Genomic DNA, 72,089 nt, shown 5'->3' with positions numbered 1-72,089 from the left:
TTTTTGGCTCCCAAGTTGCCCTCATATATGATGAGGCAGGCAGAAACACCAGTTCAAAGACTCAAAACAGCATTGTTTAGCATCTAGGCAACTAATCTTTTATTGTTTTGAATGCGTGGTATAATTAATCATTCCCTCATAGCCACTGTATTATGACAGTTCTGTGTACTTTGGGCAATGCTGGCTCAGTTCTAGCTTCTTGTTTTACTATGTGCTTTTATAACTCCTTAACTATGGTGGTGTAACACACATGCTGAATTAGTGGTACTTAGCTCTTCTGTTTTATTGTATTGTAAACATAACAATCCATCTGTATCTCTATGGTACTTAACTCCTTCAAACTCATATCCCAGGAATATGCCTGCTGTTGTACACCTGCAGTATTCATCCGTGGTACATTATCTAGGCTTAAATATTTCATTTACATTCCTTTCTTTGGTTAAAAACTGGACACTTAATGCTGGTGGTCTATTATCAGTCTGAATGTTTTTCCATACTAGCACTGTTTAGATTCATTTAAACACACACACATTAAAACCAGGCTAATGGTTTATCTGTTAATTTGGACATAATTTCATTCAGCCAACATCACCAGTCATAACACAGCTGTAGTGGATATCTCCTTGCCATTTATGAAACTATGAAATAAAAAGGCACTGATTCCATAAGTTAAAGTAGAATATGACATTTAAATGTCAAGGAAGGATCAAAGTGTGTAACCATTTCATCAAGTGTTAACCCCATTTTGTTTACAGAGAATGCCTGTTCATAGGTTTGCTTAAATTTGCAGGCAGATCTGCTCTACCACAACACATGCAGTGGGTATAATATCAGGAAGACATTCAGTAGAAACTGGCAGTATTACAGTTCCAGTAATAAGTACCACTTCACTAGTTCATAGGTTCATAGGTTCATACTAGGCTATCTGCCCTAGGGCATTTATAAGCCTAGCCAGAGTGTGTTTGGTTTTCGCCACCCATTTTAAATTAATTTTGCTATGCCTTTTTTCGAGATTAGTATACTGTGCCTCTGTCTAACAGTGACACAGAAGTGATACCCGGGATAAACCTACGATCTCCCATCCACTCATCAAGATTCCTCTTGAAGAGAGTCAATGAGGGACTCTGCCTAACCTGGACTGGGATTTTGTTGCAGAGTGAAGGGAGCCTCTGGGTTATGAATCTGTCCCTCCAGCATGTCCTATTTATTTCAGTGCTGAGGTTCAAGTCTCTCAAGCGCGTAGCTCGATGGGATTTGGATTTTCTGAGGTGCAGCATGTCCATTAATTCCGGGTTGGACATGGCTTTATACGTCAGGCACAGATCGTCTCTGAGCAGGCAGTATGCCACTGAGTAGAGCTGGAGTTTCTTTAACTGGACAGAATATGGCATCTGTTTGAGCCCTTTGATCCTCTTGGTGAGGTACTTTTGGGGTCTTTCCAGTTGCTGCAGGAGTCTGGTAAAGTACATCCCAAAAGGGGCATTGTACTCAATTATGGGCCTGATGAGGGATGAGTAAAGAGGCACGATGACCTCCCCTGATCTAGATGTGAATCTCTTCAAGATTAGGTGGGCTATATAAAATGTTTTTCTAACCACTTTGGCCACATGGTTGTCAAATGAGAGACTGCTATCAACTTGGGTCCCCAGGTCCCCAATTACTTCTTCTGTACTTAATGGATTACCACCTATGTGGTAATTTGTGGGCACTTTGTTTTTGCCAAAGGGGATGACTATACACTTTTTGGCGTTTAGCTCGAGGCCATGGCTCTGGCACCAGTTGTCTGTTTCTATGAGGCCCTTTTGGAGGATGCTTGTGTCGGCTGGAGAGTCGATTATGGCGCCCAGTTTGCAGTCATCTGTGAACTTGGTCAGCCACAGTCCTTCTGTGTTGGCCTGTACCTCCAAGAAATATATACCGAACAGGAGAGGTCCCAGGACTGAGCCTTGTGGGACGCCACTTGTAACTGGTTTGGAGTCTGACATGGCTCCAGCAATTCTAACCATGTGGGTTCTGTCCTTGAGCCAGTTTGCAACCCATCTAGTGACATAGGGGTTTATATTTAAGCTGGTGAGCTTATCTATAATGCCCGAGTGGGGTATTGTATCGAAGGTTTTTGCAAGGTCCAGGTAGGCTGTGTGAACCACCTTCTCCTCGTCAATGGCCTTGGTGACTGTTTCAAAGAAATTGACCAGGTTTAAGAGGCAGGATCTGCCCTTAACAAAGCTGAACTGGGTATGATCCAGTGTCTGTAGGTCCCCAATATCTTTATTTATGAGGTCCATGATGATCCTTTCCATAGCTTTGCAGACCAAGCTAGTCAGGCTTATGGGGTGATAGTTTCCAGGATCCGTTGAGGCACCACCTTTGTGGAGAGGGACCACTGTTGCTGTACGCCACTCTTTGGGTACATATCCTGTAGTAAGGTTGAGATTAAACAGTAGTTTTATGTTTGGGTTTAGCTCTTCTTGGAGTTCATGTAGGACGCAGCCCAGGACACCGTCTGGTCCCATTGATGCTGTGTTTTTTGCATTGGAGAGGGCAGCTCTTACCTGAGCATCTGAGATGTCAGGGGGGCAGCACTCTGCTGGGATAGATATTTGCCCTTTTGGTGGGGAGAAGGGGAGAAGTTTGCGTCAGCTAGGATGTTGGCAATGTCTGTGGGTTCGATGTATTTTTTTGTCATTTTGGACTAATTCTGAGCATATCTGGGAATTCCCACCCAGGTTCCTAACATAACTAAAGAAAGTTTTTTGCTAATACTGATCAGAGATGCCTTCCCTTTTTGGGATTTTGCTCTATCATGTAGTAGCTTCCTCCTTCTATTGTATAGTTTGTTTATGGCTGGGGTCCACCAGACAGGACGTCTGCCTTTGGAGGATTGAGTCTTGGTTTTATTTGGGATTACATGATCCATGCATTCCTGAAGGTGTTCATAGAATGTGTTTATAAAGGATTCTGCAGTCTGGGCTGTATTTTTCACTGGCTCGGGGGCTTTGAAGGATTCCACCTCGGTTTTGAGGAGTGTGAAATTTGCTTTAGAGAAGTTTTTCACTGTGGTTTTCTGGGCAGGGGGTGGGGTCGGGATGTGAATATCCAGTGAGATTAGTTTATGGTCTGATCTTACCAGTGAGGGATACACTTCTGGTCTGGAGCATAGAGTCCCCATGTTGGTGATGATCAGGTCTAGTATGTTTTCCCCTCTTGTGGGAGTGGTAACAAGTTGTTCCATAGCATTTGAGTTTATAAATTCTAGGAACCTTTGGACTAGGGTGTTGGAGCTAGAGTAATGCTCCCAGTCTATGTTTGGGTAGTTGAAGTCGCCCAATATAATGGTGTTTGGAGAGACCTTCATATTTTCCAGTGTTCTCAGGAAGGCCGAGTGGGGTTCCTGGGTTTGGGAGGGTGGTCTGTAGCAGGCTATAAACTGGAAGGCAGTTTTACCCACTGTTAGTTGCACATGGATAGTCTCTGATGCTTCGTGCTATGCCACCAACCTGGAGGTGTGGGTATCTTTGACGAATATTGATACTCCTGCTCCTTTTGTGGTTCGGTCCAAGTTTTGGGGCCGAAAAGCATGGCATGAGGTATAACCTGGTAGTGCTGGGGTGCTCTCGGGAGCCTTGAACCAGGTTTCTGTTACTGCACAGATGTCGATGTTCTCCATGCTAAGGAGAGTTTCGAGTGCGTGCATTTTGAGGTTTAGACTTCGGGCGTTGAGTAGCATTACTCTTAGTTTCTTATCCCTCGTGATACCTATGGAGGTGGGTTTGTCTTTTGAGCCTTGCCTCAAAAAGGCACTATGGGGGAAGCAAGAGCCTTTGCCAATATCCAAAAGCCCAGGGGTGACAGGTGCAAGCCATCCCTAGCGAAGCATCGTGGCTTGTCGAGCATGTCATCCCAGGCTGACAGGCATTGGATCCCCTTTAAATGACACCAATACTTAAGCCAATTGTTAAAATTGATCATCTTGTCTTCATATTGTGGCATCATTCTTGGTGAGGGTAAGATGCTACTCAAGGTCAGGGTCATACCGGCCTGGGCTACATGCTCAGAGAGCTACTCTATGTCTCTTTTCATGTAGTCCAGGGAGGTACATCTCAGGTCATTCACACCAGCATGGACAATGACCGAGTCATATTTGTACTTGCCTTGGAGTGACCTGAGTGCTTGTGTTATGTGGTGGAGCCTAGCGCCTGACAGGCAGCTCACCGTGACCTTCTCCTTGTTCAGCCTGGTGAGCGGGACGTCAGTGTGCCTGATGATAGAGTCACCTATTACAAGTGTATCAGGTGTGTTGTTTAGCCTTAAGGGCTGTGACTGTTTGGCACACTGGCTTTGTGAGCTATGTGTTGCACGTGTTTTGTTTTGGGGTAGCGGTTGCTTGGGTGTCTGATTTGGTGGTCTCTGCTGCTTAGGCAGATTTTTATTTAGAGCCTCCGAGTATGTTTTTGTGTGTTTATGTGTTTGGTTTGCTGTCATGGTAGGTCTATGTGAGACTGGAATCATAGTGAGTGTGGTTTCCTTCTCCTCCTGACTGGTTACATCAGTACTGAGTTGAGAGAGCTTAGCCTCCAGTTTGGCTATATGGTTGCATCTCTCAGATGTGTTGGAGTTTGTTGGGAGGAGGAGAGGGCTGTCTGTGTACATGAGGCAGTTGTAACATTTCCTCAAGATTCCCAGATTCACCAGCTGGACCAGAGAGGAGATTGACAACTGACCTTTGGACATGCTAGAATAGTATTGGGAATTCCTTTATAATTGAAAAAAAGGGCCAGTGGGGAACAAGGTACTCAAGGGGAGTTTGTGAGGGTGTAGTGCTTTTAATTTTTTAGTGCTGACTTATATAATTGCTTTAGTGAGCAAGTGCCAGGTAACTTAAATGCAATGTGTTACAGGTAACTTAAATGCAAAAACGACAAACAGTAACTTTCTTTCAAGTGAAACAAGGAAATAAGTACAGTAAGCAATGCAGATATCACTAGGGATCCACAGAAGCACTGAAAAGCCGCGTTTTAGGTGGAATTAGCGTTTCAGGGAAATAACAAGCAAACAAACAACAAGCATACAAACAAAGCTAGATTCAGCAGGCCTGGATCTAGTCTATGCTACAGCAAACAAGATGTACCAGTTTCAGTAAGAAACAGTTCAAATATGCAGGCATTATAAGCCTGCATATTTGAATGTGATGTGGTCTGAGGCCTGGGTACCTTCAGCTCAGTCTCTCTCTTGTAATTTGACTTTTTGAAGTCTGTTGTTATTAATCACATGTTACATCATGAAATATTCGTTCATAATACATACTTATCACTATTAGCATGAAACCATACTCCATCATTCTGTCTTAGACCATCCATGTATTGTTCAGGCTTCATCATCTCTAGTTCGTCATGAAGATATAACTAAAATAGCACTGCAAATTTAGAATTCCTTAGAGTGCTTGCTCTATTGTACATTGCTAAAATATTCCAAAGATTAGATCAGTGTATTGAACAAACTCTTATGTATGATAGTAAACAAGAACTGCTTAAATATTTTTCTACCTCCATCTGCTGGCATTTTGTGATGTCAGTCTTCATAGCATGTGCCCTGTTTTAGAGGTGTAAATATATAATTAATTTGCAATAACATCCTGCATCATGTGTAAAAAGAGTTTAGTAATAATACTGAAATCTCCACACGTGTGAAATCCCTTGTTTTGCTTTCATTAACATATAGGCTGTAGGTGTATCCCACTGAATGCATTACTCCTAATCAGATACTACAGTACTTTCCAATTTCTGCCATTTCAGCATTACTTTGTGGTGGAATACAACAAGACAATTTACAAGCTTTGGGAAACTTTAGACTAAAGTTTTATTCTAGTTCAGTACTAACCCTCAAACCTTTCAATGTACTCTATTCTTTGTCATAAACTGGTTCAATATCTGAAAGTACTGCTATTATTTTCTGATGGTACTTTTAGTACCAGTTCTTGTGAGTTTTCTATAGCAATTATTTGCTATGCAGGACTTTCTGTCTTAAATGTACACATCTAACATCTGTATTTTTCGTACATCCCTGATGTAGTCATTTTACCAGCCTATAATGCCATCTAATTTGTGACACATTCTGACCTTGGTGGTTATGGACTTAAAACATTTTGTAAGGTCTCTGCTTTTTCATTGGTACAAGTCTTTAAAAACACTTCTGATTTTTCTATGGATGTGTCTGAAAATATCTTCTCATAGTAAGAAAATTTAGGGAATTCTGTTGATGAGTCCAGCTCCAGTCCCAGTTTCACCCTTGCCATTTCAAAGGTTACTTTTACAGTTTTGTGGTCATCTTCAAACAGATTCAGTCATTTTTTTCCTAGATTTTCCATTTTCTCTTCAGATAATCTCACTGTATCAACCACTTTGTCGCATCAGCTGTTGCACATTTATTTAACTACATCCTTTGTTTACTATTTGAAATGTTCTTATTGCTGTTCCATCTGTGCCATTGTTAAATATGGCCTTTCTTATGGCATTCTCTTTTGCCTTTTCACCGAACCAACAATCAATGGCATTTATTTTATTTTACATTTGTTTACTGAGAAAGTCCGACTGGACAAAAATCCATTTTCAGAGGAAGCCCCGGGAGAAAAGCTCCACATTTAACACATAGACATGTACACATTTACAAATATAGGCACCATAGATAGTAGAGAGATTTGTGTGCATGTACATACTGACACAGAGTAATAAGCATATATAGAGATCCAGTACAGGCACAAGAGTAACATATTCATAAATGAAATAATTAATGGATGGCAATGTCTAGGACATGTAATAGGCTCAGGTAGTGTGCTTTCATATATATACCCTACAAAAATGTGTATCTATACAACAGGGTTTGGGACAGAAGTTATCTATGCTTGTTATGAGGATCTTTTAAGTAGAAGTATTAAGAATTATACTTACTTTTCTCAATCTGAGAGTAAACAGATGCTAACAAGTGTATGCAAGATGGTTGTCAAGTAATATGATCCCTGTGTCCAGGACATTAGATACCATACTTCTGGGAAGTAATGGGAAAGTCACTCTATTTTGTTAGCATTTCTAACTTTAGATTTAATGGCTTTGATATGGCTAATTGGGTGGCAAAGAAAATAATTTTAATGAAAACCTAGAGTCCTTTGCCCCATATGCTCTGTGGTGATAGATCTTTTAGAACTTTTGTATAGAATTAAAGAGATACAAAAGGTGGCAAATAACTGTTAGCTAGGAATTTAGTTGATAAGAAGAAACTGATAGGAAGGGGTTAGAGAGCTGTTAGTAGGGGGTAAGAGAACTGTTAGCATATAAAGTGATAAGCAGTGAGATCATCTATCCTAGACTAGTACAGGACCACAGTCTTGTTTTGGATAGGTGAGATTTAAGTTTTTTTTTAAATGAGATAAGTTAGTAGAAGATGTTAAATCTGTAGGCATCATGTGACATCCTGTTACAATGAAAACAGGCTTGGGCTTGGTGTGCTTATCATTCTCCATATTAACTGTACTTGTAAACACATCTTGGTGCAGTTCGGTAATACATCTTGCAGCTGTTTCTATATACTCTGCCACACTTAGTACCTAGTCTACTGTTAACTCTTTCTTTGACAGAAGCCTTTTTATACGCTTTCACAGTACATGCCACCCACAACTGTATCTACATGCATAAGATAATCCTACGCCAAACTATGAATGCTCAGCTAGTCTGTGCATTTCTGCAATATATTTTAGTGTAATTTAATTTCTCCAATAAAAATTTTAAATCACTGTGCAGTCATCAGTTGTGTTGGATACACATGCTTTTGTAAAGTCATTACACGGTCCTTAAATGATTTTGATGCATGTTTATCTGTTTCTAGTAAAGCCCATACATTTTGGCACCAATTACTTTAAGCAATACTCCAACCTTCTTTGGATTCATGTTAATTCACCGGGTCTATATCAGAAGATCGAAACTCCAAAAGATTGAAGGCTCTTTAATCAAACGCTAATACCCAAAAGCACACAATATCAAACATATGGAAAAGTGATTTTTTTTTTCAGGGAAAAAAATCGCTGCTCCAAAAAAATAAAAAATCCAGAGACAAAATAAATTGGTGTGCTTTGCCCCCCTTCCACAAATCCCCTACTTAAATATATCAACTCTGAGATCACACCACAGTGGAGGAAATGGCAAAGTCCTTACAATGGTCCAACAATTTTTTTCCCTGGAAAAAAAATCGCTATTCTGTACGTTCGATATTGTGTGTTTTTGGGTATTAGCATTCGATTAAAGAGTATTCACTCTTTTGGAGTTTCGATCTTCTGATATAGACCCTAATTCACCAAAGCTAAAATAGGTGAATCCCAAAGCTAAAAAAATGCAGAATATCACATTCAGTAAGCTGAAAAAGATTCTGCACCCTCCCTTAACTTATATATATATTAACTCCACAATCACACAGCAGTGGAGAAAGGACAAAGTCATGTTCTAGTTTATCACCAAACTGGTTTACAGCTTTGAGACTCAAATGAATCACACCATGAAACACTTCCCTTTTTTCATTGTCTTTGTTATTAATTGCATGATAAAATGCAATAAGGACTAATTACTTAACATGATGCTTGTACAAATGCAAGAAAATTGGCACAAAATGACAAGACCTATTGGAAATGTTAGTTAGCTTTATTTTGTAGATGATCAGTCTTCTATAATAACAAATGAAGCTCTATGTCCTGGCAGTTGTTCAATTCCCTAATTTGTACCCCACTGGGAAGAGAATATAAATCCACAGACTGATGTGCTGTTGTCCCACAGCCTGTCTTAAAATCCAAGAGAAATTTCATAGATTGTTAACTCAAGTTTGACTGCATAAATCAAACATTACAAACCCATGGGGTAACCAATGTACATTCACTGTTTCATCCTCATTATCCAAATATCCATCATAACATGCCATTCATCACCAACTTAGCACTAATTACTCTCTTTCTGTCCTTCCTCTTGCTACACTTACTTAACTTCTCCTGAAACCATACATGAATATTACAAGCCCACTCATGTAACTGCCACTCTTCTGCCCAAACTTACTTACTTCTCTGGTATAGCACCCTCTCTGTATGCAACACATACCCCCTCCTTAAAAAGCTAAAAATTCTAACCTTACATTTAAAACCTAAAATAAAACTAACTTCCATACATGAATACATCACAAAGAAAAAAATTGCAACACATTAATCTTATACACATTCACCTCAACCTAATCCTATGCAGTGACATTCACCCCAATCCCAGACCCTCTGACTCCCCTCTTTATCACAAGAACAGTTACAAAACTCTTAACCTCACTACCATCAACCTCCAAAGCATCCAAAACAAAATTCCAGATCTCCATGCCTGGATTGAACACTATAACCCAGATAATGGTAGCAGCAACTGAGACTTGGCTAAAACCTTATATTAAAAACTCTGAATTCCTCCCATCAGGCTTCTCTTGCCTGAGAGCAGTTAAGCCCAGAAAAAAATGGGGGGGCATTGCTCTCATATACCATAATTCTTTCAATATAGTGCCATATAACAAACCCACTCCCACATTTCCTTCAGCTGAAATACTAAAACCCTACTTGAAAATGAATAGCAGCAAAATCATCTGCATTATAGTAACATATATCCCCCTGGGTAACAATATCCCAATACTTGAAGAAATACTAGCCTGGTCAACCAAAAATATAGAGAATGAAACAATCATACTTGGTGATGTGAAGATTAACTGGTTAGACATCATACATCATCACCCAACAAACAGTATCAACCTATTTAAGTACACCCAACTCATTACTACCATACCCAGACCAAACAAAAACAACAGCTCAATATTAGACTGGGTCCTCGTCTTTGACCCTAGTAAATTCTCCTCCACTGGCACCTAACAGCATTAGTGATCACCGACCAGCATACATAATTCATAAATCAACTTCAATGCTTAATATACACCACTATAATAATACCAGAGACCTATTCCACTTCTGCCCAACTACCTTTAACAATACCCTACGAAATATCAACTGGCATCCACTTAAAGCCCTACCACTCGATGATGCTGTTGAATTCTTTAAATCAACATTCCTCCATGTACTAGACAATCTCGCTCCTCTCTGACACAGGAGAGTGAAAGTCAACCAGGCCAGTTGGCTTACCAAATCCACCAAACAACTTATGAAAGCTAGGGATAAGGCCTGGAAATTATGGCATACAAGTAAAAACCCTGCAGATTTCGCTCAGTACAAACAGCTGCACAATCAAGTAAAGTGACTTGTCATCAAAAAGAAACAAGACTATTAAATTACTCTGCAAAATGACCATATGCAAAAATCCTAAAAAGTTCTGGAGGGCCATAAACTCTCTATTATACCCAAGCAAAAGTGATAATCCCTCCCCTGATCCAGCCATATCTCCAGCTGTAGCTTCCTCATTTTTAACTCATTCTTTAAAATCAGTATAACCAACCTCACTACCAACTTCCCACTAACCAACCCACTACCCCAGACCCATCTGCTACAAGACCAAACTTCTCTCTCGTACCCATACTTACCTCCACCATAAAAAGAAAAACCCTGCTTAAACTTAAACCTGGATCAAATGGTCCAGATACCTTGCCACCAGAATTCCTCCAAAAATCAGCAGACGCTGTAGCCTATCCCATTAGTGTACTACTAAACAGATCCATTCAAGAGTCCTTCATTCCCACCATCTGGAAAAATACATTTATCCTCCCTCTCCACAAAGGTGAAAACAACAATGATACATCTAATTTCCATCCAATTGTCATCCTCTCTCCCATCTCCAAAATTCTGGAAAATGTATCCATAGCCAACTACTTCACTACCTACTACACCACAGCCACCTCTCCCCAACCCAGCATGGATTTAGGCCTAGTCATAGCACCACAACTGCTCTTACATCTTTCTTGGACACAGTCAACCATGCTTGAGACTCAGGATACCTTTTCTCCTCACTATTTCTTGACCTTTCCAAGGCATTCAATACTGTCTCCCACCCACTTCTTCTGACCAAACTCTCAAATTTAGGCATATCTCCCCCTGCTCTAGGCTGGTTTTCCAACTACCTTACAGATATACAACAAGTAAACAGATGTCACCAATTCCTCTCTCCTTTCCTCAACATCAATACTGGAGTCCCACAAGGGTCCATACTAGGTCCACTCCTCTTCAGCATTTTAATTAATGATTTCCATACCAGTATACCCCATGCTAATGTCATCCAACATGCAGATGACTTCACCATCATCTGCATGGCGAAGTCTACTTCAGAACTACTTGCACTCACCCAAAATGCCTTCACCTCCACTGAAACCTGGATGTATAATAACCGTTTAGCCCTAAATGCTAATAAAACCAAACTCATGTTATCCACCCACAAAAAAAAACAACACCCCTAACCGAAAATGAATTTACCATCAACTCACTCAACAACACTTGCCTTGAAGTAGTCCCATATACCAAACACCTAGGGTTCATCATAGATGAACACCTAACTTTTGACCAGCATATTAACACAAACATTAAAAAAAAAACATCAGAAAATAGGGATCCTGTACTAGCACAAACACCTCCTCACCTATGCAGCAAGACTATCCCTTGCCTCTTCCTTTCTACTTCCATCCTTGCTCTATGGTGCACCTCTCCTTACTAATGTACAATCCTCTCTTAAATACGAACTGGACACATGCTACAATAAAATCACAAAATTTGTAACCACCACCAAACACTCGTCACACCACTGCATATCACTCCAACGTCTAAACTAACTAGAATTTCCCCACCATCTAACATACCTGCAGTTAACCACAAATAGACCTCTACGATCAGAAAATCAGATGTTCCTTAATGTAGCAAAACCTAACCTTTCCATCGGTCAAATGTGTTACCCATATAATACAGTGAAACTATGGAATGCTCTCCCACCTTTAAATTAGGTCTATTAGCAACCCTGAATGCTTTAAGACTTCTCTGAAACAGCACTTGTTCTCCCATTGGTTATGTACATGTACCAGCACTGACTATAAAAAAAAGCAATATTCCTAGCTTTCCTACTTTTCCTCCCCATATCACTTACGGCTCAGACTCCTCATATATACATTCAGTGCCTCCAACTTACTAAGTTCAACATATGCCACCCAGCCACACATAATCTACTATATGAACTCCATAACACCTAACAGATGTTGATGTTTCCTTAAAATTGAAGACTTATGACCTATATCCCAAACAGTTGCGTGTTGCCTTAAGGGTTAAAATTCATAACTGCCATTGTAAGTGGGGAGCTGCGCAAGGAGAGCCATAACATAAAATACTTCAGTATGTCTCCCACATTCCAAATGTAAGCTTTTGCTATAATAAATGATTAGCCATCTTTAAGAAGAGAAGAATTCTGCAAAATAGCCATAATCAGCATGAATTAAACTTTCACATTTCGCTTATTTTATATAACATCATATTTTCTTAAATGTATAACTTTGTTACATGCAGGATTTCTTTTGCATGCATGTTTGCCTTCCTCACCCTCTTTTAGGATCCTATGCTCAGATTAAGTAGACAAGACACTGGTTTGGTTCTTTGATTCTTTCTTAATGATCTGTCTATCCAGTCACATATATTGTGGTCACAGGCTGTGCACCAACTATCTTGATCCCTTTCTGGCAGGGCATCATCATTTTATGAGGTTTACCATTAGTTAGTCCTTTCTAACTGCACATGATGCTGCACATTACTGAGAAATGGTTACATAAATACAACAGAACAAAACCCGTTACAGATTTCATTAGGCCTGTATGTGAATATGCACATTTTGTGGTGTGTTACTGGAAGGAAGCTGGCTGGTACATCTAACTGTTATTAAATGCAATGTTGTTTTTCACTCATTCCTTACACATTTCTTCCCTTTTCAGTTTAATCTTCTCACACTGTTTCTCTCCCTGCAGCAACATTTGCATGTTAAGTATCCATAGGATGCCAGACCCGGGCCTATATTATGATATCACAAGCTCAGAACAGCAAACGATACATAATCGACCCCATGTAAGTGAAAGCTTACAACTTCGAAACCTCAGAACCGAAACAAAAAAAAAACAAACAAACTGTAAAACATTACTATACCAACTCCGAGATCGCACTACAGTGCCGAAAACGGCAAAGAAGCAAAAGCGGCCAAGCAAATTCTTTCCCAGGGAAAGAATTCACTGAAAAGCTGCTTCACTATTTTGCCTTTTCGCGCTTTTCAGTTCAACAAAGATGCATTCGACAACCTGCATCTGCGACAGCATAAGAGGAAACCGCTGGAACCATAGGGCGAGGGGAAGGGAACAACCCCCCACACACACACTTTTACAGCCGTAACGACACGGGGGACGCGCACGTGTGTTGAATTTAAGCACAAAAGTGCACCTAATCACATTATTGCTGCCAGACTCAACACTAAGGTAAGGCTCCATTTACTGAAGGTGCTCCTGTATGTGTTAACACACAACACCCACAGAAAGGCTGCTCCATTTACTTAAGCAACAGCAATGGGTAAGCTTAAGGCTCCATTTTACTCTAGGTGATTAGCTGGTGTTCCGTTCTACTTTAGGTGATTAGCGTGTGTGGTGCTCTGTTCTACTTTAGGTGATTAGCGTGTGTGGTGCTCCGTTCTACTTTACGTGATTAGCGTGTGTGGTGCTCCATTCTACTTTAGGTGATTAGTGTGTGTGGTGCTCCATTCTACTTTAGGTGATAGCATGTGTGGTGCTCCGTTCTACTTTAGGTGATTAGCGTATGTGGTGCTCCATTCTGCTTTAGGTGGTGCTCCGTTCTACTTTAGGTGGTGTGTGTGTGTGTGTGTGTGTGTGTGTGTGTGTGTGTGTGTGTGTGTGTGTGTGTGTGTGTGTGTGTGTGTGTGTGTGTGTGTGTGTGTGTATGTGTAAAATGCCCCAGTTACTTATAACTGGTGGTTAGGATTGCCTAGGCTAAAACCCTGAGCCTTAAGTATAACCGCCTGCATTCTATACTAACACCACCACAGAGTCCATACCGCTCAGATTTCTAGATGTCTAGATTTTCATATACACTGGTCTGTTCCTTTTAAAATTTGTGGTTTTGTGGCAAATCAGTGATAACAGAATTCACTAAATAATGATAGCCCTTTAAGTTTCAATCTTCCTATCTTTTTTTGGAAACACATTGGTAACACAAAACACCATTTCAGCATCTTTCTAAGATTATACAAGCAATATTTAAAATGTGACCCTGTTTTTTGGGCCTTTGCCCCCCCCCCCACCACCAAATAAATTTTGGCTTTTTCCAGATTTCTTCTGCTGTGAAATTGAGAGATTTAGTTGTGTCACATGGATGGTGCAGTGGTGGTGTTGTTGCCTCACAGCAAGAAGTTCTCTGGTTTGATTGTTTGAATGTTTGAATATTAACTATATTTGAATGTTTGAATATTGTTTGAATATTAACTATATTTGTTCTATAGCTATCTGTACTGATAGAAAAGCCTACCTGTTCTGAGCACATTATCCCAAACGTTAGTTTCTGGTCTCCTTTTTCCCCTTCCTGCTCACCCACTCTTGGTCTGTTACTTTGACGAATTTATAGAAATCCCAGCCACCTTCTATCCCAGTCCATTATGAATTTGTACTGACTCCTACTTTTTCTGCATGTCCCTCTCCCAACTCCCACCATAACTAAAGTATTTCTCCCTTTCCTCTGAGAATTAAAAGTCCCATTTTTTTAAAATAAAAGCTGTTTCAAAAGAAAAGCAACAACCTTCTTTTTTCTTTCAGACTCTAGCTTGCCAAACTGCCCTTAGACCTGATTCTTTATCTTCCATGGACCCTGGATTGAATTTTGGACTCTGGATTGACTTGGCTGATTGTTATCTTTACTGTACTTTCCTCTGTCCCTGGAGTAGACTCACTGCATTCGCCCTCGCTAGGCTCGGGCTCACTTTGCTCCCCTGCCACCCCCCATATCATTTCCTTTATACCTGACCACTAGTCCCACCCTCGTATCAAGCTCCTCCCCTTCCTACCACACACACATACATCCATTATAAACTCTTGACATACCTTACAACTCCTTCCTTATTTCTGAACCAACTCACCCTATAAAAGCCCTCACACCAAAAATGCCAGACTTAATCTTTCCTGTCATACTTCTACCTACACTGATCCTCCTACACAATATAACATTGACTCACATACTCTTCACCCCTGTACATAGAGCTCCCACCAGCCCTCACCTAAACCACTTTTCTTACCATCAGCAACCTATACTCATCATTGCTTCTATCCTTCCAATGAATACACTACTCCCAAAAACAAAAACTCCTACTTTCAACCTCAGTACAACTAAGTATAAACCAAAATACTTTTACACCTACCCACAAAAAAATGATAGCTTATGACTTTTCAAGGACTTAATTTCTGTCAGGTGACATACACCCAAATCCTGGTCCCACCATTACTCCTAACACTCTACAAAATTTCACCTCCAATTATAATCAACCATCCACACCCAACAAGAATATTTCCTTCTATTCTATCAACACTCGAAGTATGCTCAACAAACTAAGCCAGTTTCATGCATGGGTATCTCTTCATGCCCCAGACAGTATCTCTGTCACAGAAACATGGCTCGAACCTCAAAACCATGATAAAGACATCCTTCCCCTTGGCTATAATATACTCCGTCAGGATCGCTTAAAGAAAAAAGGTGGTGCTGCTTTAGTTTACTCTAACTACCTCACTCTCTCCCTCCCTAAGGAACCAATGCCCTCCTTTACACCTGCTGAAATTCTAATAGCAAACCTCAAACCCAATAACTTTACTACCATCGCAGTAGTAGCCATATACATTCCACCAGGGGACAACATCCCCTTAATGGAAAATATACTGTCATATTTCTCCCTAAATTTTACTAATGAAACCATCCTTCTTGGGGACGTAAACATTAAATGGCAAAATATGAACAATCCAGACACTCCACAACACATAAACCTCCATGGATTTACACAACTAATCTCTAAACCTACCCATACTAATAACTCTCATTCTTCAAGCTCCTTGATAGATTGGATACTTGTCTCTAACCCCAGCAAATACCATAATGCTGAAACTTTACCTGATGATCTGAGTGACCACTCACCTATTAAAGTGCAGCGATACATCATCCACCTCCCCAAACCACACTGGCTTATCACCTCCCATAAACTCTCAACCTTTAACCCAGGCACCTTTAAAACCCTCATCTCTAAAATTAACTGGAATTTCCTTACACAGCTCCCACTTGATGAAGCAGCAAATGCCTTCAACTCAGCCTTCCTAAATATTTTAAATTCACTAGCCCCCCCCCCCAAGAAAAGTTCAAATAAAGGCTAACATCTCACCCTGGATAACTAAAACTACCCATACCCTAATGCAAACCAGAGATAGGGCATGGAAAACATGGATACAAACCAAACTTCCTGCTGACCTCATAAAGTATAAACAACTTAGAAACCAGACTAAAAAACTCATCAACAAAGACAAAAAGAGATTTCTATTATAATCCCCCCAAAACACTAAAATCTGATCCAAAAGAATTCTGGAATGCTATAAACCAAATACTACATCCAGGTAACCCAATTTCCCCAAACTCATGTCATGACAAGTCACCTGAATAAAATGCCAATATCTTCAACACCTATTTTGTCAAATCTATTTCCAAACTATTTAACTCCAACCTCTCAAACAACAACACTTCAAACCCCCTATAAACCCCTCAACCACAAACCCAATATATTCCTTCTCTCTCAAACCTGTCTCCATAGACTTTATCAGAACTTTGCTTTCTAAGCTCAAATCATGCTCTGTATCAGCAGACAATATTCCCTCTTACTTCCTCCAGATTGCTGCACCCTCCCTTGCCATGCCTGTATCCAAACTAATCAATTGCTCCATCTCTGAGTCTAAAATTCCTACTATCTGGAAGGAATTTTACATTTTTCCTATTCATAAAGGAGGTAACTCCACAGAAATATCCAATTTCAGACCTATTGCTATCCTCTTCCCTCTCTCTCCAAAATCCTAGGGAAATGTATACACAAACAAGTTATGCACTATCTCTTATAAGAAAATCTTCTTACTCCTACATAGCATGGCTTCTGTCCCATACATAGTACAACCACTGCTCTGCTATCTTTTCTCAACACCATAGTCCTTGCCAAAGATGACCACCAGAGATGACCACAAACTCATATCTTGTCTATTCCTAGACCTTTCAAAAGCTTTTGACACTGTCTCACACACTATTCTACTTAATAAACTTGTAGATCTAAACTTCTCTCCTGATACAGTTGCATGGTTCTGTAGCTATCTCTCTGATAGACTGCAGACAGTACAATGGGACTCAGCACTATCTACCCCTCTCTCAGTAAGAACTGGAGTTCCCTAAGGATCCATTCTTGGACCTCTACTCTTTAATATCTTCACCAACTCACTCCACTCCTCTTCCCCTCTATCTAGCAATATCCAATACGCAGATGACTCTACAGTCATAACTATCACTAATTCCCCCTCAAAACTCCTAACAAATACCCCGACATCTTTCAACTCAGTAGAGACATGGCTCACTAATAATCAGCTCATCCACAACCCTAAGAAAACAAAATTACTACTCCTTCTGCCAAAATCTGCAAACCACATTAAACCCTCCTTTTCCATAAGGTCCCTAAACAACACTCCTATAGAAGTCGAAAATAACACAAAACTGCTAGGTGTTACCATTGATGACCAACTAAAATTTGATCTTCACATTAATAACTGCATGAAAAAAAACTCATCAAAAGCTAGGACTACTGTATAGGAACAACAAATACCTAACTAACGAAGCTGGGATTTCTCTTTCCCATGCCTACCTTTTACCATGCATAACCTATTGTTCTCACATATTCACAAATCTGAACTTCTCCCTACTTACCAAATTAGAATCAACCTACCATAAAATAGCTAGATTTGCAGCTCGACAAACATATAAACCTCATCACTGCCTCTCCCTAAAATACCTGAACTGGCCAGAATTACCTCACCTGTTCCTACTATCACAACTCTAAATCATACACTCCATCCTATATCAGCCTAAATTCTGCCCAAGTCTATGTTCTCTCATCTCTCTCACTACTCCCCTACCAGACTCCTCCAAAACTCTTCCCAAAACCTACAAAAAATCCATAAACCCAAATCCAATACAGGGTGTAACTTATATAGCTACCATCCCTCTATTACATGGAACAAGCTCCCACTTGAAATAAGGACTCTGACTCACCCCAAACAATTTAAGCTAGCAGCCAAGGACCAAATTGGTAGACGCTGGTCATGCCACTGTACTCGCCCTCCCTGATTATTACCTTTATAATACTGCCAAACTAATTTTCTAAAACCTGGTATTAACTAACTTAGCATTAACTGATTCGGTCTGTGCTTCCTATGTAACCTTCTAATGCTTCTTCTATACTCTGCTCCCTGAAATTCTTATATAACCTTTTAAGTCAATGCTACTCAATATACAAAACCCTATATTTAGCATACACTCTTTTTAAACCAAAAAAATACAACTCATTCAACTCATTTCACTTTCTAACATTAACCTTTTGTATATAGTTACTGTTTTATCTCTCAATAATTTACATGTATATAGTTTTTTGTATTTTAACTACCAAAACTTTCCTATTGTAATTTTTTATGGAAATGTATCTGTCTTGCTGTGTTTTATTTGCATTGTAAAACTTTGGAGCTTTTCTCCCCGGCCTTCGCTGAAAAAGGGCAATAGCTCAGTCGACACACCTGGTCAACAAATGTAAAATAAATAAATAAATAATGAATTCTTGGCTGGGGTGCCTTCTGTGCAGAGTCTGTATGTCCTCCCTGTGTTCGTGTGGCTTTCCTCTGCGTGCTCTGGTTTCCTCCCATGTTACAAAGACATGCATCTGGAACATTTCTCCCTGAGCTCTGCTGAAAATTGGCTTTCTTCCACGTAAGACTTTCCTGGTAAACAAATGTTAAAAAAAATTTCAAGGAGCTGAGAGCTTCAGAGGAAGAGAAGATTAGTGCTGCTTATTACAAATCTGTTTGCATTGTTAGTAGCATAATAGGTAGCAGCCTTACTTTTGATGCAGAAGGCTATGGGTTCTACTCCCAGAGTATGTAGATGGATTGCTGATACTGTACTGTGTTGTAATTTAAGGGGAGCGGATGCTGCAGTTCTGTGAATGCCCTCCTTTGGAGGAGTTACCTAGTAACTATGAACCTGTTATCAGTTTGTCATCTGTTCCTTATTGCAATATTACCAGCTTATCATTTTTTAATGTGGCATAGGCAATTTATTCTTCAAGGGCAACAGCCACTTTATTTGTAGATGAAACAATTAAATATAAAGTTGTTTCCTAGCAGCAACCTCTTCATTAGTCAGAGATCCCTTTAATGTGGAATTATTTAGATGACTTACTTCTGCAGAGATTTTGTATATTTACTGATACTGGTGGATTGTAATGACAGAAGTTTGAGTGGCCTTTTATGGTTGAAATTTTCTGAAATGGGTAGTTTTGACATCATTGGTTCATACGTTTTGTTTCATTGCTTACTAGAAGATTGTTCAAAACTACATATTTAAAACACATTCTAACAACTGGTGCAGTATTATACAAGGAATATAATTTAATAGAATCAGGAAGGTGAATCAAAGAATGCATACATGTATGCAAGGTCCTAAAAATGTGTTTGAAAACAGCCCATAGGAAAGTGTGAAGGGCTGAAAATCATGAGCAAATTTTAAGCTTTACTGTTGTTATCAAAGCAATGGATGAAGGTAAAACAGTTCACACTGCATTACCTTGACCTGGCCAAGACTTTTGACACAACCCCCTACTCAGATGTAGTACAAAAGATGAATAATGTAGGAGCAAACACTTGCATCACTGGCTGCATTGCCAACTTGCTCACTGGATGCATGAGATCAAAATAGGGGAAGAGACCAGTCACCAATGGAGTCCCCCAGGGTTCGGTGCTGAGACTTTTTCTGTTTGGCATATACATCTCAAAAGTAAAAGGAAATACCAAAGGGCTTTAGCTGGCTAAGTTTGAGATGACTGCAAGTTAGGAGCAGTTAATGAATACCCAAATGACTTAACCATCATGCAGGAAGGTTTATCCCAAATAATAACCCGTATCAAAATCATGACAATGCCCTCTGAGAACTGACCCATTTCTTTGGCATTTGGGAACTTGTGTATACAGTGGCCTAACTTTTGACCAACATGAGCCCAGAGTTATAAGAAAGCCTTTCTATATTGCACAGCTTATAAACAAATTGTGACTAGATCTAGAGATGTTGTTGTCCCCCTTTACAAAGCTCTCATTAGGTCAATCATTTTGTGTAATGCCCACTTTGTCATATATCTGTCCAGCTCCATGAAACAACTGGAATACCTTTAGAGATACCTTACTGAAAGGATACAAGTCCTAAACAATAGGGCTTGCATGGACCACTTCAAAGAGTTATCACTATACTCAGTATCCTACAGAATGCTTAGAGGTGACATGTCTGGCATACAAGGCATCCTCCGACCTAATACAAATGGACCTACTGAACATCAGCAAGTCAAATGGCATCAGAAATACTCAGTCCAGTTATCTAAACTGAATGTTGTAGAGAGATGGATATATATCACAAAGGCTACCACTGTTCCGGAACAGACTGTCCATAAAAATAAAACAAAGCTCATCTGTCCATATTCAACTGCAACTTGGATCTAAGGATGGGTAATAGAAAATGTACTCCAAAATTGCCCCTCATACCACTAATGGAAAGAAGCAGTTCCTAAATCTTGCATCCCTTACATGGGTCCTCTCAAATTATTTATAGTATGATCACAGTTATTCTCACTAGGGCTAATATACAATTATCAGCCATGGGATAGGTAAGACCAATCAGGAAATGTTAATTCAAGCAACAAAAAGGGAAACTGGCTAAGCTTAAAATGTCCTCCAAGTGAACCTATGTTGTGGCAGTAAATAGTTATAAAAAATTCCCCTTTTTAGATCATTAAGTGTCCCTCTCGCCCTCCGCCACCGCCAGTCTTCAATAGCTTCCGGTACCTATGTAAGTATCAACAGAATAAAAAAGTAAATCATTTTATTGTAGCAGTAAAGTTGTCTGACTTCCATGTCCTTGTTTTTGCCCTTATACTATACTTTATATATATATATATATATATATATATATATATATATATATATATATATATATATATATGTGTGTGTGTGTGTGTGTGTGTGTGTGTGTGTTATATTTATTAGCTACCACGCAGGAGGATGGATTCTTAACTTCTTGGTCTTTTTTTTTTTTATCTAAGACCAAGGGCCAATGCCAAAAGTAAACAAGCAGACACAATAATATTAGTTAAGAGATGCAAAGCAGGATGTGACTTTGAAGAAGATTATCTGTCAAAATAATTAAAGTCAGATACTAAACAAATTCTATCATTCTACTGGCAAAATGCGGAATTGCAGTTTTGGAGTAGTCTACATGTCTGACTACTTATATACTTTATGCACTAGGTTGCACAGTGAAACACTAATTGCTGCTGCTGCCTGACAGTACTTGGTTCAACAGTCTGGTTCTTGGCTGTAGTGCTTTCTCTGTGGAGACTGTATATCTTCCCTGTGTCTGCTTGGAGTTTTGGTACATTTTCCAGTTTCTTCCTTCATCCCTAAGCCGTGTCAATGGTGAATTTCCAATCTTCAAAATTACTTGTGGATATACATGCTATGTGTGAGTATGGTTTGCACATTCTGCAATAGACTGATGTCCTCTCTAGAATTAGTTTCTCGGCCTTGCACACATAAACTGGATGAAGTGGTATTGCAGAATGACTGAATTAACAAACAAATGAATTTATTATTTCTGAATAAAGTGGGTTTTTTTGTAATTTGACAGGCAATTGAGCATGATCAAATGGCCCCTCACAACCAGCCATGTCAAAACACACGAGCACACACACATTTGCGCACACACACAAACACAAACATACACACACACACACACACACACACACACACACACACACATACACAGACAAACACACACTTACACAAAATCAGTTATTGGTGAAACAAACAAATAATATAGATAATATTAATGATAAACACCATCTTTTGGAGTAATACAACTATGCAACTATGAACAAGTATTAAGAATTACAGTTATTAATAATTATTAATTACTAATTACACAGAATCATGTTGTAGCTGCCATATGAGTAAGGAGTACATAGTAAGGGCATCTCCAATCTCCAGTGTAGTTATGTAGATAGCCTCATACCACTTTTTTTTTTTTTTTTGCTTTGTAATATCACCTGGGAACCCTTTTTACTTTCAAATTTTTCAATTCATTTTTTCTTTTAATGGATGCATTAAAGTAGTACCATCTTTTTATTTATTCATATCCAGCATTGTTTAAGAAAATAATTTGTTTCAGTTTGCATGACACAGGGGAGAACACTCAGTTTTAGAATTTTTCACTATTGGTTGCTGCTCACAGTTTTACATCCTGAGAAAACCTTTTGCTGAGGTCAGCAAGGTGCTAAAAAGCACACATAACAGCTATAGTGGAAATTTTTAATAAAGTGTTAGTCGGTGGATAAATGACTGCAAGATTAGATGAAAAACAGAAAAGTGTGGACATTCCTGGCCAGTGAGGTGCTGATGTTATTATTATAACTTAATAATTAAGGAAAGCATAACATAGTAGAAGCTGCATCCATCTGTAACCCTTTTTGCTAATTTTGCACAAGGGTTGGTGTGTCGCCTCAACACACTGATAAAGATCTAGAGCCAAGCTTCACACCACCATCTGGCTAGCCCTGCCCTGGCTCTTCTTCCATAGCACACACTCACACCTGTGGTCAATTTAGAGTGTCTGATCCACCTGCTGCATGTCCTTGGAATAAGGAAGTAAACAAGGAGGTTGTCATGATGGTTAAAGTGTTCACCTTGCAGACACAAGGTACAGGGTTTGATTCTCACCTTTAATGGGAAATTGGATAGGCTTAAAATGGTCTGCAAGAGCAGCTAGCCTAATACGTACCTTTGAACCTATGAACAGGAGCACCCAGAGGAAACCCACATAAACACAGAGAGGGCATGCAGATTCTGCACAGAAGACACCCCAGCTGAAAATCGAACTGGAGAACTTCTTGCTGTAAGGTGGCAGTGCTATCTGCTGCACCACTGTGTTGTGAAGTGTTAACAGCTAGTCACAACTAAGTGAGTAAGTCTGCTGTTCTTGAGACCTAATTAAGGCATTGAGGGAGACGATACACAAACACAGTGGGACTGCACTTACAGTCTCCCCCATCAGATCAGTTTTGTTAATTGCTTTTACGACTTATTTGCCTTTGGAGATCAACTCTTCAGAGATTTTAACAGATAATAAACTCACAAAATGGAATTTAATTTGCCACATGCACAATGCCAAACAATTAAATACCTGCAAAACTGTAACCAAATAATTAAGCAAGTAGATATTATAACAATGCTGTTGGCTTTGAATATTAGACAGTATCAGCCAAGATGAAAGGTGTTCTCATCTTGGGGGGAATTCAGTGACTGCTCTCAGTTTGCAATCATCTGTGAACTTGCTTAGCCAGAGGCCTTTAACATTGGCTTTGACATCCGAGAAGTAAATGCCAAAGAGGAGTGGGCCCAGCACAGACCTCTTGGGGACTCCACTAGTGGCTAGCCTCTTTGTGGGGGGTGGTCTCACTGAGTATAACTTCTCGGGTTCTATTAGTGAGTCAGCTTGCTATCCAGCATGTTATAAAGGGGTTTATATTTAGCTTTGTGAGTTTGCTGACAATGTCCAAGTGGGGCACTGTATCAAATGCTTTAACCAGATCTAGGTAGGCAGTACGCATTGTTTTTCTCTCATCCGTTGCCTTAGAGACCTTTTCAAAAAAGTACACCAGATTCAGTAAACAAAGCCAAACTGGGATGGCTCCACTGTCTAGAGGTCTCCTATGTCCTTGTTGGTAATTTCCATGATCATTCTTTCAATGGTTTTGCAAAAAAGTCTAGTCAGACTAATGGTTCTGTAGTTTCCAGGATCTGTAGAAGGTCCTCTCTTATGAAGTGGGATGACCATCACAATCCTCCATTCATGTGGGACAAAGCCTGTTTTAAGACTATAGTTAACTAATGACTTCAAGGCTCCTGATAAGTGGTATTTTAGACCATTCAGGAGGCATCCTGGGATGTTATCAGGGCCCACTGAGGCCGTGTTCTTGGCATTAGTGAGTGCAGCCAATACATGCTCCCTTGTTAAGGGGTTAAGTTTGCGGGTTACTTTCTGGGGGGGGTTCGAGATGTGTGTAGGGGGGGTGAAGATGGAAATGAATCTGTCCACTAATGAGTTCTCTATATTGCTTGGCTTGGAAAATGTGGCATCATTAATCACCTGTTCAGCACATTGCTGTGTGATTCCCTTGAGGCTTCTGACATAGCTAAAGAAGGCCTTATGATTATCTTTCACCTGGGAGGCTATCAACTTCAAAGTTGGCTTTGCGTGACCTAATTAGCCCTCTTAGTTGCCTATTTAATTGATGAGAGAGTTTTTATCTTTATGGAATTACCCTTCCTGATTGCCATAATGTTTTTCCTTTTGTTGTAAGTCCTGTTTATTTTTGGGAACCCACCAGGGAAGTTTGTTTCTGGAGCTAGTCCCGGACTTATTTCTGGTAGGTACAGCAACCTCTATGTAGCCATTTACATATTTGCATAGAGTTTCTAAGAGCAATTTAGTTTAGGCTGCTGTATTCTTGGGGTTTTGAGGGGCATTGAATTTTGGCAAACCATCACTAAATAAAAGGTAATTTACCTTGGAATAGTTCCTAAATGTTACTGGTTTTAATGGGATTACAGAGTTGATTTTGATTTTGAAGTTGACAGCTTTGTGTTTGGACCTTAAAAGGGAGACCTTGACATCTGGGGTGGAGGCTGCAGCATTTCCCATATTTGTGAGCATGACGTACAGTATGTTGGAGCCTGTAGTGGGCATATTCACTATTGGGTCAGGGGTGTTTGTATTCTTAAAGTGCAGGAATCTCTGTACCTGTAGATCTGAGGTTGTGCAGGATTCCCAGGCTATAGAGGGGTAATTAAAGTCTTCCATGAGTAGGGTGTTAAGTTGGATGGTAAGTGTCTTAAGTAGATACATGTATGCATTGTGACCTTCTTGGGACATAGAGGGTGACCTATAGCTGGCTAAAATATGCAAAGGGATTTTTTTCTGTGTTGAGCTGTATGTTGGGGTACTCCAGCACATCATCCTGTTTGACCACAATAGAGGTTTGCTTGTTGTTGATGTATATTAAGGTACCTCCACCTACAGACCTTGTCTGTGCAGCTACTGGTCTAAAAGTGTGGAAACCACTGAAACCTTGCACTGCTGGGGTACTGTCCAGTGGCAGATTTAGGCCTGGCCATAGGGGTGCGTGCCTCCCCTTTTTAAGGCAATTGTACATCGGTGGCATAAAAAAAAAAAAAAGAAAAAGAAATGCTCTGTTCTTTTGTAGAAGTTGGAAAATATACAGTCAAAATAATACATTTTTCCATTTCTACCAGTGGTGGCAGATCTACCAGGAATGCTAATGTTTCCCCATTATGCCCATTCATCTCTCAGCTGTACCCCTTTTTGAAGGTACGTTCTGTTCTTTAACCTTCCTATGTGTGCTTTACAAGTGTGTCTCCTGAAATACTATTGATCTATGAGGATTAGTTCCTTGACAGCTGATTCTCACAGTCCAATCATGTTTGAGAAGCCACAGTTAAACTGCTCAGAAGTTACAAGAAGTGAAGCCAGGAAAAAGGCTGACACCAGTCATAAACAAAAAAAAATATTGAAACAGCCAGAACCATAGGCAAAGAGGGGCAAGTGACCCCCCTTTTACAGCTGTTGGCCAGGAGGCTTCTACAATTAAAAAAAAATATATATATATATATATATATATATATATATATATATATATATATATATATATATATATATATATATATATATATATATATATATATATATATATATATTTATATATGTGTATATATACATACATATATATATATATATATATATCTATATATATATATATATATATATATATATATATATATATATATATATATATATATATATATATATATATATATATATATATATATATATATATATATATATATATATATATCTATATATATATATATTTTTTTTTTTTATGTACAATTTACCGTACATGACATTGTCGACTCTAGTTCTACGAAAGCACACTTTTCATAAACTACACTATTGCAAATCACACATACCAAAAACAGTTAACATTCGGGATGTAGAAGTGAAGTGTATTTGTGTACCTTGCCATCCACCATAGCAGTTCTTTTGTATGTCCGATATGCAGGTAGGTTGGAATTATTCATCATTTGGAATTTAAAAAGAGATCGCACTACAGTAACGGAAAAGATATTTGGTCTTTTTGTCACTGTATAGTGATCTTGGAGTTAGTATATATAAGTTTCAGGGGCTGCGGGAAGAGCAGCCCCCACACCCAGAACATGTTTTGTTTGAGTTTAATTGTTCATGTGATACATTAACTGTTTCAGTTATGTGTTATTCGCAATAGTGCAGTTTCATAAAAGTGTGCTTGCATAAAACTTGAATCGGCAAAGTTACATTTGGTAAATTGTACATTCAATAAGAAGAAGTAAACCCATATATATATATATATATATATATATATATATATATATATATATATATACAAAACAGTAAACACTTTTTAAGCTAAATAAAACGGAAAAAAAACCCCACCCAGGCAGAGCTCATGTTGAGCGCATTCATTCTTTATTCATACAAAGAACTTCATCAGAACTGAGATGTGATAAATCTAAGGTTTAAATATACTTTAGCCTGGCCATAAAGTTAAAAATGTAAATAAGGTTAAACAATCAAATGACACCTTTTTATACGTGTATATATATATATATATATATATATATATATATATATATATATATATATATATATATATATATATATATATATATATATATATATATATGTATGTATATATATATATATATATATATATATATATATATATATATATATATATATATATAAAATTCACCATGAAAATAAACATAAAATTAAAAATGTACCAATGAAACCACCAAAGCAGCCATTCACTTTTATTTATAATACATCAGACTAGCACTTTCATTCTTTACACATACAAGAAGAATTGGGAATCAAACGTAGGTCTAACAGATAAAGCTAGCAACTCTGCCAGCTAGATTTCTGCTACATAATGTTTCCTAGATATTATTATATTAGTATGGCTATGTGTTAGCCTCAGCACCAGTCAGTGTGTAATACTTTTAGTTGTCAGTTTTTATGGTCAGTGTGGTACAGAAGAGATTTCACTCAGTAATATTTACTATGCTTTTTGTTTGCTTGCTTGTTTGTTTTGTTGTTTTTACAGCTGTGTGTTAGGGGGAAAATGTCAAAACTGTTTTACAATAGCCCTCAAATGCTAGGGAAAAGAAATGTTGAATCTGTTTTATACTAGCCCTCACAACAGATTTAACTATGCGAATGTGAAGCACTGTTTTTTTGCTGTACCATTCATCACAGATTACAAGCCAAAAATAGTGAGCTAAAAAAACATAAAAAGCCCCCAACATTTTTTTCCAGGTAGCCAAACCCCCCCACCCCCGCATCCACCGATGTAAGGGAAGGCAAGCACTCCAATCCCCCAGAATTATATATACCATCTCCATGGTCGCACCACCAACTCTCACAATACAATATAATAAATTGTGGTGAAACTCTTTGCAGCATTAAATTCTCAGTCTAAATCCTCACAGGAAAGTAACAGCGTAATCATGTAATTATACCCTCACAACCAGACAATGATTGCATAAGCACAACCTGAGTTTCCTAGCATTACATCACATGTGTGAGTATACAGATGCCTGTAAGTTTTTACTGCCTTGTCACAAAGAGGTGACTGTATTTGATTTGAGCAAAGGCAGCAAGTAGATACATATTTTTGTAATGAACATTTCTGTCTCGGAATAGCTGTGTGTATGCTGCGGTTCTTTGATGTTACAGAACAAATAACTGCAAGGTGAGATCAGAGGACATGACATACCTGACTAAGAAGGCATTGTGGTATTTCCAAAAACAGATGAATGTTTAGGCAGCTAAGAAGGGCATCTGAACTGCAGATGAGTCAGTTTATCTTAACATTGGATATTCGTTTTTATTTTTGTCTGCACTGCATTTTCATGTGATTGATTTATTTTTACTTATTTATTTTTTACTTATTGAAGTGACCATACAGAGAAATTAATCCAACTAGACCTTTTATAGAATGAGTTGGGAAATCAAACATTATACAATACAACAAATATCAGGCAGAATGCTTGTAATGACTTTGTAGAGTAGTACATCTGTACAACATTAAGCTAGATATTTGAAATAGTGTGAAGGTTCAGTAGTTCACTGCTTATGTCCACAGTCTTCTTCTTCTTTCGGCTGCTCCAGTTAGTGGTCGCCACATCAGATCAACTGTTTCCATTTCTTCCTGTCCTCTGCATCTTGCTCTGTCACACCAACCACCTGCATGTCTTCTCTCACCACATCCATAAACCTTATCTTAGGCCTTCCTCTTTTCCTGTTACCTGGCAGCTTCATCCTTAGCATCTTTTTCCCAATATACTCTGCATCCCTCCTCAGCACATGTCCAAACCAATGTAATCTTGCCTCTCTGGCTTTGTCTCCAAACCTTCCAACCTGGGCTGACCCTCTAATATACTTATTCCTAATCCTGTCCATCCTCATCACACCCAGTGCAAATCTTAACATCTTCAACTCTGCCACGTCAAGCTCTGACTCCTGCCTTTTTGTCAGTGCCACTGTCTCCAACCCATATAACATAGTTGGTCTCACTACCCTCTTGTAGACCTTCCCTTTCACTCTTACTGGTACTCGTCTGTCACAAATTACTCCTGACACTCTTCTCCACCCATTCCATCCTACCTGTACTCTCTTCTTCACCTCTCTTCCACACTCACCATTACACTTAACTGTTGATCCCAAGTATTTAAACTCATCCACCTTTGCCACCTCTACTCCCTGCATCCTCACCATTCCTCTATCCTCCCTCTCATTCACACACATATATTCTGTCTTAGTCCTGCTGATCTTCATTCCTCTTCTCTCTAGAGCATATCTCCACCTCTCCAGGGTCTCCTCCACCTGTTCCCTACTCTCACTACAGATCACAAAGTCATCTGCAAACATCATAGTCCACGGGGACTCCTGTCTGATCTCGTCTGTCAACCTGTCCATCACCATTGCAAATAAGAAAGGGTTCAGAGCTGATCCTTGATATAATCCCACCTCCACCTTAAACGCATCTGTCACTCCCACCGCAGACCTCACCACTGTCACACTACCCTCGTACATATGCTGTACCACTCTTACATACTTCTCTGACACTCCCAACTTCCTCATACAATACCACAACTCCTTTCTAGGCACCCTGTCATATGCTTTCTCTAAGTGTACAAAAACACAATGCAATTCCTTCTGACCTTCTCTGTACTTCTCCATCAACACTGTCAGAGCAAACATTGCATCTGTAGTGCTCTTTCCCGGCATGAAACCATACTGCTGATCACTAATCATCACGTCCCTTCTTAACCTAGCTTCCACTACTCTTTACCATAACTTCATGCTGTGACTGATCAATTTAATCCCTCTGTAGTTACTACAGCTCTGTGCATCACCCTTATTCTTAAAAATCAGTACCAAAACACTTTTTCTCCATTCCTCAGGCATCCTCTCACTTTCCAATATTTAATTAAACAATCTAGTTAAAAACTCCACTGCCATTTCACCTAAACACCTCCAAGCTTCCAAAGGTATGTCATCTGGACCAACAGCCTTTCCATTCTTCATCCTCTTCATAGCTATCCTTACTTCCTCCTTGCTAATCCACTGCACTTCATGATTCACTATCCGCACATCATCCACCCTTCTCTCCCTCTCATTCTCTTCATTCATCAGCCCCTCAAAGTACTCTTTCCATCTGCTCAACACACTCTCCTGGCTTGTGAGTACGTTTTCCTCATTATCCTTTATCACCCACCCTTACCTGCTGCATATCTTTCCTAGCTCGGTCCCTCTGTCTAGCCAATCGGTACATGTCCTTTTCTCCCTCCTTAGTGTCCTACCTTTTATACAACTCTTCATACGCCTTATCCTTAGCCTTCGCCACCTCTCTCTTTGCCATGCACCTCATCTCCTTATACTCGTCTACTTTCATCTCTCTGACAATCCCACTTCTTCTTCGCCAACCTCTTTCTCTGTATATTTTCTCTGTATACTGCTTATGTCCACAGTGAAGACATGAAATACATGCAAATGCAATACAAACTAGTAGTCACTTACTGAAACTGAAAGTACTGTATAAGCATACACACCAATACACACAGTGGGTGAAGCAAAACTGCTGTGTCACCCCAGGCACCAGACTCATTTCCTATTATTCTGATGTCTTACCAGTGAGAAATATGATTAGTGAATCTTAATGGTGCTCTACTTTTTATGCAAATATATAATTTTAATCAGGAAATCATTAACATAGTCATAGGAAAACACACCACAAAATATATTTTATTCCTGAACACAAAGCACTGGCTAGGATTTATTACTCTGAAGGAGGAAATAATCTAAGAATATATTTGCGTGTGTGTGTGTGTGTGTGTGTGTGTGTGTGTGTGTGTGTGTGTGTGTGTGTGTGTGTGTGTTCTTCATTAAACAAATAACTTGTTACTGGCTAGTACAGGCTAAATAAGATCTAATTTCCTCTTTTATTTATTGTTTTCTTTCATAAAACTTGCAGTACCTGCTGGAGATTACATTACACTGATCCTAATTTTATTGCAGTACATTGCAGATGAAAATGTGCTTGTGAAAGAGAGGAGCAGCACTCAGCCTGTCATTTGTAAGTCACACATTTGCTTGCTGTAGTGACAAGGACTACAGACTTTAGTTCATAAGTTTGTAAAGTTTAGTAAGAAATGTTTCCTTTTAAGCAATAGCATTCAAGGGAGAAGGTATGCCTTAATGAACACCACTCCATATTTCCCTTGAACAAATGCAGACAGCTCCATCAGTATAGGGACTTAAAACATTTGTAGGGCATAGAGTACAGTGATTATGCTCTGATGTTCAGAAAAAGACAAATCAGTTAAGTGCTACTGTAGTGTGAGATCCAACCTTAACAAATATTAAGTGCCCCTTAACTTGTTAAGGTTGAGTCTCGCACTGAGTAGCCAAATCTGCCAGTACTGACCAGCAAAAGACAGTGGCAGAATAAAAAACAGATTTGTTTCTGCCTGCTGTCCTTACCGATAAGATGTCCTTTCCTCTTATAAACTTAGAAAGTAGCTAGAATAAGAGGATGTGTGTTCACCTGCATTTTCTGAAGGATCAGAATTCTGAAACTCAAATGTCTGTCATTATTTATTGACTTCAGTCTTCAGTGGTTTGTCCAACAACCAAATATTTTATGAGGAGCAGACCAAAATATATGAGGCAGAAATGCGGACATTCTGCGAAAATCTGGCAACTGTACATGTGTATATAGTTTCTTTGGGATAGAGGGAAGGGACTATCTAAGGAAAGTAAAGAAAGAGAGACCTAGTGAGACAGAATTTGGAAGATAGGTTATGAAGAGAATAAGGTTTCAGCAATAATCCCAGGTGGGGGCTGGAGCAGACATATAAAAGGAATGCATGATAGAAAGATATAGCTGAAGGAACTATCAACATTGATTCTTGGAATGGAAATGGTATAGTAGGGAGAATTTAAAAAAGATAGAATGCTGGGATATTTAATATAAGGAAGAGGCAAGGTTTTGGTACTGCAGGAAACTAATTTAAATATGACTGAGCAGAAGAAAATTATTGGGGGGGGGTATAAGTTGGTAGCCAACTCTTTCTGGGGAAATAGAACAAAGAGAGGAGTAGCAATATTAATAAAAAAGAGCTGACTATTTAAAATAGAGGACAGAGAAGGAAGGTATGTTAGAATTAAGGGTTGTGGTTCATAGGTTCATATGTTCATACTAGGCTATCTGCCCTAGGGCATTTATAAGCCTAGCCAGAATGTGTTTGGCTTTCGCCACCCATTTTAAATTTATTTTGCTATGCCCTTTTTCGAGGTTAGTATACTGTGCCTCTGTCTAACAGTGACACAGAAGTGATACCCGGGGTAAACCTATGATCTCCCATCCACTCATCAAGATTCCTCTTGAAGAGAGTCAATGAGGGACTCTGCCTAACCTGGACTGGGATTTTATTCCAGAGTGAAGGGAGCCTCTGGGTTATGAATCTGTCCCTCCAGCATGTCCTATATATTTCAGTGCTGAGGTTCAAGTCTCGAGCACGTAGCTCGATGGGATTTGGATTTTCTGAGGTGCAGCATGTCCATTAATTCCGGGTTGGACATGGCTTTATACGTCAGGCACAGATCGCCTCTGAACAGGCGGTATGCCACTGAGTAGAGCTGGAGTTTCTTTAACCGGGCAGCATATGGCATCTGTTTGAGCCCTTTGATCCTCTTGGTGAGGTACTTTTGGGGTCTTTCCAGTTGCTGCAGGTGTCTGGTAAGGTACATCCAAAAAGGGGCATTGTACTCAATTATGGGCCTGATGAGGGATGAATAAAGAGGCACGATGACCTCCCCTGATCTAGATGTGAATCCCTTCATGATTAGGTGGGCTATATAAAATGTTTTTCTAACCACTTTGGCCACGTTTGTCAAATGAGAGATTGCTATCAACTTGGGTCCCCAGGTCCCTAATTACTTCTTCTGTACTTAATGGATTACCACCTATGTGGTAATTTGTGGGCACTTTGTTTTTGCCAAAGGGGATGACTATACACTTTTTGGCATTTAGTTGAGGCCATGGCTTTGGCACCAGTTGTCTGTTTCTATGAGGCCCTTTTGGAGGATGCTTGTGTCGGCTGGAGAGTAGATTATGGCGCCCAGTTTGCAGTCATCTGCGAACTTGGTCAGCCACAGTCCTTCCGTGTTGGCCTGTACCTCCAAGAAATATATACCGAACAAGAGAGGTCCCAGGACTGAGCCTTGTGGGACACCACTTGTAACTGGTTTGGAGTCTGACATGGCTCCAGAAATTCTAACCATGTGAGTTCTGTCCTTGAGCCAGTTTGCAATCCATCTAGTGACATAGGGGTTTATATTTAAGCTGGTGAGCTTATCTATAATGCTCGAGTGGAGTATTGTATCGAAGGCTTTTGCGAGGTCCAGGTAGGCTGTGTGGACCACCTTCCCCTCGTCAATGGCCTTGGTGACTGTTTCAAAGAAATCAACCAGGTTTAAGAGGCAGGATCTGCCCTTAACAAAGCCAAACTGGGTAGGATCCAGTGTCTGTAGGTGCCCAATATCTTTATTTATGAGGTCCATGATGATCCTTTCCATAGCTTTGCAGACTAAGCTAGTCAGGCTTATGGGGCGATAGTTTCCAGGATCCGTTGAGGCACCACCTTTATGGAGAGGGACCACTGTTGCTGTACGCCACTCTTTGGGCACATATCCTGTAGTAAGGCTGAGATTGAACAGTGGTTTTATGTTTGTGTTTAGCTCTTCTTGGAGTTCATGTAGGATGCAGCTCGGGACACCGTCTGGTCGCATTGATGCTGTGTTTTTTTGCTTTGGAGAGGGCGGCTCTTACCTGAGCATCTGAGATGTCAGGGGGGCAGCACTCTGCTGGGATAGATATTTTCCATTTTGGTGGGGGGGGGGTTTGCGCTGAACCTGTCAGCTAGGATGTTGGCAATGTCTGTGGGTTCGGTGTATTTTTTGTCATTTTGGACTAATTCTGAGCATATCTGGGAATTACCACCCAGGTTCCTAACATAACTAAAGAAAGCCTTGTGATTATCCTTATTGTCCTGTGCAATTTTTCTCTCAAAGCTGGCCTTAGACAATTTTATGAGTGCCCGTAGTTTTTTGCTAATACTGATCAGTGATGTCTTCCCTTTTTGGGATTTTGCTCTATCATTTAGTAGCTTCCTCCTTCTATTGTATAGTTTGTTTATGGCTGGGGTCCACCAGACAGGACGTCTGCCTTTGGAGGATTGGGTCTTGGTTTTATTTGGGATCGCATGAGCCATGCATTCCTGAAGGTATTCATAGAATGCGTTTATAAAGGATTCTGCTGTCTGGGCCGTATTTTCCACAGGCCTGGGGGCTTTGAAGGATTCCACCTCGGTTTTGAGGAGTGTGAAATTTGCTTTAGAGAAGTTTTTCACTGTGGTTTTCTGGGCAGGGTGTGGGGTCGGGATGTGAATATTCAGTGAGATTAGTTTATGGTCTGATCTTACCAGCGAGGGATACACTTCTGGTCTGGAGCATAGAGTCCCCATGTTGGTGATGATCAGGTCCAGTATGTTTTCCCCTCTTGTGGGAGTGGTAACAAGTTGTTCCATAGCATTTGAGTTTATAAATTCTAGGAACCTTTGGGCTAGGGTGTTGGAGCTAGAGTAATGCTCCCAGTCTATGTTTGGGTAGTTGAAGTCGCCCAATATAATGGTGTTTGGAGAGACCTTCATATTTTTCAGTGTTCTCAGGAAGGCCAAGTGGGGTTCCTGGGTTTGGGAGGGTGGTCTGTAGCAGGCTATAAACTGGAAGGCAGTTTTACCCACTGTTAGTTGCACATGGATAGTCTCTGATGCTTCGTGCTTTGCCACCAACCTGGAGGTGTGGGTATCTTTGATGAATATCGATACTCCCCCTCCTTTTGTGGTTCGGTCCAAGTTTTGGGGCCGAAAAGCATGGTATGAGGTATAACCTGGTAGTGCTGGGGTGCTCTCGGGACCCCTGAACCAGGTTTCTGTTACTGCACAGATATCGATGTTCTCCATGCTAAGGAGAGTTTCGAGTGCGTGCATCTTGAGATTTAGACTTCTGGCGTTGAGTAGCATTACTCTTAGTTTCTTATCCCTTGTGATACCTATGGAGGTGGGTTTGTCTTTTGAGCCTTGCCTAAAAAAGGCACTATGGGGGTAGCAAGAGCCTTTGCCAATATCCGAAAGCCCAGGGGTGACAGGTGCAAGCTGTCCCTAGCGAAGCATCGTGGCTTGTCGAGCATATCATCCCAAGCTGACAGGCATTGGATCCCCTTTGAATGACACCAGTACTTAAGCCAATTGTTGAAATTGATCATCTTGTCTTCATATTGTGGCATCATTCTTGGTGAGGGTAAGATGCTACTCAAGGTCAGGGTCATACTGGCCTGGGCTACATGCTCAGACAGCTCCTCTATGTCTCTTTTCATGTAGTCTAGGGAGGTACGTCTCAGGTCATTCACACCAGCATGGACAATGACTGAGTCATATTTGTACTTGCCTTGGAGTGACCTGAGTGCTTGTGTTATGTGGTGGATCCTAGCGCCCGACAGGCTGCTCACCGTGACCCTCTCCTTGTTCAGCCTGGTGAGCGGGACGTCAGTATGCCTGACGATAGAGTCACCTATTAGAAGTGTATCAGGTGTGTTGTTTAGTCTTAAGGGCTGTGACTGTTCGGCACACTAGCTTTGTGAGATATGTGTTGCACGTGTTTTGTTTTGGGGTAGCGGTTGCTTGGGTGTCTGCTTTGGAGGTCTCTGCTGCTTTGGCAGATCTTTATTTAGAGCCTCCGAGTATGTTTTTGTGTGATTATGTGTTTGGTTTGCTGTCGTGGTAGGTCTATGTGAGACTGGAATTGTAGTGAGTGTGGTTTCCTTCTCCTCCTGACTGGTTATGCCAGTACTGAGTTGAGAGAACTTAGCCTCCAGTTTGGCTATATGGTTGCATCTCTCACATGTGTTGGAATTTGTTGGGAGGAGGAGAGGGTTGTCTGTGTACATGAGGCAGTTGTAACATTGCCACAAGATTCCCAGATTCACCAGCTGGACCGGAGAGGAGATTGACAACTGACCTTTGGACATGCTAGAATAATATTGGGAATTCCTTTATAATTGAAAACAAGGGCCAGTGGGGAGTGAGGGTGTAGTGCTTTTAATTTTTAGTGCTGACTTATATAATTGCTTTAGTGAGCAAGTGCCAGGTAACTTAAGTGCAATGTGTTACAGGTAACTTAAATGCAAAAACGACAAACAGTAACTTTCTTTCAAGTGAAACAAGGAAATAAGTACAGTAAGCAATGCAGATATCACTAGTGATCCACAGAAATGCTGAAAAGCCACGTATTAGGTGGAATTAGCGTTCCAGGGAAATAACAAGCAAACAAACAACAAGCATATAAACAAAGCTAGATTCAGCAGGCCTGGATCTAGTCTATGCTACAGCAAACAAGGTGTACCAATTTCAGTAAGATACAGTTCAAATATTCAGGCACTATAAACCTTTAACCAGAAATTCCCAGCTCAGAAGGGCAGAGTCTAGCCTCTTCTCCCACAAGATTGCAGACCACGAACCTTCTTAATGTAAAATAACTGGCCTGAAGCCCAAGCACTTAAACCAGAACTAATACACTTTAAGAATAACAGACACTGGGCTCTCAATCAGCAGTTCCCAACTTAGAAGGATGAAAGCTACCTGTCCTGCCACCACAGTGCATGCCACAAACCTTCCTAATGTAAAACAACTGGTCTGAAGCCCAAGTGCTTAATCCAAAAGACTTAGAATGATAGCTACACTTTAATCAAGTTACTACCAAGCAGTAATAAATACAATTGAATACTTTAGAGAATGCCTGGATTAGTGTTCAAGTTACACAAACAAAGCTAGATCCAGCAGGCCCGAATCCAGTCTATGCCACAGCAAACAAGGTGCACCAACTTCAGTAAGAAGCAGTTCAGATATGCATGCACTATAAGCCTTTAACCAGAAATTCCCAGCTCAGAAGGGCAGAGTCCAGCCTCTCCTCCCACAAGAGTGCAGACCACGAACCCTCTTAATGTAAAATAACTGTCCTGAAAGCCCAAGTGCTTAAACCAGAATTAATACACTTTTAGAATAACAGACACTGATCCCTCAATCAGCAGTTCCCAACCTAGAAGGATGTAAGCTACCTGTTCTGCCACTACAGTGCAGACCACAAACCCTCTCAGTGCAAAACAACTGGTCCGAAGCCCAAGTGTTTAAACCAAAAGGCTTAGAATGAGTTACACCAAGCAGTAATAAATACAATTGAGTACTTTTAAGATGATGCAAAAGTAAAATAAAGTAGGTAGAAACACAAGTACAGTAAAAGCAGATTATTTTTTTTTTCTGAACAAGTGTTGAGATCAAAGAAACAGATTTGAGTGCTGAAACTAGAAAACTGGCTAGTTATAAGAAACAAAACTAAGCTAGAAGGCTTCCCTCCAACACAAAAGGGCTTGGGGGCTCAGAAGCTTACAAATAGTCTATACCACTTAACAGGAAAGGCAGGAAAGTACTCAATAGTGTAAGTGCATATTCTGGTTGGGGTTAGCATAAAGAAATTAAGATAGATGTTAATGGAAATTGTTAGATTCCAAGAAGAAACAGTTGTGATTTTATGGGACTGGAATATCACAATGAGAAGAAAAAAGGCCCAACAGCAAAGAGGATAAACAAAGAAAGACAGTTTTAGCTAACTTTACTAAGTAGGTAGCATGGCTGAATTTTGGAGTTTAGAAAGGATACAAAAAAGAGGGAATGGCTTTACCTGTTATTCAGAAAAATATAGAAGCTGGTTGCAGATAGTTAAAGTGTTTAGTGCCATGGAAAGTCAACATCATGTAAAGGAGTTGAGGGTGGAACCTGTTCATTTCTCAAAGCATGCATTAATGTTAGTGACTTTCAGAGAAGGGGAGGATGATCTAGTTAGATATTGGAAAGTTAAAGCATTTGTTACAGAGGATGAAAGAGAGAAGGAGGGAATAAAGAAGCTCGTGATAAAGATGTCAGTCAGTATATAATACCAGACATTAGACTTGTTTCATTCTTCTTATTCTTCAAAAAATGTATGCTGATACAAAACCTGTTGTTCTGTTAACTTTAAAAGGGAATTTCAATACTATTTTAAGTGTCCCTGATTTTGGACCTTTGTCCCTTATTATTTTTGGCATTGTCTCTAACTATTGGGAAAATAAATTGAACTTGACAGCTATATGTCTCCCTCTTTCACTCTTCTCCTCTTTCTCCTCTGTCTAATTATCTTCACCTGTATCTCTCATTGCCTGTGTCTCTCTTTTTCCCTCACTTAATCCATCTTTCTCATTCTCTTTAGTTTGTAGTGCCTCTGAGCTTTTAAATTTAATTTAATAATATGGCTAAGTAGCTTGCCTTGCAGCAGCCTGAGACAGGTACTCCTGAGTCCTACCTGATTCTTGGCTCATTGCACTTCTGTACTTGCTCACCTGTGGGAGGCTAGCCTAGTAGTAGTAGGCAGCAGTCTTGTCTGTCTTCCACAGAATGGCCTGGATGGCAGGGCAGCAAGCAATCAAGGACTAAGCAGAGCACTTAGAAGAAGATATTGAAGATCAAATCTTCTTTATGCAATAGTTATTTTCAGATTGCTTGGCTGACCTTAGACTGAATGAAAGTGCACCTGGCATATAAATATTTTTATTTAAAAGAGAGAAAGAGAAAACCATACCACACTACTAACTAAGATGCCACAACAACAACAACAACAACAGCTAATATAATGATCCTTCTGACTCGGGTTATTTCCCCACCTAAAATTCAGCTAATCACTGGGATGAATTTCAGTACTGGCCCTAATGGAGAACAGTGTAGCAGACAATAAGCCAATAGCCTGTCTGCTGCAATTTTATTAGGTCTGATTTGATCCTGGGCAGGCTAGGATATGGGAAATCGTCTCTTAATTGAAAAAAAGACAATGAATCTAAGCAGGGCAAACCTACAACTAGGTGGACAAAAAGCAAGAGGCAGATCTATGTCACTTTGGAATTGGAAGTGTCAGGCTGCTGCTATTCCTAGCATAACAGTAAATCTTAACTTAACCTTCCCTCCACATTAATTGGGAGCATGAAATGAAATGTTTCCTGTATTACTTGCAAACTGGGATATTTCCTTACCTACGGCTGACCCCAGGTCCCTAAGTTCCAGCTACTCATCAGAAATAACACTCAAATTACATACTCATGTCACAAATCCCAAACATTTACTACAATAGAAAATAATGTGAGAACGATATGGAACAATGGAGAGTTTAAAGGTGGCATAAATAGTTGCAGCTTCCATCTTACAGGGATTAGGAATTAACTGACTACTCCTTATCCAGAAAAAGATAGTGTCCAGATTGTCTTTTAAGGTTAAAAAGGCCAACATGCATCCCTGAGGAAATGAGGGGTGAATCTAAATGCCATCTAAGCAGCAATGATAACCCCAAACCCTCCCAGAGTGGCTTTTCCCAGTTCAAGTATTGGGTCTGAAAAAAGGCCCTGAATAGAGCCTTGAGGAAACGCACAACACACACAGGGAGTTTTGAAGGTAAAAGTGATTATAGGTATGCAAATAAGAGTCAAGTGTTCACTTAAATCACCTTTTCAGTAACCATGTATAGGCTTGAGACAAGAAGGTTATTCCGCAGAATAGTAATGTCAGTTTGTTTCTTAAAAACAAAACTTTCTGATTAACTAGATGGAAAATTCCCTTTCTGCACTAGGAAGAAACATTCTAGAAAATAGGTAAAATGAGGGTATTCCATACAGAATTTATGTAACCTGGTGAAAAATGTGTCCAGTCCCCCGACAGATGGGCATAGGGTAAAATTAACAGTATAACCTCAAAGTAGTCCACCTAACCAAACTTACAACTTCCAAATCAGAGGGCTGTCACTGAGCAATACCATCAAGTCCTATGGAGGTACTCTGGAGAGTTTCCCATCTAATGAGCTTGGTCTTAGCTGCACACATGTAAATAGTTTCTCATGTTGTGGTGCATAAAATGATGTTCAGTAAAGGCAGCATGAATTGTACACCCTGTTGAAAATATGGAACCTCAGAGCAATCTCTGTCTGAGATGGAAAAAACTTCACTGGGCAAGAACATTGCTACTTCCTTATGGGAGGTTCATGCATGACAGAGTTAATAATATTCAGCAAACCTAATTGTGTCCTCATCTGGGAGGTACTTCTCTATTAACTCTGCAACCTTCATCTATCTCTCCCCAAGGGACCAAAGAATGTAATCTACATATCATGAAAACTAAATAACCAGCATTCACTGGGTAATATGACATTAGGGTAGCAGTGAAGTCATGGTATATATGCTTTGTAGCAGTGTCTTATATCATTAGAAGAAAGGGCTATGAAGAATTATAAAGAAACTTTAACACAAGTTCATTTCTGTATATTTGCCATTTTGAAACAAGCCCTGGCTATTGTCTAGTGAATTTTGTGTGAAAAATTGCCTGTTTTTAAGTTACAAACCTGTAAACAACTATATAAATTTAATGAAACTGTTATGGTTGCTGTGAGAAATTCCGTATCACACAATCCATGGCATACTTATTTTTTAAAAATGTGTGTCATTACTCTAGATGAGAGTGTGTGATATACCTTTAAGAAGCTTTCCAATCAGTAGGCATGTGCATATAAGTACTGAGCATGTGCAAGCAAGAGTGCCATTTTGAAGTGAGCAGCCAAGGTGTAAGCATGCATGTGTGTTATTTAGTTCATTTAAGTTTAATGTTCCTGCTATCCATCCTGACGTGTTTGTTTGTAACAAACTACTTAAACGAACACCCAGCCTCATCGTCTTATTCAGGTGCACAAGATGAGCGACATGGTGTCAGAAGTGGAATCGAGATTCAAAACCATGACCCGCACAGTTAAAGTTGGAGGAATATACAGGAGTGGATCATCACTACTGCTCAAACGACTCACAAACAGGTCAGAAATGAATTCCAGTTACTAAAACTCACTTAAATGATTTTATACTCATTGAATATAAAATGAAGCAGTCAAAACAAATTTCTAATTAAACAAAATGCCAAAACTATGACATATTGATAAAAATATTGAAACTAGTTATGAAAACATTTAAAACAATATCTGAATCATATAAAATGTATAAAAAAAGGAAAATGACTGTATTTCTTTGCTATGTGCTACTTTTTTACATTAACTAAAGTTATTCAATGTATCCAAAGTGTGCAGACTGTTGGCAAGTGTGTGCAGTATTACAATAGTTATTTTGCAGAGTATAGTCATTCCAAAGAGTTTTTGTGTATTTCAATATTATCACAAGTATCTGGTGTGTGTGCATGTTCGTGCATAATTATAAGAGCCATATTTGCATTGTGTTTAAACATAATTTGTTGGCATGGCAAGAGGATTTCATAGACCAAATCCGCTTGTGTTTGATAACAATATTGCTGAAAATTGGAGAGTGTTTGAGCAAGAGTATGATATTTTCATACAGGCTGCTTTTTCTGACAAAGGCGCACATACAAAGGCATTTATTCTGCTTAATTTAGCTGGTTCATAAGACATTGAAAGAGAGAGTTAATTTATGTTTGCACCTGCTGTGTATGCAGGGTAGGGGGAAACTGCCATATAGTGGTACCAGCTGAAAATCGGGAAGACCCTGAGTATTTAAAATGTAAATTTAGATAAATGTGTAACCCCCAAATGAATATTACAATAGAAGGGCACTTATTTTATACAAGGGATCAAAAGCCTAGTGAAACTTCTGCAGCGTATATAACTGATTTGAGAAACAAGGCAAAAACATGCAGATTTGGTGATCTAAGAGATGAGTTGATAAAAGACAGGCTTGTGTGTGGTATTAAAGATGATGTAGTGAGAAAGATTTTGCTTCAAGACAGTGATTTAACTTTGAATAAGGCCATTGAGATTTGTCAGATATATCATCTCACAGAAAAGCACACAAATTATGCTTACAAATGAGAAAAGCACACACGTCTTCTTCTACTGCTAATGTTGATAGTATGCAGCACATGGTTAAAAGATACAAGCCTAAGGGCACAGCCACACCCTGGGCCTCCCTAACAAACCTATGGCAGCTTCAGTGAAACCCAGAGCCTTTCTAGCAAGTTCCAGGGCAGCTCCAGTAAAATAGAAGAACAGGGTGACTCAGCAAAACCCGTAGCTAGCCTCATAGTCAACTGTTGTAATTGTGGTGGTAATCATGAGCCTAAAAGAGAAAAGTGCTTAGTTTGTGGTCAGCAGTGCCACAAATGTAAAAAGTGGAGTCATTTCAAAGACTTTGCAAATCAAATGAGGCTCATTCTTTTATTAAAAGAGAACATTCAAAGAGACAAGTTGATCAACTAGAAAGATGTGACTCTACTTTTTATGTTGAAGATGTGTCAGTGCTTGATGATACAGTCAAAGCAGTAGATTTGTGGGAAAAGAATGAAGTATTTTGTACTGTTCTGATTAATGGCAGACCTGTAGAGCTCAAAGTTGACAATGGTTCAAAGTGCAATGTTATGTCAGTAGAGACATTTGCAAAAGTAAGTGCTGGTCAGAAGCTTGATCTGGCAAAGTGTGCTAAGCTTGTTGCTTATGGTGGTGAAGAAATTCAAACCAAAGGCTTAGTAGTGCTTTCATGTTACTCTGCTGGGAACAGCTATGACTTGCAGTTTTACGTAGTCAAAAGACACATGCAGTTATTATTAGGCCTCAGAGACAGTTTGAAAATGAGACTGCTGTCATTTAATAAAGAAGTCCACCATGCAAGCTTGAAGGATAACAGCTCAAATTCCGCCCAGACTATTTTTTCTGACTATGCTGATCTTTTTGAAGACAAACTAGGCAAACTCTCAGTTATGTACTCAATGAAATTAGACCCTGAGGTGAGCCCAGTTATCAGACCGCCACGGAAATTTCCAGTAGCTATGCAGAACACAGTCAAGGCTGAGCTAGACAGAATGGTGCAGCAAGGAGTAATTTGTCCAGTTGAAGAACCAACTGAATGTGCATCCTGCATAGTGGTAGCTCATAAGAAAAGGTCAGATGATATTAGAATATGTATTGATCCAAGAGATTTGAACAAAGCACTAAACCAACCTCATCATCCAATGCACACAGTCAAATAAGTTGCTGCTCATAGGTTCATAGGTGTTACTAGGTTAATGACCATGAGGGCCTTTTTAAGCCTAGCCATGCATCCCAAATCTCTGACAAGTTCTGATACCTTTGATAAGTATAAGCATGGGCCTGGGAGATGAACCGTTTACAGGTTACCTGTTTGCATCAGAGACATAGGTGCCAAACCAGGATTAATTTCCGGTTTCCCCATTCAATTGTCCAAGTTGCACTTGAATTGGATTAGGGAGGAACTCTGCTTCACATGGATGGGAAGCCTGTGCCATAGATGGGGTAGTCTCCGGGATACATACCTATCTCTCCAGCAGGTCCTATTTATATTATAGGCAAAGTTTAAGTCTTTAGAATGGGTAATTCTGGTACTGTTTGTTTTGTGGATATGCAGGAGATCCATCACAGTGGGGTCTGACAATGCCCTGTATGCCAGGCATAGATCTCCCTTCAAAAGACTGCAGGAGACAGAATACAGGGATAGGGCCTTGAGATGGTCTGCATAAGACATATTACTTATTCCCTGTATTCTTTTAGTGAGAGACCTCTGTGGACGTTCCAGTTGTTGGATATGTTGTTGGTAAAATCAGAAGCATTTAGTATCGGTGTCTGAGCCAGTGTTACATCATCTTGTCTGTAATAAAGACTCTAATTCTCAGAGTGACTTATCCAATGGTCCAGTACCAGAGGACATTCCAGTAGATATCCCTGTTCCTGAGAATATCCCCAAGAGCCCTAAAGTAGAACATTCCCCAGAGACTGTCCCCTGTTGCTAAACCTAGTCCTAACTATTACATTACAGGGTCAGGTTGCATTTCCAGACCTAGTTCCAGATACACGGCAACCTGGACATGAGTGTTGCTTTGTTTATTATTGCCTGTATAATTTGCATGCCTATTCAAATGTTATTGTCATTGCAAGACAGCTCAGTAAAGACGGAAGATGTAGATCAGAGTGTATGATATACCTTTAAGAAGCTTTCCAGTTAGCAGGCACATGCATATAAGTACTAAGCACATGCAAGCAAGAGTGCCATTTTGTAGTGACCAGCCGAGGTGTAAGCATGTATGTGTGTAGTAGTCAGTCAGTTAGTTAGTTTGTTTAAATTTAATGTTCCTGCTATCCATCCTGATGTGTTTGTGTGTAATAATCTACTTAAACGAACACCCATCCTCATCGTCTTATTCAAGTACACAAGATGAGTAACAGTTATCCCCATGTTTTGCATGCTGTTATATTAAGATCTTACACTATGTGGGACTTATATATACAAGGATGGTATGATCTTCATCAGCAGTACATCCATTTTTCAACAATGTGCACCATTAGTCCCCATACATTGTGTTGAATGAAGCGTAAAGCCTTAACACTTGGGTGATATTCATAGTCCAGGACTTCATAGCTACACAGCAGTTCTCCACAAAGAGCGACACTATATGTATAAGCAAATAAGCCAGGTGCAGGTTATTCATGCTGAAGGAAAAGTGAAGGTGCTTTGAAAAGTACACCTGCTTACAGCAAAAGTATAAAGAACTTAAAGTCTAGATTTACATGCATGCAAAGTACTTTGTGAAAGTGATAGAGTTCATATTACTTCATATCTATTTACATACTGCAGACAATCAAGCCTATATGCAATCATGCTTGAAAGTTTTATGGCAAGCAGTGGACTGCGTAGCTTTTAGTATGAATACTTTTTTTTTAAAATTAAAGGGCTAAATGTTTTGTTTGCTTTAAAGAATGGAAAAGAGGGATAGGAAAGATTGAAAACAGGGAGGGTAATGCTAAAGGAGGTGAGAGAGGAAGGGCACAAAGTTTTGATGGGGGCTAGGCCACCTATTTTTTTCAAGATTTTTTTATATAAGAAGGTAGTGTGGGTGAGAAATAGATAACAGGGTATAGGAGAAAGACTAATGGAAAAAGGGGTAATGAGGTGTGGCACCATCAAGAATTCCCAGTCCACACAGTCTCAAACATTTCCGCTGCCAAACAGTATTGCAGTGGAGGACCCCAACACTGAGGGGGTAAGGGCTTGTGGTGGCACGGCATTCAGCACTAACAAAGGCAGTGAGTCTTCCACCTGCTGAAGAGAGGCCTAGATTGACTGAAGATGTCTGCCTATGACTTGCTCTAACACATCCTCAAGCAAGTCCTGAAGCCCCTGTTCAGTGACATTTGGCAGGTTGTCACATTCCAGGGTGCCTGTAGGACCAATGCCACCTCCCCAATCCTGCAAGGATGTCACTGGATGGGCAAAGCTTGAACATTCTCTAACCTGGGAAATATTCACCTGGACTGCTCCTGAGGAATTTGGATTTGTAAAAAAATTAACATAAATGGGATGGAAATAAAATAATAAAATAAGTACAGAAGAATGCATAATTAAAATAAGAAAAACAAAGAACAAAAAGGGGTCAGAGAGGCAAAGAGAAAATAACACAATAAATTCACACATCATGTAATACAGCATTCAATTTCATACTTAAAACATTTGTATTTTTATATTTATTGAAGTAAAACAGGATGTACAGGAAGTGCCTATGCATACATGGGACAAATGATCTGGGAAGTGCTTATGTGTACATGGGAAGAATGATATGAGAACTGTTTGTGCATACTTGGGATGAAATGGTATGGGAAGTGTTTACACGTACTTGGGAAGAAAGATTGTATTGCTATCACGTTTTGGCAGGGTTTCCATTTTGAAGTCTACTATGCTAACATAAATTAACATATTTGTGCCTGATATGCATTTGTTTGCAATATTGTACTGAAAACAACCTTTATAAATATTTACATCTTATAAGATCAGTTAAAGACAGAATGTACTGAATGCACTATAGTGGTTCAGTTTCCATCCTTTATTAAATATAGATAGATAGATAGATAGATAGATAGATAGATAGATAGATAGATAGATATTAATAAAATCAGTTAAACACAAAGTACTATTTACTACGTTATTCATGTTTACCATCGGCTTCAACCAGGGTAGCAGTTCCCCTATGCTGCTGACACCTGTTATAATTTATTTACTCATTGACTAGAAAGAGAAGACACAAGACAATTGTTGTTTGGCCTGTATTTCACTTATTTTTTCCTTAATATTATTAATATCACTAGTACATGCAAGGCATTTCATTGACTTTTGGACTTGCTTGCTATGCATTTGTTTAAATATTTATTACTGTCTGAATTTTCATACTTTGCCAACTTTCTCTTTATTGGAAATTCTAAATACATTGTTACACTTTGATAGGTGTGTACAGCTTGTCTGTTTGGTGTAATGGTGTTTTAAAATGTCATGCTTTGCATGTAACAGTCTGTGAATTGTTTTCAAAATCTGTCTTGATAGTTTTCTGCCTAATAATTCTAAGCATATAAGGGGTAGTTTAAAAATGTATACTAAAATATGTGCTGGTCATTCACATCACACTGAAACCCCCACCCCCTCCCCAAACTCTATTACTAGGTTGTGGTATCTGACCGAGTCAGCCATCTCGTACATGCAGTTAGTATTGTGGAAGAAATGCCTGTCTTATACAATTATTATACTAATAAATATTTTTCTGGTCTATACAAACAAAATCCTTTCTTTGCAAAACTGTCTACATGTACTTTAACTACTACTTAAGATAATGCAATCCTAAATGAAATTATGTAGCAGTGCAAATATGTTTTTCTTTGTTTTTGCAAAAATACATACATTTATTTACATGAAAAATAGTTGTAGGTGTACGCATGCAAATGTATACCTGTGATTTACTGATTTACAGACATATATCTATCTATACACACACACACACACACACATATATATATATATATATATATATATATATATATATATATATATATATACAGATTATTTTACTCATACAGATATTACATTTGTATTTATACAGACTATTTTATCATATAAACATCTCATGTATTTGTATACAGATGGAGTTCTGTTTACAGATATGTTTATGCTTTCTTTTGCATTATTATAATAGCATTATAGTTACCTATTTGCAGTTCCACATATTTTTCTAGCAAATACCCTCAATTATGCAATCTTCTTATAGTTTATTTTTAAACCTATGTTTAGTATGACAAAAAATAAGAAAACATTTATACTTACTATAGAACTCTGTCCTTCTCATCGCTACCTGGTCAACCCACTCAGTCAGCTGGTCATGCCTACACTTATGTAGGCCATTGTGACTCTGGCACCACTGTTGCCTGGACTGGGTGATTCCTGTCAGGGATGACAGGTAAACAGCCAACTCCTGCCAGATCTCAATCTACTTCCACTTGCTTCCCCTTGTACACACCTATATTCTATCCAGGTATGAGTTACTAAAAACGCAGATCATAATCTGACCAGCTCAGAAAGCAGCCTTGTGCCTTCACAGGTGTTGCTATCAGTTGAAGTGCTGTAGTTTACAAGTTTAGAACCACTCCCTCTAGAGTATGACATCACCTTAACCAAACCCAGCTAGCCATCGGGGGAATTAGATCAGGTATATATATCCAATAATGGAGAGTTTGGTTTAACCAAAAAATGCTTTGTCCATTACATGCTTTTTTTTAAGAATACATTCACATTTCATTTATATGGTGGATAAAAACAGCATGCACTCATTATTTTTATATTCCTTAAAACTGCTGCTGCTGTGTATTGCCTTAGCTATCTTTTTTTAAATATTACACCTGACTATCATGTATAAATGCTTCAAGCAATAGAGCACCAATGTTATCTTCTCTGGGGGTGGGGGGGTGGGAAGAGGGATCTTTTTGTAGAAATAAATGTTCTTATGTATCTGAGTATTAGCTTTTATTGAATGTTTTTTATTAAATGTTGAGCGCTTTAAGACAACAAGATGTGCCAGATGATGTTAGATGGGCAGGGATTATACTTCATTGCTATGCAGCCTCTCATGCATATGACTCTATTTTGCTTATTCTAAACATAGTCTGCTTTGTGCATATCTAAGGCTATCTGAGCATTCCCACAGCATGCTGGGAGACTACTGAGGACTGCTGCAGAGTCCACCACTATCCCCAAGCACTCACATTAACTGAATGCCATTTTCATGAGCAGCCGAATGTGATTTACATGCATAAGTGGTTGTTCACGTTCATGTATTACTGCAATTCATAGGGATAAACATGAAAGGGCTTGAGTTGCATGCAAAACATAAATAGGCCTGAATTTATTTTAAGTAGTTTAACACCGCCATATTAACTTGTGATTACTCAAATTAGGTGGCAAATAACGTAGGAAACTGCTGACTTTTTAAAGTAAAGACAAATAATAGAAATATTGTAATTTAATAAGAAACACTTCAAAAAGATGCAAAATTAGTGAGTACACTTCAAGAAATGTTTTGTTTTAATCATATAATGAGCATAGTACAACGGCTATAGTGAAGAATGTAAAGCTGTTATTTGTAAATGGAAAACCATGACAGTAGCAGTTGAAATTATTAGTGATCACTGAGAAAATCTTTTACTTTAGTGTTGTGTAGTGATTATGCATACATTGTAGAAATGCAGTGTTTTAATTGTGAAGTACTAAAATGTTAAGGGTGTTTTATTGGCTGAACATACATTTGCCATTACATGGAGATTTGTGTGTGTCACTGAAAAATGAAAAATGAGAGTATTATGAATGCAAGACAATGGTAGGAGCTAGGTAAAGGATGGCTTGTTAACAAAGTAATTGCTTTACTGTTTGAATGTATTTATGACACTGCAGACATTAATGCAGCACAATTTTACTTGGCTGGACTGTGATTTTGCCTGTGTGTAAAATTATGGGTTTTGTGTTGCCTAATCTGTTTTTTTAATAAGAAGATGGCATGCACACACACGTGTGTGTGTGTGTGTGTGTGTGTGTGTGTGTGTGTGTGTGTGTGTGTGTGTGTGGGTGTGTGGGTGTGTGGGTGTGTGGGTGTGTGGGTGTGTGCGTGTGTGCGTGTGTGTGTGTGTTTGTGGCATATTTTTCATGTGCAGTAATGATGCAGAACAGGGAATCAAGGCAGAGAAAGGACAATTTCAGTCATAAGGAAAACCACATTCACAGGCGGCTATCTGTTTGGTAAAGAGAGGCCCAAACAAGCTAAAAGTTCAAAACCCTGGAATCAAGTTGTCCTGGATATTAATGCAGTCAGTTGAAGAAACCATACATTAATGCAGTGCAAGAAGAGGGCAAATGATATGGTAGGACATGCTGGAGCTAAAGTGAGGCAGAATGTAATTTCCTGTAGGAGTACAGGGGGCACACCTCTCAACTGTCCAGATTTTTGCTTCATATTTTTGCTCTTTTCTTTTTTTTTTTTTTTTTTTTTTTTTTTTGGTGTCTGCATGAAATGATTTGGTGAAGTTTTACGCCGGATGCCCTTCCTGACGCAATCCTCCCCATTTATCCGGGCTTGGGACTGGCACAAAGAAATGCACTGGATTTTGCAGCCCCAGTGATTGAAGAAAGTAGACAGGAGTATAAGGAGATGAGGTGCATGTCAAAGAGAGAGGTGGCGAAGGCTAAGGATAAGGCGTATGAAGAGTTGTATAAAAGGCTGGACACTAAGGAGGGAGAAAAGGACCAGTACTGATTGGCTAGACAGAGGGACCGAGCTGGGAAAGATGTGCAGCAAGTAAAGGTGATAAAGGATAATGTGGGAAATGTACTCACAAGTGAGGAGAGTGTGTTGAGCAGATGGAAAGAGTACTTTGAGGGATTGATGAATGAAGAGAATGAGAGGGAGAGAAGGTTGGATGATGTGTGGATACTGAATCATGAAGTACAGTGGATTATCAAGGAGGAAGTAAGGATAGCTATGAAGAGAATGAAGAACGGAAAGGCTGTTGGTCCAGATGGCATACCTGTGGAAGCATGGATGTGTTTAGGTGAAATGGCAGTGGAATTTTTAACCAGATTGTTTAATGAAATCTTGGAAAGTGAGAGGATGCCTGAGGAATGGAGAAAAAGTGTTTTGGTACCGATTTTTAAGAATAAGGGTGATGTGCAGAGCTGTAGTAACTACAGAGGGATTAAACTGATCAGTAACAGTATGAAGTTGTGGGAAAGAGTAGTGGAAGCAAGGTTAAGAAGGGACATGATGATTAGTGATCAGCAGTATGGTTTCATGCCGGGAAAGAGCACTACAGATGCAATGTTTGCTCTGAGAGTGTTGATAGAAAAGTACAGAGAATGTCAGAAGGAGTTGCATTGTGTTTTTGTAGACTTAGAGAACGCATATAACAGGGTGCCTAGAGAGGAGTTGTGGTATTGTATGAGGAAGTCAAGAGTGTCAGAGAAGTATGTAAGAGTGGTACAGGATATGTACGAGGGTAGTGTGACAGGGTGAGGTCTGCAGTGGGAGTGACGGATGCATTTAAGGTGGAGGTGGGGTTACATCAAGGATCAGCTCTGAGCCCTTTCTTATTTGAAATGGTGATGGACAGGTTGACAGACGAGATCAGACAGGAGTCCCCATGGACTATGATGTTTGCAGATGACATTGTGATCTGTAGTGAGAGTAGGGAACAGGTGAAGGAGACCCTGGAGAGATGGAGATATGCTCTAGAGAGAAGAGGAATGAAGGTCAGCAGGAATAAGACAGAATATATTTGTGTGTGAATGAGAGGGAGGATAGAGGAATGGTGAGGATGCAAGGAGTAGAGGTGGCGAAGGTGGATGAGTTTAAATACTTGGGGTCAATAGTTCAGTGTAACGGTGAGTGTGGAAGAGAGGTGAATAAGAGAGTACAGGCAGGATGGAGTGGGTGGAGAAGAGTGTCAGGAGTGATTTGTGACAGATGAGTACCTGTAAGAGTGAAAGGGAAGGTCTACAAGAGGGTAGTGAAACCAGCTATGTTATATGGGTTGAAGATAGTGGCATTGACAAAAAGGCAGGAGTTTGAGCTGGATGTGGCAGAATTAAAGATATTAAGATTTGCACTGGGTGTGACGAGGATGGACAGGATTAGGAATAGGTATATTAGAGGGTCAGCCTAGGTTGGAAGGTTTGGAGACAAAGCCAGAGAGGCAAGATTACGTTGGTTTGGATATGTGCTGAGGAGGGATGCTGAGTATATTGGAAAAAAGATGCTAAGGATGAAGCTACCAGGTAACAGGAAAAGAGGAAGGCCTAAGATAAGGATTATGGATGTGGTGAGAGAGAACATGCAGGTGGTTGGTGTGACAGAGCAAGATGCAGAGGACAGGAAGAAGTGGAAACAGGTGATCTGCTGTGGCGACCCCTAACGGGAACAGCCGAAAGAAGATGATGATGATGATTTTTGCTCTGTTCTTCATACAATTTGTGGTTTTCTGGTAAGTCACCAAGGATTGAAGTCAGTAAATAATGACTTATTTTTGAGTTTCAGACTTTATATCCATCAGAAAATGCATGCTAACAGAAATCCTGTTATTCTAGCCCTTTTAACACCAGATGAGGAATACCTCCTCTCTATCCATGAGGATTACTCTGACACAACAGATGATGGCATTGGAATAATCAGAGGTGGTGTGGACACTAGCTACTACCAATGTCTGCAACAGCAACACTTGCCTGCTCAGAAAGGTTGGTTTAAAAATAGTAATATATATTTATACAGAGAAATGAATGCTGACTTAGAATGATTACATTAAACCTATGCCAATTACTATTAATAGGTGAACCTTCCACATCTGCATAGAAAGACAAAGAAGTCAGTGTGTATGCTAAGTCTTCCCCAAACCTCCTTACTCAGCCCACAGAAGTGTATGCTATTAATTTATTGGTAATGTTGTCAAACTGTTTTTACAGGGTCACCAGCAGAAACAGTTACACTATACCAATAAATCTGGAAGGTATCAACAGTAGAATGGCTGTTGATGACAATGATGATGATGATGATGATGATAACGATTATATTTAGAGGCAGCCTGATGAAAGTGCCAGGCAGTCCCCAAGTGTAATGGCAGGATCTCACACCCCACAACATGTTAGTAGCCCTGCAGGAAGGAGCAGTGCATCACAAAGTCAAGCACATGACATGACACTACAGCTTATACAGGGGAAAATCTATGAACATCTTTCTACACCAGTATCTCCAAACCCAGATGAATACTTTCAGGATGATGGTAGATATTTAGAGGTAACAGTGTCCACAGTGACATGTTTACAAAGGGATGCAAGACACAGAAATTTGTCACACCTATTCCAGGAAACAGGTAAATTGGCTGTCCAGCTGTAAATGTGCTGTGACATTGTTAGGACTCAGAGCACTGCCACAGAGAATATCATTTGGAAATGGTCAGAGTTGTCCAGGGTATACATGAAGATTTCCAGCACTGCATATAAATGTCAGCACATAGGGATAATGCATGATCACACTCATGCACAGTATGGTGGTTTAACAAGCATCCATGGCTGCCTTCATTGGTAGATTAGTTAGGACTTACCAGACTCAAGTAGGAGACAGTTATGGAAGGAGAAGAGGACAGGTTGCTGTCCAGATATATGGAGGCAGACCATATGAGGCTACAAGTGCTTTTCAAGAAAGTATGATAATTAGCCTGTGAGAATAAGCACAACAGATTTCATGCAGGCTATGTTAGCATTCATATACATAGATTCATAGATTCATAGATTAGTATTAAGCTAACTGCCCTTGCCAGACATTTTAAGCCTAGCCAGTTATCCCTTGTGGGACTCAAACCCTGCACCTTGTGTTTGTAAGGCAAACACCTTAACCATTAGGCCACCCTCCCAACCTACATCTAGGAGAACTTCTCATTCAGGGTCACAGTCACAGTCCCACAGGACTGTCAGAACAATGTCTACAGGATCACCTGCATCAAGTAGGTTACAACGTCAGACCAACTCACCATCCAGATCTCATGACAGATTCTCTCCTAAATCACTTGCACCATCACCTAGCCTATCTTTAGAAGATGTTTATGACACATTTTCCTGTGATCTACTTTGATTCAAATGTGACATCTTGTTACAAATTGACCGTCAACAATGTAGTAGACTTCAGACACTTTGTACCATTCCAATAAGGGTTATGCTTAAAATGTCTGTGGAAAGAAAGCTATATGTCATAAAATAAGACTGCAGTGATTAACACCATTAATGCTGTATGCATTGACATTGTTACAGCTTTACATGCAACTTAAAAGTAGAAATACACAACTTTTCAGGGAAGCATTAATAAGAAAATAACAGATTAAAGTGAATAAACTGCCTTGTACACAAACAGTGCTGCCACTTCACCCTCAAAACTGCACAAATAATGGTTGATATTTTTTTATTCTGAGGCCACAAATTATTGCATATGGCAAAATGAAATCATCTGATATGCAGTACCTCAACGGAAAACACACTTCAAACTGAGAAAACATTGCATAATCTAAAAAAAAAATGGTACATTTCCTAGGGTTGCCACCTATTATTGTGGTTAAAACCAGACCAAGGCTACAACCCTCACATCACCTGTAAACCCCACCCATTTCTGCCCCCTCTCCCATCCACATTCCACCCATTTTGTGACATCATTGTGACATCAGCTGATGGGGAACGCCCTCATTTTTCTGTTCCTGATTCCTGCTTTCTGCCAATTTACTGTGCTTTTCTAAAAAAAAAGCATAGTAAATTCTCCAATTTAACAAACTCCAATAGTTTGTTGCCTTTCTTCAAACAGAATGCCACAGTTTGTAGAGTGTTTTCTGGACCCGGACATTCAGTTTGATTTTCGGATAGTCTGGAAAAAAAATGGATAGGTGGCAACCCTACATTTTCATTCAAATGCAAGGTATGAACTCATGTTAAATACTGAATTAGCACTTTTACATGTTTTATTAATTGATCCATTTGAGATATTCAGTACGTGTATACTTAGGCAAACCAGCTTTACAGAATGCATTGTGCAAAACAGTTAAAATATGATTATTCCTCATAAGATATCTTACAACATCACTGAACAGAATGAAGTGAGCACTCAGGCATGACTTTTACAAACAATAATATGAAAATTTCTTCTGAAATAAAAAAAGAAAAATAATTGTTTAAAGATGAGAAGCAATGTTAGACACAGCACAGCCCACAGCTAATACTGCATGCATCAATTAAACTTTATGTATTTTTTTATTGTTACAATAAAGGAAATAGAAACTTGAAAGTCATGGTCCATAGTTCTGGACTAGACTCAGCCTCTTTACCTGTGCGGCATATGCCATGCATGAGCCTGCCTCATAGGGTCCCTTTCTACTGCTGCCAGCTGGTTACCATTAGTAGGGCTGGAATTGGGAGCTGCAGTGACTGCATGGGTCACGTCTCCACCAGAACAACATATGATCATGTTGTGCAGAATGCAACAGGCAATTAAGATCCTGCACACGGTAGCTTGATCATACTGAAGGGCACCCCCTCAGTCATCCAGGTATGACAAAAGGGATTTGGTACAGGGCTGTGTTGTAGGTCTGTTCTGCAGCTCCACTTGGATTTCTCACTGGTGTCCTGAGCCATGGCTCTGGGGATCTATCTCCAGCATCACCTGAAAGACCAAAAAAGAGAAAAAGAGAAACAGAGAGAGTGAAAAAGAAAAAAAGGGGGGTGGACAAAACAAAGAAAAGTGGTTTAGTATTCAGCAATACATTTTACCATGAATAACCACAAATAAAACAGACAAAAAAGAAGAAAAAAATGTTTTTCCACTTAACCAACAAGGTGACCACTGGGCATCCTACATTGCAGGAAGAAATAGTAGAGTGAAGTGCTGTATCAGATATGGGAATCATGTGCATTGCCAGTGGGCTGGGCAGAGAAAGTGGAAATGCACCCCCATACATCACACACTAACTGGAAATTGATGGAATGGTAGTCTTTCCTATTGTGGTATTCCCACACCCACACCCGGGTGGACTAATTTCAACACAAGTGCTCTCTCTCTCTTGCACAAGGTACCTCAGGGAAATGGGCTCCTCTATAAAAGACACACATAATCCTGTCTGGGTCCTGAGGTGACACTTGGAAATTGATGTACTGATCCACAGATGCCAAAAATGCATCCAAGAACTGCTGAAGTACCCTTGAGGCAGAAGTCTGTGAGATATCCAACATGTCCCCAGTCTATCTCTGTAAGGTCCTTGTGGCAAGTATAACAAGGGCTATACATATCTTAGTATCCACAGGGACAGAAAGTCCACACTTTCCTCCAGTACCCCTATGGGGGTCATACATGCTGTCTAAGAACCTTATAATATTCCTATCCACTTTAAACCTATCAAGTATCTCCTAATTATCAAAATTATAATGTATTATTCTCTGCTTATATCTCCATCTTCCTGGCCAGCAAGTACCACTGGGTGCAAGCAGTTTTGGATCAGCCATTTCAAGCAGCTCACAATAGGAAAGAGCAAAGCTAGCAGCCAGTAACAGTATCTTTGTAGACTGCAAAACAGAAGGAATAGGAGAGACAATCATTATATAACATATCTGTGGATGGTGCAAAACAGTGGGAAAATGTTACTATTAAATTGCAAATAGGTAATAGAATGCTTCATTAATGTATGCTGTTTTACACCATTCCTCATTTACATCCCATTATGACTTCATTTTCTTAGACTTATTTGTGACCGTCTTGAGTTAGTGTAAGTGACCTGTATGAATCGTGGCTTTGCTGCTCTGCTCTCATTCACGAACAGAGTGCATAGCCTTAACGCATTTGATTAATGACTATGAATACCACCCTTTGTACCAAACACATCAGACATAAGACATTCAAGGCAAAAGTGAGTCTTAAGGGCCTTGACTATGAGTATAACACCAGCCACCAAATATATACTTCCTTATTGTGCAAGCCATTATTTCACATATGGTCTGCAATATATCTTTCGCTTTTGCTGACAATGGAATACCTAGACGTGGTAGAAGAAAAATATCCCCATCATGTTCAGAAAGAAAAATGTACAGCAGCAAATGTCTTTCTTATTTATTATTCATTCATTTATTTATTCATTCATTCCTTACACTGTTTACCATGACTGTCCAACTGAAAGAAAAGCCAATTTTCCGTGGCGGCCCAAGGACAAAAGCTCTAAACGTTACAAACATTAAGTATAGTACTCTGTTAAGCATTTTTGTAATTATTTACAATAGTTGAAAATAAATTAATAAATCATACTTACAAATAAATCATATGCTGTAGTAAATATACAATAGTGTTTTATATAAAGAAATAAATGGTATATTGACATGAAAGACTAAATAAAGTTAAAGGACCACTACGGGCAAATGATGAAGAAAACATATATTTTTTTATCTTGCCATGATTTATTACACCTCCCAAAGCTGCCTGCAGCAAAATAAGTATTCATTCCTAATTTTATTTTGTTTTTACTCTTTTCTGTCCTCATGGGGACAGACATCGGGATTCCTTTGGAAAGTTAAATCTGTCCCATAATGCACAGACTGAGACCAAATAGCCCTACCATTTGTTGTTAGACTAGACTTCCATTCACTTAGAAATGAACACCTGAAAAAAAACTGCCAAGTTTGTGAGTCTGCAGCTCATGTGTCATTGACTGGTATGCAATGAGTTTTACAAATGTTGTTCCTACTGATGTACTACACATTCTCTGAAAGAAACTTGCAAAAGTGTCAACAAATTACTGAGATAAAAAACACTTTTCACAAGGAGCAGTTTTGCAAGTTTCAGTTCCTGGCTAGGTTACTCCTCCCATCTCCCCTCCTTCAGTGGGCTACAGTCTCACATTTCCAGCTTTACTAGATTCAACTATTTAGTCAGCTTTGCATAACAATAGACATAAAAAAAAATCACAGCCTGGTGTGCCACTAAATCTGTTCCCTTGTATGTCTCTATGTCTTTTCACTTCTGAATAGCATTTCCCAGGAATAAAATAAAAAAAAAAAAAAAAAAAAGCAAACGCATCAGGCCAGAGTTTAGGCCAGTCTATCCATTTAAAATGTGCACAGTAAAATATTCAACTTATAATGCATTTTGGTTGCTGACATGGTTCTCTTTACATAGTTATTCTCTTATAGTATAACCTGAATGTATGGTATTTAATGATAAATTTTACAACAGTTCTCAGTTTCTTAACAATGACCTCCCAAGCCTCTGATGTGACCTAGTACTTTTTCTTACTATTGCTTTATCCAGTTTGTCTTGGTTGTATACCTGTAGCATGTCTCTCATCCTCTCAGCAACAGACTCCTGGAGAAAACTTCCAAAGCAGATACTTGTATTGAAAGAGTAGTAGCAGCTGTAGCAGTGATACCACACTCCAAAACAACTCATTCAAACATAGTATTGACAAACACAGGGGAATGTATATGTCTGAATCAAGCAGTGATGAAATTGCTAGGGACTTCACTGAGCACAATTTTACTCAATCTCTCCATTTCATAATCCATAACATTTGCGCCACACTTACAAAGGCACACCTCCACCTTCCACAAACACAGCTACCCAAACCCATACAACATACCAGTCAAATTTAAGGCTTTTCCCACCTCTCTGCAAAACATTGCTGTAATGGCTTTGGCAAACAAACGAAAATGATTGATGGGTGTTGGTTCAAGACTCCCATCCATATCACTCAACAGTACAAATTTTTGCAGAAAGTCCAGATTTTTTGTCTGGTTTTCATAAAATTGCAGTTTTCTGTCAAATCACTGGCAAATCATTGAACATTGAAGTCAGAAAGTTGACAGGCATTTGATTTTCAGACTTCATATCCTTAAAATTCACTCTAATGCAAAACCTGTTTATCAACTTTCTAAGTTTGTGTGCAATATTTATAAATTGTCCCATTTTTGGGCCTTTGTCCCCTATTATTTATGGCCTTGTCCAGATTTCTTGTTCTATAATGTTGAGAGTTATGCTGCCATCCCTTCGTACTGGAGCCAGTCCACTGCACTTGCACAAGTATCCCCCTCAGCAGGGCAGCAAGCAGGTATCAGTGCAGATTTGCTTTATAAGTTCTGTTACACAACACACACACACACACACACACACACACACACACACACACACACACACACACACACACACACACACACACAGTAAATCTTGTTGTCCATGTTATTTCTTCTCTTCCTTGGTTTCGTTTCTCTTACTTGTAATGTTACTTTTACTCATTTTTTCTCCTGCCTCCCATATCTACCCTAATTATTACTTCTAACAAATACTTTTTCTCACTCTTTCTTCTCTTCCTCTTTATCCACTATTTGAACTTTTCCACTCTGAAATTTGCTTTATGGCTAAATAATGAACTGTCACCCTTATAATGTTAGCACATTTCAATGCTACATAATATTGTATTTAGTCTAATAATAGGTTCATAGGTAGTTACTAGGCTATCGGCCTAAGGGCCTAAGTAAGCCTAGCCAACAAGGTTCAATGGCTTATGCCACCCAAGAAAGTTATTTTCCTGTGCCACTGTCGAGCAGAGCCAGAGAAGTGATTCCCAGGGTATATTTTCTTATCTCCCATCCACTCAAAGATTTTTCTTGAAAAGTGCTAATGAGGAACTTTGCTTGACATAGATGGGTAGCTTGTTTCAGAGTATGGGAAGTCTCTGGGACAGGAATCTATCTCTCCAGCATGTCCTTTTTATTGTGATGACAAGGTTTAGGTCCCTAGAGCGTGTAGCTCAGAGGGATTGGGATTTCTTTAGGTGTAGCATGTCCAACAGCTCTGGGTTTGACATAGCTTTATATGTTAGGCAGAAATCACCTCGGAGTAGGCGATATGACACGGAGTAAAGCTGGAATTTTTTTAGATGGTCAGTGTAGGGCATCTGTTTGAGGCCAGTAATCCTCTATGAGGTACTTCTGCGGCCTTTCCAGCTGCTGCAAATCTCTTGTGAGGTACATTCCAAAAGAGCGTTGCACTCTATAATCGGTCTAATGAGTGTCAAGTAAAGGGGAACAATGACCTCTTTTTTTCCTGGATGAGAACCCTTTTGTGATGAGGTGTGCCACTTAGGACTTCCTGACTACTGTAGCAATGTGATTATCAAAGGAGAGACTACTGTCCACCTGGGTCCCAAGGTCTCATCACACATTCAGTGTTAAGTAGACTACCACCTATGTGGTAGCTCGGTTCCACTTCATATCATCGAAATTTCATTTCATCGAAATTCAAATCGAGACCAAATCGTCAAAAATTAATTTCGTCGAAAACTCATATAATCGAATCTCAAATCATTGAAAACTATAAAGTAACTAGAAATAACATCCCAGACACTGTTTATTACGTTTACTCTGCCCCCCACACCCCCGTAATTAAATATACCAACTCCAAGGTCGCACTACAGTGGGGTGTGCAGGGGATGTTATTTCTAGTTGCTTTATAGTTTTCAATGATTTGAGATTCAATGATATGAGTTTTCGACGAAATGAGTTTTCGACGATTTGGTCTCGATGATTTGAATTTCGATGAAATTAAATTTCGATGATATGAAGTGGAACCGGTAGCTCATGGGTACAGAGTTTTTACCAAAGGGGATGACAATGCACTTTTTGGCATCGCGCTTGAGGCCATGGCTCTAACACCAGGCATCTGTCTCAGTGAGGCCCTTCTGTAGGATGTCCACATCATTTGGGGAATCGACTATAGCTCCTAGTTTGCAGTCATCTGCGAACTTCAATAGACAGAGGCCTTCTGTGTTAGCTTGTACTTCAGAGAAGTAGATACCAAACAAGAGAGGTCCCAGGACTGAACCCTGTGGTACTCCACTTGTCACTGGTTTGATGTCAGATTTGGACTCTGCAACTTTTACAGTGTGGGTTCTGTCAGTGAGTCAGTTGGCAACTCATCTTGTGACATAGGGATTTATACCTAGTTTAGTGAGTTTAGCTATAATTCCAGAATGGGGGATGGTGTAAAAAGCCTTGGCGAGATAGGCTGTGTGAACCACCTTAGCCTCATCAACTGCCTCAGAGAAGTCGATTAGGTTCAGGATGCATGATCTGCCTTTCACAAACCCGAACTGGGTGGGGTCCAGAGTTTGGAGGTTACCAATATCTTTGTTTATGAGTTCCATGATGATACGTTCCATGGCCTTGCAGACCAAGCTCATCAGGCTAATAGGACGATAGATCCCGGGATCAGTGGTGGATCTCCCTTTGTGGAGTGGGATAACTGTTGCTAGGCACCATTCAGCGGGCACAAAGCCTGATGTGAGACTATGATTGAACATGGTGCTTAGGTGGGGAGTCATTTCGTTCTGAAGTTCATGTAAAATGCAGCCTGGGATGTTGTCCAGTCCCATGGAAGCTGTGTTTTTGGCTTTAGCGAGTGCAGCTTTTACCTGTGTAGTTGTGATTACAGGGACTCTGCATTCTTCCTGTATAGATATGGGCCCTTTAGGGTGTGAGAGGGTGGTAAAGATAGCACTGAACCTATCTGCCAGAATGTTGGCAATATCAGTTGGTTCTGTAATTTTCATGCCGTTGTGCTGTAACTCAGAGCAGATCTGGGTGTTGCCATTGAGATTCTTGACATAGCTATAGAATGCTTTGTGGTTGTCCTTAGAATCAGTGGCAATTTTATTTTCATAGCTAGCTTTGGAGGCTCTTATAAGGGATCTCAGCGTCTTACTGAGGCTGATCAGGGAACTCCACCACTCATGGGATTTTACTCTCTTTTGCAACAGTTTCTTCCTTCTGTTGTACAGTTTGTTTATGGCAGGGGACCACCAGATTGGCTTCCTTATTTTGGAGGATAACGTCTTGGTTCTGTTTGGGATAGCACGATCCATGCACTCATGTAAGTGCTTATAGAGTGCATTTGTGTAGGATTCAGCAGTTCTAACTGTATTATCCATCTGCATGGGTGTCATGAAGTTCGCCACTTCTGTCTTAAGAAGCATGAAGTTGGCTATGGAGAATTTTTTTTACCGTGGTTTCCTTAATTGGGGTGGGGGCGGGATGTGGATATCTAGGGTGATTAGCTTATGGTTGGATCTGACCAACAAGGAGTTGACTTTGGGTGTGGAACACCGGTCATTTATGTTGGTAATGACTAGGTCTAGGATATTATTGCCCTTGGTGGGGGTGTGGATAAGTTGATCCAGGGCACTGGAGTTTATGAATTCCATAAAACATTCAGCGAAGGAGTTGGTACATGAGTAGTTCTCCCAGTTAATGGTAGGGTAGTTGAAATCGCCCATTATCAGGGTGTTTGAACCCTAATATTTTCCAGTATATCAAGAAAAGAGGAGTGGAAATGCTGGGGCATAATGGGGGATCTGTAGCAAGCTACAATTTGGATTGCAGTTTTGCCCAGAGTTAGTTGCACTTGGATAACCTCGGATGCATTATGCTGAGCAACTAGCCTGGAGGTGTGGATATCCTTAATGAATATGGGCACACCTCTGCCTTTGATGTTCCGGTCTAGGTTACGTGGCCGAAAAGTGTGGTATGAGTTATAGCCTGGTAATGCAGGGGTGCTCTTTGGAGCCTTGAACCAGGTCTCAGTCACTGCACAGGTATCGATGTTCTCCATTTTAAAGAGTGCCTTGAGTGAGTGCAATTTGAGATTTAGACTTCTAGCACTGAGTAGCATTACCCTCAGTTTTTGCTTACCTGTTCCTGTTACATTTGAAACTTGTCTAAAAAAGGCAGTATAGGGGCGGCAAGAGCCTTAGCCAGTATCCGGAATCCCATGGGTGACAGGTGCAGGCCATCTCTGGCAAAGCATCATAGTCTGTCGACCATGTCGTTCCAGGCAGACAGATACTGAATCTGCTTAGAATGACACCAGAAGCTTAGCCAATTGTTGAAGTCAATCATTTTGTCCTTGTACTGCGGTATCATTCTGGGCAATGGCAGAATGCTACTCAGGGCTAGGGTCATACCTCCATGGGCTACAAGATCAGAGAGCTCTTCCATGCCTCTTTTCATGTAGTCCAGGGAGGCATGTCTCAGGTCATTCACACCAACATGGACAATGATAGAGTCATATTTGTACTTGTTGTGGAGCGACCTGAGTATGTGGCAGATCTTGGCACCCGACAGGCAGCTGACAGTAACCTTCTCCTTGTTTAGCCTGGTGAGTGGGACATCAGTGTGCCTGACTATAGATTCACCTATGACTAGTGGGTTGGGTACGTTGTTTTGCCTATTATATATATATATATATATATATATATATATACACGTTTGCCCATAATATCTGAATAAGTGAGTGGGATTTTCATGACAGCATCAAGGAAACATTTTCCTTCCTTCTGTGTTTTTCTTTTCTTAAGCTTTGGATTTTTCTTGGTATATTGATTGATTTTCTTAGTATATTTTATTTTTTATTTATTTTCCATTTGTTTACCAGGTTAGTCCGACTTGACACAAGATGACCAAAAGCTCCAGGTACATAGTAAACAATTATAAAAAATAATAAAAATAAATTATACAAGCATAGCTATTTTGTACAAAGAGCATAGAAAATATAAAAGGAGTAAAATCAGAGTTTTACAATTGATGCAGCATACACAGTGGTTAGAATATTGAGAAACAATTAAACAAGATAATATACAACAAATATATAACTGCATGAACATAAATTCAAAAAGAAGTTTCCATAGACAAACAGGGTCATAAACTAGAAAGCATAACTGTATTGACATGATTTATATTGAATTTAACTTGTTTTAATTATGGTATGTGTGTATTATTGTACGTGTCATATGTGCACAAATATTTGTATTAATCTATGTATTTACAGTATATTGACAAGTCACATCATAGGCTTGGGAGGTCATTGTTAAGAAACTGAGAACTGTTGTAAAGCTTGGCATTGAATACCATAAGTTCAGGTTATGCTATAAGAGAATAACTATATAAAGATAACCATGTCAGCAGCCAGAACGCATTATAAACGTTTTACTGTGCACAGGATAGATTGGCCCAAACTCTGGACTGATGTGTGCTTTGCTTTTTTTTTTTATTCCTGGGGAAATGCTATTCAGAAATGAAGAGACATATAAGGGAACAGTTTTAGTGGCACACCAGGCTGTGATTTTTTTTGATGTCTATTGTCATGCAAAGTTGACTAAATAGCTGAATCTAGTAAAGCTGGAAATGTGAGACTGTAGCCTACTGAAGGAGGGGAGATGGGAGGAGTAACCTGGCCAGGAACTGAAACTTGCAAAACTGCTCCTTGTGAAAAGTTTTATTTATCTCAGTAATTTGTTGACACTTTTGCAAGTTTCTTTCAGAGAATGTGTAGTACATCAGTAGGAACAACATTTGTAAAACTCAGCACATACCAGTCAATGACACATGAGCTGCAGACTCTCAAACTTGGCATTTTTTTCTGGTGGTCCATTCTAAGTGAATGGAAGTCTAGTCTGACAACAAATGGTAGGGCTATTTGTTCTCACAGTCTGTACATTGAGACAGATTTAGTTTTCCAAAGGAATCACAATGTCTGCCCCCATGAGGGAAGACAAGAGTAAAAAAAAATAAAATTAGGAAAGAGCACTTATTTCTCTGCAGGCAACTTTAGGAAGTGCAGTAAATCATGGCAAGATAAAAAAAAATTATGTTTTTTCATTGTTTGCCCGTAGTGGTCCTTTAAAATGAGAAGTAAAATGGAAGATTAGATTGAAGTGCTAGACAGAAATGGTATTGGAAAGGGGTGAAGGAGAGATGTAAGAATAGGATAGAAGCAGGAACATGAAATTGTGTGCTGTCCTGACTTAGAAACGCTTTTTTGTTACCTGTATGCCTTTTTAGTCACTGCAGGAGTTGTCTACATTTATTCTGCTTAGTGTCTACATTGCACCTCAAGCCTGCATGAGTGTGGCACTACAAACACTGGCTGATGAGATAACGAGTGCAGAGCAAAATTATCCAAACTCCTTTCTGATTATTCTAGGGGGTTTTAATAAGGCAGATCTCATGGCACTACAAACACTGGCTGATGAGATAACGAGTGCAGAGCAAAATGATCCAAACTCCTTTTTGATTATTCTAGGGGGTTTTAATAAGGCAGATCTCATGGCACTACAAACACTGGCTGATGAGATAACGAGTGCGGAGCAAAATGATCCAAACTCCTTTCTGATTATTCTAGGGGGTTTTAATAAGGCAGATCTCATGGCACTACAAACATTGGCTGATCAGATAACGAGTGCGGAGCAAAATGATCCAAACTCCTTCCTGATCATTCTGGGGGATTTTAATAAGGCAGATCTCATGGCACTACAAACACTGGCTGATGAGATAACGAGTGCGGAGCAAAATTATCCAAACTCCTTTCTGATTATTCTAGGGGGTTTTAATAAGGCAGATCTCATGGCACTACAAACACTGGCTGATGAGATAACGAGTGCAGAGCAAAATGATCCAAACTCCTTTCTGATTATTCTAGGGGGTTTTAATAAGGCAGATCTCATGGCACTACAAACACTGGCTGATGAGATAACGAGTGCGGAGCAAAATTATCCAAACTCCTTTCTGATTATTCTAGGGGGTTTTAATAAGGCAGATCTCATGGCACTACAAACACTGGCTGATGAGATAACGAGTGCAGAGCAAAATGATCCAAACTCCTTTCTGATTATTCTAGGGGGTTTTAATAAGGCAGATCTCATGGCACTACAAACACTGGCTGATGAGATAACGAGTGCGGAGCAAAATGATCCAAAATCCTTTCTGATTATTCTAGGGGGTTTTAATAAGGCAGATCTCATGGCACTACAAACATTGGCTGATCAGATAACGAGTGCGGAGCAAAATGATCCAAACTCCTTTCTGATTATTCTAGGGGGTTTTAATAAGGCAGATCTCAGCCACAAACTTCCCAAATTTATACAGCACATAAAGTGACTTACCAGAGACACAAACACACTGGATCATTGTTATACAGTGTCAAAACATGCCGATTGTGCTGTCCCCGCACAGCTTTGGGTTTCTCTGACCATTGTTTGATTTATATGCTCCCAGCCTATAGCAGTAAGTTAAAATCTGCAAAACCTGTGATTAATACAGTTAGAAGGTAGACTACTGAGGCAAGGTTGAAGCTGCAAGTCTGCCTTGACTGTACGAACTGGGGTATCTGAAGATACTGCTGCTAAATTACATGAACTGGCAGACACAGTAACATCTTATGTTAGCTTTTGTGAAGATATGTGTGTTTCTACCAAGACCTGGTTAAAATTTAACAACAGCAAACCATGGTTTACTGAAAACTCAAGCAGCTTTGTCAAGCCAAGGAAGCTGCCTATAGAAGTGGGGACAGAACACTGTTTAGACAGGCAAGCAACACAGTTACAAAAGAAATCAGACTGGCTAAAAAGAATTATTCTGAAAGTTGAAAAATCAGTTTATAGCCAATCACCCTGCATCAGTGTGCAAAGGACTACAAACTATTACAAATTACAGGAAACCATCACCCCATATTGCAGTAAATTACCAGCTAGCTGACGATTTGAATGCATTTTACTGCAAGTTTGATAAGCCCAGAACACAAACGACACTGTCACCAGCCTTCTCAGTGTACAGATTTATACAACTCTCTCCCCCACACATTCTCCCTCTCAATCTGCATTAAATCTCTCTGAAGATGATGTGTGTCAGCTCTTTAAAAGACAACACACTAAGAAAGCAACAAGTCCAGATGGTCTCTCACCCTCTTGTTTAAAAATATGTGCTGATCAACTGGTCCCTGTCTTTACTCAGATTTTCAACAAATCATTAGTGCTGTGCGAAATTCCCTTATGCTTCAGACAAGCCACAATCATTCCATTCCCCCCAAAAGCCAGTATAACAGGAATGAATGGCTACAGGCCTGCTGCTCTGACATCTGTAATCATGAAGACCTTTGACAGATTGGTGTTAGCTCACCTGAAGGACATCACATCTCCCTTGTTGATTCCCTTTCAGTTTGCCTATTGAGAGAACCAGTCAGTGGACAATGCAGTCAATACGTGCCTGTACTACATCCTTCAGCATCTTAACAACCCAGGGACATATGCAAGGATTCTTTTCTGGACTTCAGCTCTGCATTCAGTATAATAATCCGGGAACTCCTCCACTCAGAATTCATCCAGCTTTCCGTCCCTGCTTCCACCTGTCAATGGATCACCGATTACCTGACCAACAGGAAACAGCAAGTGAAACTGGCAAACTTACATCTAGCGATTGCATGATTAACACAGGCACCGCCCGAGGATGTGTGCTCTCCCCACTGCTCTTCTCCCTCTATACTAATGATTGAATCTCTAAGGACCCCTCTGTCAAATTTATCAAATATGCGGACGACATAACCATCATTGGGCTCATCAGGTATGGTGATGAGTATGCATACAGATGAGAGGTTAAGCAGCTGGCCCTTTGGTGTAGTCAGAACAATCTGGAGCTAAACACACTCTAAACTGTAGAGATGACATTGGTCTTTAGGAGAGGTCTCAAAATATTATCCCGTCTCCATACTTAATACTGCTGTGTCAGTTATGGAAACCTTCAAGTTTCTGGGATCCATAATCCTGGAGCTTTTCTCCTCGGGCCTCTGCTGAAAATGGACCTATGTCCAGTGGGACACTCCTGGTCAACAAATGTAAATAAATAAATAAATAAAATAAATAATCTCCCACGACTTGAAATGGGAGACTAATGTAGGGTCCATCATAAAAAAAGGCACAACAGTGAATGTACTCCCTGTGACAGCTAAGGAAGTTCAACCTCCCACAGGAGCTGTTGATTCAGTTGTACACGGCAGTTACTGAATCTGTTCTCAGTTCATCCATAACAGTGTGGTTTGGATCTGTGACTAAATATGATAAAAACAGGTTACAACAAATAGCCATGTCTGCCGAAAATATTATTGGGGCCAGTCTGCCATCTTACAAGACCTGTACTATTCTACAGTCATGAAACGGGCTGGGAAAATCATCATCAATCCCTCACATCCAGGCCACAGCCTTTTTGAACTTCTTCCATCAGCCAGGAGTTATAGATTAGTATACACTAAAACAAGTAGATAAAAGAACATTTTTTTCTCACAGGCTATCAAGCTCATAAATGGTCAATTCAATTTAATCAGGTTGGGCACCCCAGCTCTCAGGCCTCCCTGGGTCTTGCAATACTGTTTACATATTGTTAATACTTGTTTTTCAGCATTCATTTCAGTATTTCTTGCAGTGAGTTGCATTTTGCACTTTGCATGCACATGTATCTTTACATTCTCTGTGTTGTTTTTTTTATCTCAGGTGTGTGATTAACAGTTGTGTGTATGTCGATTATATAATTTATACTTGGAGAGTCATCTAAACGGGAGTCAAATTCCTTGTATGTGCACATACATGGCCAATAAATGTGATTCTGATTCTGATTCTATTGGAAGAAGTGGGTATATAGAGCAATGATGAAAGAAAGATGAATAAATTTAATCATGGTTCAGTTAATCTAAGTCTAAAGGTGATTGACAAAGTATGAATGAGGCAAGAGTTCATTTACAGGGGCATAGCCAGATAGATTCTAAGTGAGTCTTCAGTATATAGAGATATCTAGTATGATCAAGTTAATTTCTAAGATAAGGGTTTGTGGAATTCCATAGTTTGACTACAAAAAAAGAGAGCAGCACTGCAATGATTGATTTACATCTATCAAGTTATGAATTGGAGATCTAAGGGGTCTGGAGACAATGTATTTAGTAACAACAGTAGAAAGTGCTGTACATATAGCTGATTTATAGAATAATTTATGCATATGTAAATAGGTAAATAGGGAAGTTCTGCCCTTCAGCGCCATTTTAAGTCTAGCCAGATTCCTAAAGGTGAGAATCAAACCCTTTACCTTGTGTCTGTGAGGTAGACACATAAGTTGTTTAACTGATTAAGTGTTAACAATTGTTAAGTGTTAACAATTGTTTTAACTCTAACCAGATGCCATATGCTGCTCGGTTAAAAAAACTCCACCTCTACTCAGTTGCATACCGCCTACTTCGAGGCGATCTATGCCTGACATATAAAGCTATGTCCAACCCAGAATTAATGGACATGCTCCACCTCAGTAAATCTAAATCCCTTAGAACCACGCGCTCGAGGGACTTGAACCTCAGCACAGAAATAAATAGAACATGCTGGAGGGACAGATTCATAACCCAGAGGCTCCCTTCGCTCTGGAATAGAATTCCAATTCATGTTAGGCAGAGAACCTCACTGACTCTCTTTAAGAAGAATCTTGATGAGTGGATGGGGGATCGTAGGTTTGTCCCGGGGATTACTTCTGTGTCACTATCAGACAGAGGCACAGTAAACTAAACTTTAAAAAGGGCACAGTGTACTCAAATCAAGGGGTGGCGTAAGCCAAACACAATCGGGCTAGGCTTATAAATGCCCCAGGGCAGATAGCCTAGTATGAACCTATGAACCAGTTAATGTTACATAATGTTGTACAAGGATACGTTTTAATAGGCATTTGCTGCAAATCTCACAATTTTTCATAGGTTAATATGTAAGTACCAGGCTAACTGTTTTTGCAGACCATTTTAAGCCTAACCAATTTTCCTTTTGGTGCTTGAATTAACCTAGCACATTTGGTGTTAAATTGGCCTTACCCATGCTATGGTAGATAATTATATATTATCCCTAGTGAGAATAACAGGGATCATACCATAGATAATCTGAGGGTATCCAATATTTAGCTGTTGCCTCTGTCCATTAGTGGTACAGGTGGCAGTCCTGGGTATATTTTCTGTTTCCCATCCATAGATCTAAGTTGTGCTTGAATATAGACAGTCAAGAGCTTTGTTTTATGTGGATCTGGAGTTTTTTCCAAGCAGCGGTATCCTCTGTAAGATACACCTTTCCCTCCAAATCATACTGTTGATGCTGCAGAAAAGATTTAGATCTTAGACCATGGTTTTGATGCTATTTGATTTGCTGATGTGCAGTAAATCCATCAGTATTGGGGTCAGAGGATGTCTCATTTGCTAGACATGTCACCTCTTAGCAGGAGAATGTCCAGTATAGTGACAGGGCTGTAAGTCGGTCCATGTAGGACATATTGTTTAAGATTTGTATCTTTTTAGTAAGGCACCTCTGTGAGCATTCCAGTTGTTGAATGTGCCTGGACAGATACATGTCAAACAGGGCATTACACCCAATGACTGGTCTAATGAGGCTGAGTAAAGTGGGACAATGACATCCCTTGATCTAGACATGATCCTTTTTTTTATAAGTGCTGCAATACATAAGGACTTCTTATGACAATGGCAATGTGTTGGTTGAAAGTTAAGTCACAGTCCACATAAGTTCCCAGATCCTGAACAACTGAGTTATCTCTTAGGGGCATATTATTAACGTGGTACTTCCTTGAGGTAGATGACTTCCCAAAGGATACAATAATACATTTTTTGGCATTTAGTTTCAATCCATGATATTGGCACTGGTTATTTATTTGGACCAAACATTCCTGCTGGATGGCTAAGTCATCTGGGGATTCAAGGACTGCTACTTGCTTGCAATCATCTGCAAGACTATTCAGCCAGAGCCCTTTGGTTCATAGGTTTTTATAAGTTTCTCTATGTTTTTCAATGGGTTTTGGGAATACTAGTTGATATAGGTGAACAGTAAAGGAGGATGGGTTTCTACAGTGTTCACAAAGTTTTTAGTTGTCCTACTTCAGTTAGGTAAGTTTTAAATTTATGGAGCAAACCTAGTTTTTTGTGTACTTTAGACATAATCTATGTGTTTGTCAAAATGTAATTTGTGGATTATGACTGGTGTTTTTCAATTGGCATTCTGGATTGAGAAGAAATAGAGATGTCACCTGAACCAGTTAGACTTAACTTTGTCTTACTGACATTAAGAAGCAGTTGTGAACCTGATAACTACTGTTGTACTGTTGAAAAGTTAGTTGACTAATATGCTGTAATCGGTTAAGAGGGCTGACAAAACATATAAGGGTGGAGTCATCTGCATATTGGACTAAACTAGCATTAGAAATTGTTCTGTACATATTAATAAAAATGCTAACTAGGATTGGTCCAAGGACACCTACAGTAGTGAGAAGAAAATCAGAGTATATTTGTGACCATCTTACAGCTTGAGATCTGTTTGTGAGGTAGTTTTTTGTCCATATTTAGATGTTTCTTCTATGTCAATTCTTATTAAACTGTTAATAGGGGGTGGGGGTGATACAGTATCAAAGGCCTTAGAAAGATCTATGAAGATGGAAACAATAAGACGCCCTTTACTTTTTGTGATGGTTGATAGTACTGAGAAGTGATAGCAAAGCAGTTTAAGTACTATAACATGGACAAAATCCACAATGAGTGGGTGAAAGCGGGCTGTTTGCAATTAGGTGGTGCAAAAATTGTTTTTCTACACATTTTTAAGCATTTTATAAAGGGACAGTGTATGGCACTATATCTGTAGTAGTATAAGTTGTTTTGTGTGCCTTCTTTGTGAAGAGATGTTATGTAGTATTGTTTCCAAGTTAAAGGTACATACAGCTCTGCAGTAGATTTATTGATTAGTATGGCTACAGGGTAAGCAAATGTCTCAGGGGCTAGTTGAAGATATTCTGGGGGGAAGTGGATCTGGAGCCAGAGAGGTATGTTTTAGCTTTTGCAATTATATTATTTTTATTTGGCTAAATGAGTTAGAGTGTGTTAAATATGGCAGTAGTCCTTGTCTATAGTTGGTGAAAGTATTTTTTTGCTGTCTCCTATCAAGCTGTTAATATGACCTCTAAGTGTATTGTATGTTTGTCTAGTATATGTGAGGTTTGATCTGTCTTACACTGCTTCCATGTCTCACCTGTTCTTGACATTAGTTGTTTAATCATTATTATTATTATATCATTATTAGCAAATTATCCTACGTATTAACATGTGAAGACCTGACTACAGGGTAGTTTTGGAAAACATGCTCCAACAAATTATTAATGCAAGAAGGCACATTAGAACAAAGGAGAAAAGATATAGAAAGTAAGAGACAGAGGCATTCACAGCAATACAACACAGAGGTAACAGGAATGGGGACAGACGCTGGTGGATTAGCAATAGACTAATGTGAATGGGCTAGATAATGTGCTGAGCAATAAAATTATTTCATTGAAACAGTCCCTTATTCAAAGACTGTAATCATTTGTATCATGGGGAGCTATCTAAAATAAACAAACAAATATTGCTATCCATCCACCCACCCATCCATCCATCCATCCATCCATCCATCCATCCATCCATCCATCCACAACCTCTTTTTCCAATTTTTTGCACATGGGGTTGGGCTGTCACTTCAACAGTGACAATTATCTGGAGCCAAGGTTCATACTGCAGGGTGGCTAGTCCTACCACAGTTGTTATTCCATGGCATTCAGACACACACACACACACACACACACACACACACACACACACACACACACACACACACACGTGCGCACGCACTCACATCTATAGCCAGTTTAGAGTATCCAATCCACCTACTGCCTTTGGATTGTGGGAGGAAACAGAGTGCCTGGAGAAAACCCACACAAACCCAGGCAGGACATGCAGACCCCAGCCAGGAATCAAACTGAAGAAACTGTTGCTGTGAAGCAACAAAATGTTGCTGTAATTAGCTATATTTTATGAAACTTATAATGTAGTTCTCTTTATTAAACAAGTACACCTCCTATAATTACCTGTACTTTTTGACATGCATCAGCCCTAGGCACTTTGCTAAAAAAAAAAAAAACAAGATGTAGAAATACAGAATAGTAAAGATTAATTATCTATAGGTAGCAGTTTGCAGTAAATCAGAATTCTTCCGAATACTGCTTCATTAACAGCATTATACTACATTTACCAAATAAATTATCACTATAGTTGATGGAAGTATTTTTTGT

This window comes from Protopterus annectens, chromosome 1.part2, assembly GCF_019279795.1.
Source record: "Protopterus annectens isolate FY-2018-M chromosome 1.part2, PAN1.0, whole genome shotgun sequence".
NCBI lineage: Eukaryota > Metazoa > Chordata > Ceratodontiformes > Protopteridae > Protopterus > Protopterus annectens.
The sequence above is the reverse complement of the archived record's forward strand: the minus strand, read 5'-3'. Positions refer to the sequence as shown.